The sequence below is a fragment of the Uloborus diversus genome, chromosome 6, assembly GCF_026930045.1.
Source record: "Uloborus diversus isolate 005 chromosome 6, Udiv.v.3.1, whole genome shotgun sequence".
NCBI lineage: Eukaryota > Metazoa > Arthropoda > Arachnida > Araneae > Uloboridae > Uloborus > Uloborus diversus.
Genome location: NC_072736.1, coordinates 119,061,062 through 119,133,150, shown reverse-complemented (window position 1 = coordinate 119,133,150; position 72,089 = coordinate 119,061,062). Strand labels below are relative to the sequence as shown.

General features: G+C 33.2%; 1 protein-coding gene across 1 annotated transcript; it reads left to right on the top strand.

Annotated features, from left to right (window-relative positions):
- The first annotated feature begins 16,354 nt into the window (after positions 1-16,354).
- LOC129224942 (heart- and neural crest derivatives-expressed protein 2-like) lies at positions 16,355-64,760 on the top strand. The gene is made up of 3 exons (XM_054859489.1): positions 16,355-16,981; positions 47,038-47,065; positions 64,696-64,760. The coding sequence occupies exons 1-3, from the start codon at positions 16,355-16,357 to the stop codon at positions 64,758-64,760; spliced, it is 720 nt and encodes a 239-aa protein (XP_054715464.1).
- The last annotated feature ends 7,329 nt before the right edge of the window (positions 64,761-72,089 follow it).

Sequence of the window (72,089 nt, the reverse complement as noted above, 5' to 3'; positions counted from 1 at the left end):
AAAAAAAAAAAAAAACTATCTCTTGTAATTAGGAACATAGTGCTTCAGTATTATCTAAATGACGATATCTCTTTAAATATTTGCATTAGCGAAACGCTTTAAATTAGTTAAATGTGTATTAATTTCTTTAACAAATAGATTCATATATGTATTTAAAAGTGTCTTCATTTTTTTCGTTTTACAAGCCTCAATTTTACCAAAAGCAAAGAAAAAAAAAAGACTTAATAAAATAAATAATTTTGTATTTTTACCACCATATTAAAGTATTTGACTTATAATTTATATGATACTTTGATTTATAATGTATATGATACTTTGATTTATAATTTATACTAGGGGGCTATCGCCCCCTGCTCGCTATCGCTCGCCAACCCCCGGAACTGCTTACGCAGTTCCCTGTGGATCGCTTCGCGATCCATGCTCGCTTCGCTCGCTCGCTGTATGCCAATACATTAGCCTAGCTAAAATTTTCCGTAAAAATTAAAGTTGGTAATTGCATTTAGGTCACCATCCATTTAACCAATATGAAAATTACGTTCATAATGTTAATTTGTCTGCTTTAGCCAGATTTTCGACAGTTTAACTTTGCTGTATGTAAGATGACTGCCTTGGCAATGTGCACAACTTTACCATTATAGATACAAAAGTGTCTGTCATTGCTTTGGAGAGATTGCACTTCTACCTGTTGGTCCGCGGAAGGTATTTTATTTCCCTTCTACCACCCATTGGAAAACCAATGAAGGCATTCCCCTATCCGCCACCTGGGGACGCGCCCTCTAGGGGTTACAGGCTCCCCCGAGGGATGTATTTACATTATTTACACTCTTATATATATTTACATATTTACACTCTTATATATTCTAATCTGAGAAAACTTCCTCATATACACAATTAAAAATGTCCCGTTTGGGAGCCACAACTGACACTGCTTCAAAAGATCTTGTTCTTGATAATGCCACATAGAGCTGGCCATGACTAAAAACAGGCTCAGAGAGCACCAAACATATTTTCTCAAACGTTTGTCCTTCTTGTTGTTATTCTGAATCCTTGCCACGTCACGAACAAAAAATGGTTTAACTAAAAACGCGAAAACTCGCCAAGGCTACTTTGCTTGCACAATACTAAAACTACTATAACCCTAAACAAATTTGGCGAAACCTTTCAGCTGAGAATAAAAGGAATAAAGTAAATTCTTTCTCGGTTATTCATTTTGAACTGAACTGTCGTACTGAAGCAGAGAATAGACGACGCTCAAAGCGCCTACGCGTTCAAAACAACATTGCCGATGAACATGATTGTGGAGCAATGTGTGAAGAATGCGAATTTTGTGGTGCTCTTTATTGGCAGAAAGAGCGTAATACTGCAAATAAATATACTAAATGTTGCCATGACGGAAAGGTGCGGTTACCGGCATTGTGTGACGCACCTGATCTGTTGAAGGAACTGCTGACTGAAAATTCCCCAGCCGCTAAAAATTATCGGCAGCGAATCAGAGAATACAACTCTGGAAATGGCTCGTCTTAAATTGGATTCAAGAACGGTTTCCTGCCTTCTTTGAGCTTTTCTTTGCTGATTAAGGTTGAAATGGGCCACAGCCCGACTCAAACTCATCTCAAAAAAAAAAAAGTTCGTTGAGTATTCTGTGATTCAAGATTTCAAAACAACGTAGAAGTTTGTTTACATGATTTATCGGCGAAGTGTTGCCAACAGAGGTTTAGAAATTCACCCCTTCATTTGCCGGCACGTAAGAGAATTATATATATAGATTATACATGAAATATTATTTATCTCAGCAGAGCTTCATTAGTACGATTTATTTTAGTTGCAATGTACCTGCCCTTAAGGGAAAGAAGCTGCAAATATAACAAACAAGAATTATTTCTCAATAATATATTTTTGTATATATATGAAAAACACAAGCAATGAATAGCAATGAGAAAAAGAAAATTAAAAGTAGAAATTATTAGAATAAAGTTGAGAGATTGAATTCGGAGCTCATCAGCCGTGGAAGATTCGATAAACATGGTCAAAAGACCAAAAGATATTAAACTACTTACTAAATAGAGAGTATTTAAACTCTAATATATGCGTTACTTTGAGCCAAACGCACCACATGCTAAACTATATGCAATAAACAAGAGCTTAAACCTAAAATTAAAAGTAGGAGTTTTTTAAGATAAATAAATACCTTTGTGCTGAATAGTAAAGTCAGACAAAACAACGTAAGTAGAAGCACAAATTTGTAAATTACAGCAATTTACAAATTTGTGCCTCTACTTACGTTGTTTTGTCTGACTTTAGGGGTTTTTTACTTCGGCTAAATTAAGAAACAAGTCCCTATAATTTGTCTTCCTCAGGACAGTTCCTACTGCATGCATACTAGTTTAATGTAGGACAGTCAGGAGGAATGAGTCAGTGGCAAAAATGGAACAGCTGCATTTACATGCCAAAATAAAAAGTAATATTATTTTATGTCATTGTTTTAAAAGTGATCATTTTTAAAAAACTATGTTATTGATATACTATGTACGTATGGGAAGAAGACGAGGGGCGTTCACCACACAGACTGTGCCATTGACATTTTCAGGGGGTTGCTTTTTTTAAGGGGGGGGGGCGCTTTATAGCATTTTATGGGTGCACCATCACTCTTATGGTGTGGGGGGGGGGATTCTCGTATATATGAAATGGAATAATCATGTAATAGAGTTCAATGTTTTAATAAATAAAATATATATTGCATTTTGCGCACACTGTAAAAATAAAATCAGTAACCTATTTTGAATAAGTATTTATATTTGTGATGAGCTGGAAAAGGGCAAGAACAGAAGAATCAACCCGAATGGGTTCCAGCAGGGGGACTTGGTGTCATATTTAAATTCATCAACTTCTCTGTTGGGATTTTTCGGTACACTTTGTTCGTCAGAGAAATTGGCTTGAGGTGAACGAATTCCGGAACGCGAAGGGTAGGTAAGTCCTGTCAAATTTTATCCGAAGATAAAAGCTATCAAGTTTGATATAAGATATGTTTTTAAGTTCTGCATTAAAAATACAATATGTTGATAGTTTTGTCTTGAAAATATTGAGAGAAAAACTGAAGTTTAAGATTGTTTAACAAACAATCCCCACTTTTCAGAAGGTACCCCCCCCCCCCAATTCCCTGACGATTTTGTGATTAGGAATGAAACTATTAGATTATTTCATAATTTTTCAAAAATTTATAGCTGTGCATATGTTATGCTGTTAACCATGCTATTTGTCATTAGAAATTTAAAAAAAAAAAAATCGCGAATGATTCTAAAATTGCTTGTATTATTGCTCTTAGATATGAAAGAATTGAAACTGATATGGTGTACAATACTATAATAAAGAATTATATTTTAGAAAAAATCACGGAAAAAGGATTCCGAAATTCTCGGAAACGTTTTTGAAAATTATTTGGAGAATTCCGAAATACTCGGAAACGATTTCGAAACTTTCATGAACCACAGCTGCACAGAATACTCAGAAACATTTCTGGAAATTACAGAAAGAGGATTCCGAAATACTCAGAAATGTTTCTGAAAATTACAGAAAGAGGATTCCGAAATACTCAGACACGTTTCTGGACATTACAGAAAGAGGATTTCGAAATACTCAGAAACGTTTTTGAAACTTTCATGAACCACAGCTGCACGATATACTCAGAAACGTTTCCGGATTTTTTTTACAGTGCAATACAGTGAGAGAAGGACGCAGTTGAAGAAGGACAAGAGAGAATTAAAAACTGTCATTTTGATGGGCTCCCCATACAAGCTTCATTTTCAGGCAACATTAGAAAAAAAGAAAAAGAAAAATGATGGAAAGAAGACCAAAGATGGACGGAAGAAAAAAAACCTGAAAGAAAGATAATGAAAAAAAGAATTGATATTGAATGAAAGAAAAAGCACATTATATAGATGCCAAAAAGGAACAGACAGAAAATATTTGCGTTCCAAAAAAGAAAAACCGAAGGAGCAAGAAGGATGAGTCCAGTGAAGAGGATGACAATACTGCCTGCATTTACTGCAATGAGCTTTATTCGGACTCCGAGGGTGATGGTGAGGGATAGATCCAATGCATCCAATGTCGTCGTTGGGCTCATGAAAACTGCTCTGGGGCCGAAGAGGAAGATAACTATTTTACTTGCGACTGGTCTCAATAGGCCTTATATTACAGCAAAAAAATAAAGGTGAACACAATTAAATTTGCTATCAACTCATCAATATATGTCCTTTTATACGTCTTCTAGTATGTTATGACAATAGTTAAAATATGTCACTAAACAAAACTAGAATTTTGGGGAAACTTTAAGAAAAATTTATTATTTCATAGTAATAACATGTGTATCCGGTTATACCCCATTAGAGGGGCAAAAGTGGGTAAAATGACTTTTTTTTTACAAAAAAATTAATAAAAATTATAAAACAAAAGCACTTATGGTTTTTAAATTGTGGTTGCATTATTAGAAAACTAGTGCATACCTTTGCAAAATTTTGTTCCTTTTCCCTAAAAACTGATTTCTGAAAGCCTGCAAACCTTAGGATCCCGGTTTTACCCCACTTTCCCCTATATACATTTTGGTTGTTCGTTTATAAAGTAAATATTGATGCAATTGTAAGAAATATTATAAAATAAATTCTTAGTTTGTGTTGTTCAGTTTTCCATGCATAAAAATAACAAACAATACACATTCTGAACTTTCCACGCAATCAATTTACTGCATTAACTCTCTTTAACTGACTTGGCGGAAAAGCCGATATGCCGTGAGACTGACCAGGATGCCGGGAAATTCGAATTTTGGGACACGCCCGATAGTTGCGGGTTCATTTCAAAAAAAAAAAAAGATGTAAATTTAAAACATATAATTTAAACAAAAAAATTCCAATTTTTTTTATTTCTTCAAATTTCTTTACGTATCATTCATATTCAATATCATGACTTTTTTACGCCATGATCATCATCATCATTATAATATTCCTAAACTGATACTATTGGTTTATGGTGACCAAAAAAGGGTATAACTTTGATATACACCCCCAAAAATTACGCGCCAAATCTGGCATTCCCTACGGACTTTTTAGGGTTGCTGTTCCTTATTTTGGTGTTGCCAATTTAGGTTTTTTCAGCTTTTAGGTTTTTACTGTTGCCAAATTTAGTATTTTCATGTATTTTGTACCATTTTTTGAGTTTTTTTAAAAGTTTTGTGGCAACAATTTTTGTGGCAACAAAGTTTTGTGTCAACAAAAACCAAAAAAGTCGCCAAATTTCCGATTTGGGGGGGTATATCAAAGTAGTTCCCAAAATAGGAAATAAAAACTTAATGGTATATTGATGGTCAGTTAATGGTATTTAGACACACGGAAGTGTGTCAGCCAAGTTCGGAAATCAGGCGACACATCTGCCAGTGTGTATCTTACACGAACCATTTCAAGCTACTTTTGACCTTCTCATTTCTCAAAAACTATTAAATCTACGTGCTTGAAATTTTGTATGTCTTATAGAGCTGCCTAGCAGACCTATAATCCTAAATTTCATGAGTGTACCTCTTAGTTATGGAATTATTAAGATCTGAAAAGTGTCATTTTTAACACTGACTCACTCACTCATCAAAATGTTTACGAACTTCCAAGTGTCTCACATACTTGAAATTTGGCATAAAGATAGACTTTCATGCATATGTAAAGGGAAAAATCTAAAAAGTCAAAAAAACTACATTAAAGTAGCAAAACATTACGCTATTTTTTATGCACTGTAAAAAATCTCGGAAAACTCTCTGAATATACAAAAAAGTTTTCCGTAATACACAGATTCGTACGCCCTCCGCAGTTTTCTGCTATAATCAGAAACGTTTCCCGTTTAGCAAGAAAGTAAGAGTCGACGCATGCGCAGATTACACGGCAATTTTATAGTCCAGCAGCAAATCTAAACTAAAACTTTCGAAAGCACGCAATGAAAACAAGTGCTGACTCATGTATGCGAAGTAACACTCATCAAGTGGATTAGTAGAAGTTTTGTTCCTCGCATGAATTCACTGAAGATAATTTTAAAGTCTTATATTTTCTTGCTTATGTATCGTCATGAGATTGAATTTGAAGCTATGTCACTTATTTTTAAGTACGAAGTGCAAATTCTCGACGCATGCTCGCGGAAGGAATACAAACTGAAATTAAAAACCAAATAACTGCCTAGAGGACGCCATGTAAATTCATTGCGTCGCATAACTTGTGTAGGTAATTTACTTTTTTCTTGGATACTTTTCTTCTTTCTACCAAATGGGTAATTTTTGTTGGCAGAATTTTATTCTGTCATAAAAATCACCTTTTTGGTGACCAAAGCCTGCAAAAGACCACCACCGACGAATAGGTAAGTCGCTTTGCAACTCTATTACTTTAAAGAGATTTAGTTCATATAAAAAAATTTAAATAAGTGTTATTGTGTACTTTGTTTTTATGTGTCAATCTCAGTTAATATTTGGCTGAACATTTATGTATCAAGCATTATGAATTAAATGTTATAATATGCAAATTGTCAGGTTTGATAGTTCGTCTTTAAGGTTGCATGTTTTCATTCTCTTGTAAACAGTGTAGCTAGATTGTACGAAGTAAAAAAAAAACTATCTCTTGTAATTAGGAACATAGTGCTTCAGTATTATCTAAATGACGATATCTCTTTAAATATTTGCATTAGCGAAACGCTTTAAATTAGTTAAATGTGTATTAATTTATTTAACAAATAAATACATGTATGTATTTAAAAGTGTCTTCATTTTTTTCGTTTTACGAGCCTCAATTTTACCAAAAGCAAAAAAAAAAAAAAAAGACTTAATAAAATAATTTTGTATTTTTACACCATATTAAAGTATTTGACTTATAATTCATATGATACTTTGATTTATAATGTATATGATACTTTGATTTATAATGTATATGATGTTGCTTTTTCGAGGGGGGAGGTGCTTCATAGCATTTTATGGGTGCACCATCACTCTTATGGTGGGGGGGGGGGGGTATTCTCGTATATATGAAATGGAATAATCATGTAATAGAGTTCAATGTTTTAATAAATAAAATATATAATGCATTTTGCGCACACTGTAAAAATAAAATCTGTAACCTATTTTGAATAAGTATTTATATTTGTGATGAGCTGGAAAAGGGCAAGAACAGAAGAATCAACCCGAATGGTTCCAGCAGGGGGACTTGGTGTCATATTTAAATTCATCAATTTCTCTGTTGGTACTTTTCGGTACACTTTGTTCGTCAGAGAAATTAACTTGAGGTGAACGAATTCCGGAACGCGAAGGGTAGGTAAGTCCTGTCAAATTTTATCCGAAGATAAAAGCTATCAAGTTTGATACAAGATATGTTTTTAAGTTCTGCATTAAAAATACAATATGTTGATAGTTTTGTCTTGAAAATATTGAGAGAAAAACTGAAGTTTAAGATTGTTTAACAAACAATCCCCACTTTTCAGAAGGTACCCCCACTCCAATTCCCCGACGATTTTGTGATTAGGAGTGAAACTAGTAGATTATTTCATAATTTTTTAAAAATTTATAACTGTGCATATGTTATGCTGTTAACCATGCTATTTGTCATTAGAAATTCCAAAAAAAAAAAAAAAATCCACGAATGATTCTAAAATTGCTTGTATTATTGCTCTTAGATATGAAAGAATTGAAACTGATATGGTATGCAATACTATAATAAAGAATTATATTTTAGAAAAAATAACGGAAAAAGGATTCCGAAATTCTCGGAAACGTTTTTGAAAATTGTTTGGAGAATTCCGAAATACTCGGAAACGTTTTCGAAACTTTCATGAACCACAGCTGCACAGAATACTCAGAAACATTTCTGGAAATTACGGAAAGAGGATTCCGAAATACTCAGAAACGTTTCTGAAAATTACGGAAAGAGGATTCCGAAATACTCAGACACGTTTCTGGACATTACAGAAAGAGGATTCCGAAATACTCAGACACGTTTCCGGACATTACAGAAAGAGAATTCCGAAATACTCAGAAACGTTTTCGAAAATTTCATGAACCGCAGCTGCACGATATACTCAGAAACGTTTCCGAATTTTTTTTACAGTGTGAGCATCACGGCGTAATCACTTTACCGCGCGATTGCAAAATATTTCGCCAAATAAATCAAAACAAAAGGGCTCGTCAAACGTTGCCAAAACAAGGTTGTTGATGGTTTAAATTAACAATTAAATTTCTAACCAAAATGGGGCTTTAAACGATACTTTAAATTCCGCTAAAATGAAAAATGATCCATCAAATAATTAAAATTGCAAATCTAGAGCTAAGCCTTTAAAATAGAAAATAACCAGCTTTAAATTTTATAAAATCTTTAGATCTCAATTCGCAACTCCAACGAACTATAGGGGGCACTGAAGTCACTGTCTAATGGCGGACTTAAAAACTAAAACAAACGCACATGGTAACGAAGAAAATGCTAAAAGTGTTGTGATTTTTGTTCGTACGTATGATTTTTTCGCTTTATTCTTTTTAAATTAATTTTCAAAGCCTTGTGGATATTCTGGCCCACGTAGAAAGAAATGAGAATTCAAGAAGCATTACTAAACGTCAAACATTAATGCAAAATACGTAGTTCGTAGTTCTAAGCAGCCATTTCCACGATGTTGAATTCGATATTTATCAATTCTTGATAAAACTAAATAATTGTGGCCTGACAAGAATAACAATTAATGCTAGAAAACTCAATATGACATTACAAATTGTTATCGAAAGAAGATGATACTTTTTTGCCTTGCTTGGCTAGCGCTTATTGTTTTGCATTTGTTGCTGAGTTATTTCTCTCGAATTCCCGAATCGGTTAATTTAAAAATTTTCTGTTTCGATTTTTCTAATTTCTGAGTTACGATTTAATTGTGTCATGTTATGCAAATCATCAACAAAATTCTCACGGATATATGGTGGTAGTTTTCTTTTCAGTTGATTGACCATTATTTCTATTCACTTATCGAATTCTGTAATCTTACTACCATTTTATTCCACTCATGATAAAAATTAAAAATGGTTTAACTAAAAATGCGAAATCTCGCCAAGGCTACTTTGCTCGCACTATACTAAAACTATAACCCTAAACAAATTTGGCGAAACCTTTCAGCTGAGAATAAAAGGAATAAAGTAAATTCTTTCTCGGTTATTCATTTTGTTCTACGATAATATATTCAAGAAAATATTTTCATACTGTCCATTCCAACTAAATGCTGCTGTAAAATATGGTAAGTTAAATTAATTTAAGATTAAAAAAACCCCATATTCTTACAAATTCATACAAAACAATAAAAAATTTTACCTTGTATAACGTTATCCAAGTTTGTTAATCCAGAATTTTCGCTTTCACCTATTATTAAGGAAATAATGAAAACTAACATTATTTTGAGAAGCTCGAGAATTCTACTAAGGGACGAATTAATTTCTGTAGCTGAAAGCAAACTAAGACACATCGATTGCGTTAATAAATACTCAGAACAAACTGCCTGTGTTTACGTCAACAGACACACGTGGAACGCAACGTGGCAATGTTTTAGTTTCATTTGCAGTTTTGTAAATCACCGCAAGGTAGCGTATTCGAGCGATGGAGTTCCGAATTAAATGCAAAATTTTACAGGAGGAGCAAAAATGGCAGCAATAATTTCAACAATTGAGAAATATTTTCGCCAATTCTGCATATTTTACGATCTACGTTATGATTATCCCCCTGAACAATAAATTCCAGACAGATTTTGAGATGAGTCAGCAATTTTCCTAATTGTCGACAAATCTGAGGACGTCAAAGACCAAGAAATGTACTTTGGCCTTTCTGATAAATGGGAAGAACAGACGAATACTGCCTAAAATTGGAGATCGCACCAAGTCCCCAGCTATGGAAATATCTTCAAAACTTCTAATAAAGAGAAACCGCAAACCAGTGAACCGTAAAAGCAGGGAAATAAAAGGAAATCATATAGTTCTATACGCTTTTGCATTTATAGTCGTCTGAATTAGAACATAACCTTTGATTTGGCTTTTCAAACAGTAATGATATCCCAACTAAACATAAATGTGAAAAAGAAGCCTAGTTCGGTCGAAATGAGGTTCGAGGTAGACGGTGTCACCGACAAAAAATAATTCAGATCTAAACGGTTACCAATTTCCATATTTAGTTCCACATAAATGTTGGATTTTCCGATGTTCTTCAATTCATTTAGAAAACATTGATATTGGATTTAAAACTTGGCAAGTTTGAAAAAAAAAAAAAAAAAAAAAAAATAGCGATGACTAGAACTTGCTGCAAGTTGAAAATCCATTATCAAAGAAAGTAAAAAATTGTTTTCTAAATGAATTGAAGAACATGGGAAAATCCAACATTTATGTGGAACTGCTATCAGGCGCGGATCCACGGGAGGGGAACTGGGGGAACGTTCCCCCTCCAAAAGCCCAAGTGTACCTAAAAGTTTTCAGAACAGAATACAGGAAAATTCTTCCGTTTTTTAAAACTACCCGGGGAACTAGAGGAAAGGTTTCAGGGAAAACGAGGAGAGAATTAAAAAGCGGTTCTAAAGAGAAGAACCACGTAAATGATCTCCCCCCCCCCCCCCGTTCACAGAAAACAAAATCGCAAATGTGCCTAAAATTGTTCAGAAAACAGAGTATAGGCAAATTTTTCCGATTTTCAAGACATGAACTAAGGCACCAGGAAAAGCAATTAGACAACAGCAAAAGGGGATCTACGTAGAGGAACTGAAAGAATGTTCCCCTCCCCGATTTTAGAGGGAGGGGAACATGATCTCATGAGTACCTAAAAATTTTTAGAACAGAGACAAGGAAAATTCTGTTTTTTAGAACTTGAACTTGAAGAAAAGCTCCAGGAGAAGCGATCAGACAATACCAGAAGCAGTTAGATCTACGGAGGGGAACTGGGTGAATGTTCCCCTCACCCCAAAATCTTATGTGTAGCTAAACATTTTTAAAAAAGAGAGCAAGAAAATTCTGTTTTATAGAACTTGAAGAAATGCTCCATGAAAAACGATCAGATAATAGCAAAGGAGGACCCATGGAGGGGAACTGGGGAAATGTTCCCCTCCCCCAAAAATATGTATCCCTAAAAATTTTTAGAACAGAGTGCAGGAAAATTCTTCTGCTTTATAGAACTTGAAGAAAGGTGCAGGGAAAAGTGAGGAGAGAGGGAAAGCGGATTCAAAGAGGGGAACTGGGGGAATGTCCATCTCCAAAACTCAAAATCCCAAGTAAACCTAAAACTGCTTAGAAAACAGAGTAGGGTAAAACCACTAGATGTAGACACTTTAAGGATTAATTTTTTCTGTTTGTTAACATAATCATGCCTATATGAAACCAGGAATATTCAGGCGGCAGCAAGCCGGTACCGATGGCTTACCTTTTGTACATAGCTAATACCGTTTGCCCCCCCCCCCCCTAGTTTCCTCGGTAGCAACTTCTGGAGGGGAGGCAAATTTACTATATTTCTGTTGTTTTTTGTTGGACCTCGGTCTAATATTTAAAGGAAGATGGGTGAGGGTGGCAGGTTTTAGGTTTTGCTCCGATTCCGAGAAAATGAAGATATGGTATTGCAGGAATGTTAAGATAGGAGGTTAGGAGTTATGGAAAAATACAAAAACTAAATTCATCTGTCATGGTTATGTGCCATCCCAACGTCACATGCGGGACAAAAATACGCTTAAATTTCATTAACATTTCGTCATATCTCCTAATATTTTAATGAAACAGGGGTAAACATTTTTTTTAATCTTTACATTTGATACAAAGAGATACTACTGACACAATTATATGTTTATTAAACAATTTTGTTATTTAAAATAATTTTTTTTTTACATGCGTCACGTGCGGAGCATCCAAAGTCAACCTCTGGTAACTTGCTTATGAACAAGTTAATATTTTTGCTCTATTAATACAGCAATGACGAAACAAATTGTAGATTTTGAAAGCTATGGTTCCAACGTAAAGGAAATATATCTCATAGAAATAATTATTAAACAATTGGAAAAAAAAAAGAAAAAAGTATTTGCCCATTCCATTGAAAATGGTAATTTTGTCCCGCACATGACGGTTCCTATATTTCATAAAAAAGAAATTATTTTTGAAGAAAGTTTTTGCTTAAGAAGTCAGACATGCGCTTGTGATTTCTTAAGCAACAAAATTTTGTTCATCATCCATTTAAATTATTATTTTTTATGAAATATATGAAGCGTCACGTGCGGGACAAAATTACCGTTTTCTGTGGAATGACCTTTATAAGTTATGCTAAGTTATAAGGCTACAAGAAGTAAATTCGAGTTCGGGGTCTGACTACTGTTTGACCACGGGATCGTATGTAATTTGACAATGTGCCAATTAAAGACTATTCAATCTGAATAAATGTAGCAGGGGAGAAAGGAAAATAACGATGGGATTTTGATGTACGCGTTTTATAATGTCACTAGTGCCTTATTCATTTATTGCATTCTCAAAAATGAAATAAGGGAAAACAAAAATAGTTACCATGGCAACAAAAAAAAAAAAAAAAAAATTCATTTTGTTCAGGAACGTAAAAGCAAAATGATAAGCTCAAAACTTTGTTGTGACTAAATAAATCAATTAATTTTTGAATTAATTTGAGAATAAACATCGAATATACTTAAAATTTAAAAAATGTTGCTGTGAGCAAATTTTCATTTTTACAAAACTAAGGCTAAATAATAGAAAGGTATAAGTGCACATCTGAAACAAACCAACTACCATCCCTGTAAACTAATAGATACGTCCATTTCCGCCTATAAACCGGATATTAGCCTTTCCATGTACTTGATGGTCAGACAGTAAATATTTTTCATCGTACTTAATTTTAAAGGCTCATCGATATGGCACAATACAGCTTCCTAGTCTTAATTCACTTTATCCACTTTAGAGCCATTTCTAATCTCCCTAACTGTTTTATTTGCTTTTTGTAGTACTATTTGTTTTCCAGTAATCTTTTAAAATAATTCTTTTTGATCACAAACCTGTTTAAACTGTGTTTTGTATATATTTTGTGTAGAGTTGATCATTATTTTTAAAACTTCTGCAATTCAGTGGCGCAACCAGGGAGGGGAGGCACACTGCCCGTGCCCCTCCCATGTTTTTCATAGGAGGGGTTTCCATGTTCAAAAACATTTCTTACACTTAAAGGGAAGAGTAAAATGTACCTTGGAAATCAAAGATATATTAATAAAGGGACAAAAAGAATGTCGCGGAAAAGTCTATATTTCTTTTGAAAAGAACCTTGAAATAAAAATTTTCAATCGTGGCGGAAAATTGATCAGAAAGTTACATAATACACCTCCTATTTCTTTTAATGCTACGCTTCGGAAATCCACTTCTCCCACCAAAATCTTTAAAGAGCGTCTCAAATCTCGTATTTAGGGCTTCAATTGCGAAAATTTTCCAGGGAAACTACCTAACACCTCGCATTCCAACAACATCGAGAATCGTTTAAGATAGTTTTTTTTTTTTTTTTTGGAGCTTCAATTTCGAAGAATTGCCGAACACCTGATGCTAACAAAAATCATTTGGTCTGCTCACGTTTTTAAGACGTCAATTACGAAAAATTTCCGGACGAGTTCCCGATTGCTCCCGTAGGAAGTCTGAAAATGAAAAAATTCCAATTTCGAAAATTTAAAGGGGAGAGTATTTAAATCCTCCATCATTGAATATCACTTAAAAACTTCGTTTTCTAGGACTTCAGTTTCAAAATATTTTTGGGGAGAGCCCCAGAACCTCACTGCTCGTAACATCATCAAAGTTTGTCTGTAACTGCATTTTTGGAACTTCAATTTCAAAAAAATTGGGCAGAGGGATGATCTATTTAGATCCATTTTATCAAACAATCGATCTCGGGCTGCTGCCCCAAAAAGTCCCATCTCTTTCTCTGCCGTCAACAAATATCGCCTATAATAGTTTTTTCAAAACTTCAATTTTTAAAAATTTCCGCAGAAAGCCCGCCGAAGGGGTTAGATGGCGGAAATTTTAAGAGTGCCCCTTCTAAAATTATTTTCTCGTTGAACCACTGCTGCAATGCAAATATTATTTTCTTTAAGCACTTAAAAATACAACAATGAACAAAACGCTTTTTTAAATTATTATCTGAGAATTATAGTAGCAGAATTTGAAATACATAAACATTTTTGATAGAAATCGTGAACAAGCAGAGGATGAGTTGTAAAACTAAATTTTTATGGTGTTTTTTTTAAATGAGTAGTTTTATATAAAACCATAAACATAACTGCCAAAAAAAGTTCCCCTCCCAAATCCATAGTCTGAATCCGCCACTGACTGCTATGGAACTTAGTAACCGTTTAGATCTGAACTATTTTTTGTCGGTGACACCGTCTACCTCGAACCTCATTTCGACCGAACTTGGCTTCTTTTTCACACTTATGTTTTGTTGGATATTTTTAACATTTGCAAAGTTGATGTTGAAATCCCTACTCAAGATCATTGGCAAATCATCAAAGTTCTTCCAATTTTATCTTGAAGTAATGCAAAAGCGTCTTTAGAATAAATAAATAACTTTTCATTCAGAAATTCTCGTATTGCGCTTGAAGACTTATCCAGTGAAGAAATATAAACTGCAACCATAACAACTAGCTCTCCATTTTCAGAGTGTCAACGGCAAACACAATGTCTCACCGATATCAGAAACATAGTTTTTTCTCATTAAAAAAAAAAAAAAAACCACCCAGTGCCAATAGAAGTTTTCATTTCAGAATATTGAGGCTGATGACCGAACTCACGATGAGAAGCCTGTTCGATTCTTGACAGTGATGCTGCCGATTGTGCCATTTGTGAAATTTGACCAAACATCGATATTTTTAGCTTTTTTTTTTCACATTGCAATATTTTTTCTTTCGTAGTTCAGCGACATTTCTTTCTTTCTTTTTTTTTTTTTTGCAATAAATGTGCACTCTGCAGCTCTTTGTTGGAAATGCAATTATATTTAACTACAGTAACAACCCAGAACCCTCCACAAGAAGGTCTAGGTGGTTGCACTTAAGTGATCCGCCCCGTCCTTCCCTTCCAACCAACCAAGAGGAATAGTTAATGGCAGAATTTATACATCTAAAAAATAACATAAAATTTTTTTACTGCACAATTTTAAACGAGTTTCTCTACGTTTGGATCAAGTTTTGAAGTTAAGACTTATTATTCAGTTTTGGCATTGATGTTTGCATGTATTAAGTTTTTCATATAACTAAATCTCTTGCGTCTACCTCAAATGCATTTCTGCTGTTCACCGACCAGTTTCATGATCCTTTCAACAGCCTGAGTGCGATATTGGTATTTTAAGAATGCATACTTAAGCGAATGTATAGTTTCTATAATTCAAAACTCAAACGTTTACAGTGTTCATTATCTCTTGCCCTTCAAAAAAAAAAAAAAAAATCCTTTGAAGCAACAACAAACTCTCGGCACTCTCTTTATCTCCTTCTTTAACATATAATATAGGGGAAAGAAGACCTATTAATTTGAGTTTAAAGGGTCGGTAAGTAGACAGTTCAAAAGGATTTTTTTTTTCTCACACCCCCAGTATAAAAATAAATTGTTCTGAAGTCAAATGATACAAGAAAACTCCGTGAACTCTATTTTTACGTTTCCATATAAAGGATGCAGTGGAAAACCCTCGTCAGACAGCCTTTACAGGGAGACGAAATAATGATGCAGTGTAGTGTTTGCTGAAGTATGTACTTTTTGAATAGTCTGTCAACTTTTGAAAAAACTCCGGAAATCAGCTGAAATATTTCGTTCGAAAATACCGAAATACCGTCGAATTCGAAAAAAAAATAGGTGGTACTGGGGAAAAAAAACCCGTCGGCCAAACATTCAAATGCGTTTTTCAAAAAATTGGCACCTTTTTTTTTTTTTTTTTTGACTGACGAAGTTTTTTCCCTGTTCCCTTCATATACAAAATGAAATCACTAATAGCTTCTGAAATATTTATCCCAACAATTTAATTCTTCCTTCATTCGACTCAGAGTAAAGGAATAGTTGGAAATGATACCCCACTTGCCTAGACAGCAAAGTATAGTTCCTCTCCCCCCTCCCCCCCCCAAAAAAAGGGAATCGTATAGCAGAAATTTGGGTACTTTTGAGATACTTTTTAGGTGGCCATAACAGAACTCTGTGTAAAGAAAAATCTTGGATGCTAATTTTTTTCCTAGATACACCCTTTTTTAGACAAATTTCACTAAACTACAATCAAGAGATCCTCTCTTCTCGTATCCATCCTTTAACTCTCGGAAAATGAAGCACGGAGGGTTCGAAACGATGGGGGAGGAAGAAAGAATAGAGGAAAGAGGGCGTGTTCCATCCATCCACTCGGCCACTGTGGGAACTGTATCGCGAGCATTCGCTCTCCCCATTGGTCCGCGGCCGGCCACTTGTCTCCCTGTCGGATCGCCGCTCTGGGACTCGGAAGAGACAAGCCAGAACACGGATCGCGTTTCGATCAGACCAAGCGAGAAGATGAACTTGAGTAACAACAGTTCTCTTCAGCCTTACGGCCAGCCGGCCCCGGACATCGCCTTCCAGTCGTACTACGCGTGTGGCGCGGGCGGGGAGACCTTCTACGTGTGGCCGGCCTTCGCGACCAGCCCGGACGCTACCAGTCCGGTCGCAGGTCCGGTACGCTGCTTGAAGAGGCGCGTCACCAACAATCGGAAAGAGAGGAGGCGCACGATGAGCATCAATAACGCTTTTGCGGACCTACGGTCGTGTATTCCAAACATCCCGTCTGACAGTAAATTGTCGAAGATAAAGACTTTGAGATTGGCCACCAGTTACATCGCTTATTTGACGAAAGTGCTAGCCGGAGAGGAAGAGTCTACCACCCCGCAGGCGACTTTCGTGGCTGAAATCGCCCAACCAGTTGACCACAGCAAAAGAGGCGATCTAGTAAGTACTTGTTTTTCACCCTCCTTATTTTTCAGATATACTTCGATTTATGCATGTAGATCGAATCTACAACGCAACAGGTTATTTATTTATTTATTTGTTATCAGTTCACACCTGAATTGCAATTTACAATTTAGATATGTGCCTATGTCTTCGGAACAACTTTTTCGAAATGAGTCATCCTCGCGAAAATGGTTCAAACAGAACCTGATTAATGCGTAGTCCTGCAGATCCGTGAACCTGGGTACCAAAATGGCATAAATGTCTCTCTCTTTCTTCAATTATTTTTACAACAACTTACTTTGAAAACGTGCATATTTTCTTGTGAGAGGGGCACCAATTTTTAATAGGATCTGGGCATCATTTTGTCTTGATCGGGCCCTGGATACAAAGTCTTAGACTTCGCTTTTTTTTTTTTTTTTTTTTGTAAAAATCAATTTCTATAATTACCACCAATTAAACATTTTTTGTTATTGGTTCTCTGTTTATATAGTCAAGGACATGAGAAAATTATAAAGAATATTTTGCTTTGGAATAAAAAGGTGGAATAAAAGGTGAATATTAAATGCTTCCAGCTTCAAATCAGTAGGAGTTTTAAGTGTGATTTTAAGATTGTGCTAAAATGTAGCAATAGTAGAAATGATCAGTACTTTTTTTCTTTTACACACAAAAGAATAAAAGTTAACGTAACTTGAGAATTTTTTTTCGAGACTTTTATTCTTAAATTTCCTAACATTTTCTATGTTTCGCATTATCCACTCCGTTGCAGCCAAACATGGACGTATCGAGAGGGGAGCAAGGGAGGGCAGTTGTCTGTCCTTCCAAAATAAAAAACATTGAAAATGAAATCGACTAACAAAAATTTTTGAATCATTATTTCATAATTTGCTTGTTCTGTAACTCTAACTTTTCTTCATGATCAGAACGATTACTTTTTTAAAGGCTCTTTTATCCACTCTGGTATATGAAGTGGTCAAATTATTTAAAAACCTCTCTCAAATTACTTACGTACAAACCGTTGGTACTTTATAATATACAAATTGACGGGGAATCAATAAAAAATATATGATTGACAGGGAAAATCAATTTAAGTATCGGACGTGTGGTTTTCACCATATTCGTGAGAGTGATCCAAATACTTAAATTTCAATGAAACCCTCCCGATTTTATTAAATAACGTATAAAACTAAGAATTTAAGAGCAGTTTAGATTCAATGTTTCTAAAAGGTTGTCAATTTTTTGTAATCTTTGGAGAAAATTGTATTTGTGCTACACATTTATCACATGTTTTAAATTAATGTAGTATCGTAATCGACTAATGTTTTTATTAATCCAGAACCAAAAGATTTTCCTTACTTTTAAATTTTACTGAAATACCCGAAAGTTAGTAAACAAACCCAGGTTTTTTCTTTTTAAAATTCATTGTTGCTGAAGCGAAGACTTTGGGGTAGTCAAATCACTTAGTTAATGGTTATTTTTTCTTTATTTACACAGGTCTATTCTGATGCATAGGTAAGATAAAAAGGGAGCATATGTAAGGAGTGTTTTTTCATTAATTTATTTTTCGAAAAATATTATCAATTTCTCAGAGAAAAAATTTCTCATGATTGAATTAATCTCTTTTTTGTGTCATGGAATTTTTTGAAATATTTTTTAAAATATATTTCTTTTCTTTCTGGTATTTAAAAAAAATGTGTTCAATTGTTCACATGAACCCATTATAGAAGGGCAGATGTTCACAAGCCGGAGACACATAATACGATTAAAAAAGGCAGGACAAGCATCATATTTCTACGAAAAACTCTTTTAATTAATCATGCACATATATATACCAACTAGTATACATTGAAGGTTTTTAACTTGAACTGCGTCAGTTTAAATTGCTCAGTAATTATGTCATTAAGAGACATTTTTTTCCTAATACATAACTCTGATGCTCACTCAAGTTTTAAAGGGTCGTAGCATGTTCTGACCACTGGATAGAGAAGAAAAAAAGTTAAAAGATTACATAGTACAAAGAATGAAAGAATATTTTATTATGTAAGGATTATTCGTATAATATTTTGCTTTTTAGCTTCATACAGAGTGTGATAATGTGTTTCAAAATTATTTTAAACTACTAAGTTTTTAATTAAATGAAAATACTAATTAGTTCAGGGGTTCTCAACCTTTTCAATCTATTTGCCTTCCTTTGATGGCCATTTGGATCAAAAAGATCATCCCCCCTATTTTTTGAGGTAGAATGAAAAACCAATTCGCTCGATCGTGTCTTCATCGTCATTAGAAAGCCTAACTGTTAATAAAAAGAGATAATACAAGCAGGTTTTAATTATCAAGCAAACAATGTAGCATAAGTTTGTATCAGAAGATTGATGTTAAAAACCCCTGGTCTTATTTTACATTAAGTTTTGTAACATAAGCTTATGTTGAAGTCAGGGCCGTAACCAGATTTTTGTTTCGAAGAGAGTTTTAATAAACACATTCCTCATGAAGTCAAAATGAGCAATTTGATTTCATTCATATATTCTACTGAATTTTGTTACAAATGAATTAAGGCGAATGAAGATAATGTATCTATTTAATTTAAAAAAATCGAGGAAATGCTTCTTAATTCATATTTTTTGACAATTAAAAAAAATGTGAAACATAGATATTTGTCACTTTCAAATTGAAAGAATTTCGATGTTTATGTTAGCGTCAGGTTTTTAAAATCTGAAGAAAAATGCTGCATTGTTTTGTAAAGAATAAAGTTTGCAATAACTAGGCTTGCCAGACGTCCCGGTTTGACCGGGACATTCCCGGTTTTCAGACAAGATCTTGGTGGTCCGGCCGATTTTCTTTGCGTCCCAGAAAAAGGTAAATTTGATTATAGATGACCAAAAAATTCTAAAAATAATTAACTGTGAAGAAACATTTAGGATAATTACTTTCTTATTTGAACTTGATGTGTGAAATTAATATCGGACTAGCTTGTAAGGATTTTTACAACAAGATTAAAACCAAAAAAGACTTTCTAAAAAACGTCCTATAGCCAATAAAAAGTATATGTAAAAGTTGTTCAATTTTTTAAATTCCTCCTTCAAAGTGTTTCTTCTTATTAAAAGAGCTTGTAAATATTAACATGTAAGAAATTTATCTGCTTTTGTCATTTCTACGTACCACTGTTTTAGGTTCATAATTAGTACACATTTATTCATAGCATTGAGAATGAACTGTCCTATAAAACACTATAAAAGCCAGCCAGGGTTGAGTACCCTTTTGAATACTTGCGGTGCTGGAGGAGGGGGAGGGGGGATTCCAGCAACCCAGTTGAAAATTTCAGAAATCTGGCGAGCTTAGCAATAAGTGCAAAAAATAGAAAAAATGTTTCTTAATTCATATTTTTTGACAATAAAAAAAAAAGAATATGTTTAACATAGATATTTGTCCCTTTCAAATTAAAAGAATTTCGATGTTTTTGTTAGCGTTATTTCGGAAAGATTCTGAAAATTTTCAGAGGGGGTTTAAACCCTAAAAACCCAACTCTTAAATACGGCCCTGCTTCAAGTTGAAAGTATATTGAAACGACAAATTGATTTAAGTTTCAGTTAATACGGTTAAATTTATCAATTCAACATTACTAACTAATGTTCTTCAATAAAAGCATGACTTCTGTCAGTCAGTTCCGCTACTGCCACTTTTACTCATTTTTTAGCCATTAAACCAAACAAACATATTTTTCTTAAACTCCACACTATTTAAAACTCTCAACTTTCACCTTAATCAAGGTCAGGACGATCTTTCCTAAAACTGTCTGCAATTATTCTGAGAATAGATAACAAGCAAACCCCTTCGTCAACCAAAGCCATTCTTATCGTTTTCGGAACGTTTTTTGAACTCACAGGTGGACATTGAGGCAAAATAGATGGAATGTGACAAACGCGGTATAGCAGTCACCTATCGTACTTGTCCGCCCCATGAGGGGGTCAAGGGAAGCTTATTGATTGGTTCGAAAAAGCAAACAATGGGTCTCTTTGGTACGACTGACCTCGATCGTCTGCTGAGATTTTCCCACCTGAGACGCTCAGGACACGTGCCAAGGAACAAGTTGAACCCTATTGGGCATAAATTATTCAGGGTTGCAAAGGTTCTGCTTTGAAATGGAGGCACCTGAACCAAAAGTGTAGGAAGGTGGAAAATTCTCAACCGAGTTTTATAGAATGATAAGGAAAAAAATACGTGTTTGTGTACATGCAGTGCAATAGTTGGGGGGAAAAAAATCTTGAAGGAAATTACTTACCTTGAAGAGTCCCCAACAGAAAAGGTGGTTTGAAACCAATTTGCATTATTATTATAATAATAATTAAAAAACAAATATTTCAGGGGACGGTGTCTACGCCCCCCCCCCCACAACTGAAGCACTACCAACATCCAATTAGAAGAGAAAGTTAAAAAAAAAAAAAAACATGAACAATACAATTTTAATATTGCAATTCTGTTTCCAAATTTTTTGAATCGTCAGTCAAAATTTGCTAAATAGGAAAACCTTTTGGAAGGTCACAGTGACTCTACATCAGGGCAGGGGCGCCTTGATGAGAGGTCACTGAGACTGTGACCTGCCATAACTTTTTTTGTTATGGCAAATTCTGTCTGACGATTTGGCAAATATGTAGACAAAAATGCAATATTTAAATGTCCGAACGTCCCTTTTAGCTAGATGTACTTATGTGAGTATAACCGTATTTTTTCATTCCGTAAAATTTGGAATTCGGAAAATTGCGAAATTCCGCCTACTAAAAATTGTAATTTCTGGGCGCCTCTGTAAACAATTGAAGAGAATGAAGAATTGTGTCGTGTCATCGCACTTCGTTTTCCATTAAAAAAAAATTGTTTCCAAAGATTATACTTTAAAATTCTTTTTAGGGATGTAACGGACAGTCGGATACCTAATGTTTGGTTGGTTCAATCAGATAGAAGCCGAATATTCGGTCAATCTGTTGGATCTACTAACGAATATTAGGCTGCTGCTCTAAGTTAATTGTTTAATTGAAAGTGTTGTTTGAAAGCAATATTTGAAGCAATTAAAACACATTATCAACAATGTTTTTTAGCAAACAAAATTCTGCTATAAAATTTTGCCAGAAAATACAGAAAAATTGATATTTTTACGTCGAGATTGTAAAAATGTTCTTGTGAAAAATGTCTAACTCTTTCTATTAGGGGTTTCAATTTAATTCAATATATGTAAGAGGGGGGGGGATAGATATTTAGGGATCGGGGGCCGTCCCAAGAAGTGGTGACAAAGAGACGGGTATTTAAGCCAACAAGCTTGCGAAAATTCGAAATTTTCAACTTTACTGCTTATTGTCGGTCTTGAGTATCAAAACAGGTAAATAAACATGGCAGTATGTGAAAACGTTCTTTTTTACTTCCTTTTACAAAAAAGGAAGTATTGTATTCGCGAAAAAATTTTCACTCAAAAATCGCCCTTAATTTCCATTTTGCTCACCCCCAAATGAATGTTGAGTTTTTTTTTCGATTCGACCACATGCGGAAAAGTGCCTAAGAATGTATAGACACGCGAAATATCCATTTTGACCATCACCGAGGTAATTACAACGACTTTTCTCGTGACGTCTGTATGTATGTGCGTATGTGTGTATGTGCGTATGTGCGTATGTGCGTATGTATCTCGCATAACTCAAAAATGGTATGTCCTAGAAAGTTGAAATTTGGTACATAGACTCGTAGTGGGGTCTAGTTGTGCACCTCCTATTTTGGTTGCATTCGGGTGTTTCTAAAGGGGTCTTTTGCACCTTTTTGGGGGGAAATCATTGTTAATTTCGATGCAAACTCAAGTGGTGTTATAATTTGGCGGTCACTTGGCGATATATCGCCAGTCTTTTGGTTGCCAAGTTTTGTCGCCAACTTGGCGAAAAATTTGGCGATTTTTTTTTTTTTTTTTAAATCTGCTTTCAATGTGGCCATTGCTAGTGATATTTAAAGAGTTAGAGAGAGAATCCCATTAAAATTGCAATAATAGGGAAATAGCATTAAATTGGTGTAAAAGGAAGTCATGTGATGCACACATCAGCTCGTTTCATTGAAACAAACCATAAAAATTCACCAGCAGACGGAACTTAACACTTTCATGATTCGGTTGTAGTTTTGTTTGAGACATTCAAGTTTTTCAACAAACCTTCATTAAAAGTGATATTAAAAGAAATATTTATTATGGAAGGGCTAGAGCAAGGTTTATAATCTATTATTCATCAATTTATATGCATATATTTTTATTAATTCTTTTAATGCCTTTCTTCAAGCCTCACAAAAACACATCCCCCTCTTTTGTTTTCTTGTAAGAGAATATTTTTAAATATTCTGCTCTCATTTGTCTACTTCCAAGTTTTTCTATAATACAATCTATTATGACAATCTGCAGTAAAAGTTTGCACAGAAAAATAACAAAGCTATAAAGAGAGCAGACTATTAATTTCATAAATTTTTCTTTTTTCGGTTATTTTTGGGTTCACAAGTTTCCGCCAGGTGCGTAAATTGAAAACAACTACAGGATATTATAAATTAGACTATACAAAGACAATTTGATGCTACTAACTGACTTCAAAGTCAGACCTAGAAATAAAACAGGGTGATATTTTTCAATTTCGATAATTTCAAGAGAAATCCATAATTGTAGCTGATTCCATTTCTATTAGCTTGAACTTTGAATCAAATAGCCTTTATGTACTGTCTTTTATAGTATTGTGTAGTTGCTTTTGAGTCGTATTCATGACTGAAGCCATAGAACCTATAAAAGTAATCGAAAAAGCTCAAATAATGAAAATAATAATGTGTTCTATTTATAGCTTTATTATTTTTTCGGGCAAACTCAGGCAAACTTTTGCTGCAGATTATCAAAGTTGACATTCTAAAGTAACATACGGTATAACTTAGAAGTAGTACAAATGTGTACACAGTGTTTAAAAACATTCATTTACAGAAATTTGTTTAAAAAAAGGGCGATGTTTTTGTGAGGCTTCAAGAATTGCATTTAAAAAAATACTTGAAGTCTTAAAAAAGTAAAAATTTATAAATAATAGAATAAACCTTCCCCAATCCGATCCATAATAAATATTTTTTCTAATACAACAATATACACAATAAATGACCATTTGTAAATCTTTAAAAGACACCATAATCGCTCTAAAAATGCTAGTAAATGTACAGTGGAAAAAAAATCAATAATGTTTGTAATTAAAAAAATTCATAACTAAACATGCCATCAGAAATATATGGGAATCACATAATTAAAGACAATAAATAAATCTATAATTAATATTTAACATGAGTCAGCATTTAAAAAACTATTTTTTTTAAAAAAAGGAAAATAAAAACAAATTGTTAGCAACATAAGCTTACTCAATAACGTCCTATCATATCTTGATGGCGGCCGGGGCGATTGCCCCGCTCGCCTCCCTCTTCGGACGGCCCTGTTATAGGTTTAAGCGAAAAAGAGACATGGGTCGAAATTCGAGATATAGTGGGGAAGTTTTTATCCAGATAGACATTGAAGAAACAAATTTGAAGTGGAATGAAATGGAAAAGTGATGACATAGAGAGGTTTTTGAAAGAGAGAGGATCAACTAACTAGTCTGACATTTTGTTTTGTACTTATGTTTTAATCCAGGGATCTCCCACCTTTTTTTTTTATACATAAAACACTAATTTTTGGAGGCGATGCGGGTCGGCAACCCAATGATAACAGGCACTAGCGCAGCCAGAAATACCTTCTGGAGGGAGGTTTTCTTTTATGAAAAATACCTTCTGGAGGGAGTTTTTGGATAAAAAATACCTTCTGAAAGGGATTTTTTTTTTAAAATCAAAAATAACTTCTGAAGGGTTTTTTTGATCAAAACAGCCCTTTCGTATGCATAAACTACTGTATTACCGTATTACCCGGCGTGCCGGAAAAAAGCGAGGTTGACCAGCATGCCGGGAAATTCAAATTTTCTGGCATGCCGGATAATTCGAGCATATTTTTAAACAAAACAAAGGTAAATTTCCACATTCAGTTCTAATCAGAAAGCAAACCACTGTAAGGAAAAAATAAATAAATAAATAAATCCCGAAAGTAACCTTCTTTCAAAAAAAAAAGTATTGCATTTTATATGTGCTTGTTATTTATGGTAAGTCATTATTAATGGATTTTATTATGTGCCAATAAAGTAATCGAGCCAGAAGCTATCAACGTTACTGCGGTTTTTTCATATATTTTTTAAATAATTTTGTGGTCCTTTTAGAGAGGCAAGTTTAATTTTAATTTATGGAATAGCTATGAAAAATTCTTTAGCATTGTTTTAGAAGCGGTTAACTAATTGCTTAAATGTTTGCTTGCTTAGTTTTAATTTAATTTTTTCAAACAAAATTTTTCTTCTTAAAATAAGAAAGGACATTGTTAGGAAATATTTTAGCAAAATTAAACTGTTTATTAATACTAATAAGATATGTATCGAACTTATGTTATTTATAAGCTGAACAAATATTCTTTATAGTATTAATTATTTTCCCCTTCATCGAGTTTTCTGGTATGCCGCGGCGGAAAGGACCAGGCAAGTGTTATTGAAAATCTGGTGACCCCCGAATTTTGCGGCATGCCGGATAATGCGGGGTAATACGGTAGAATTTGCATTTATGTTAAAACTGTGGGGTGTGTTTCATCCCCCCCTTTTTGTTGCGCCACTGATAACAGGAGATCTCCAACGTTACTAGATGTTTTTACATCTAGAAGCTCATACCTTTGAATTGAAAAAGGGGTTCCTTGAAACCCCGAAACACGTGTATTCTGTAATCTGCTTATTTTTGCTGAACAACGTTTTGGATATCTCCTGTTATTCCTAGGCACAAAGGTATTTATTTATTGCTTAATTCAATGATGTTTCAATTCAGATGGTTTAGTTAGTCTTGACTTCCCCATTATCCCCATACACCCACGATTTTATTTTTCTAATTAAGAAGCCCCCTGTGGTGGCCTAAATTATTTTCTGGGCCTAGTTTTCTTAAACGTTCTTAGAAGGGGATGTATTATAAAAAAAAATTAATGTTTTTCCCCCCAGTTTGTAAGTTTCCCGGCAGGCCGGACAAAATCTGTTTACGTGCCGAATGTGGCCCGCGGGCCGTAGGTTGGAGACCCCTGGTTAAATCTCTATAACATATTTCGTTTATTTTAATACTACATCTTGAAGATTCTCGCTATACAACGGTGGCATCATTATCATTCCACAGTTCACATAGCATTAACACATGAAATACTCAGCCAATTGAGAAGACATATCAGTGGTAAAATGTGATTCTCTACAACACTAAATCCAACCCCATAACAACTGTATGCTGTCGCCACAATAAATTATCTTGCTAAGTTGAGGGACATCTGCGACGCCTGTTAAAAAACCCGAGAGATTCAGTGCGTCTCTTGTTTCGTTCTGTCTCAATTTTCATCTTTTTCTCGAGCCGCCGGTCTCTTTAAATCTTTTTAACTGACGGTTGCTCAGTTTTTATTTGAACTCTGAGCATTTTATAAACACTCGGTGGTTTTGAATGTTGTTTTGTTTCGTGGTTACGAATCAGAGCTCAAGACTCTATTGGAAAGTTTAGAATGTTAATGGCCTTCTGGTGCCATTTTTTGCTTTAATTAAAAAAGTGTTTGCAGAACATCTTTGATTTAACTGAAATTCCAACTCAGAAGCAGTAAAATTAAATAAATAAAAATATTTCTTTACTGTAATTGCCACGACCAGTCACCAGTTCGTATTTGCAGTTAAGAAGGGTCGCGAATGCGGAGTGGAAGAGAAATTGACTGACTCCGACTCCTGGAGTTTTCAAGCCTCTGACTCGTGGCTCCCACTCCTTTCAAAAATTTAAAAAGTACCTTTTAAATCTAGCAGAAAGCTCTGAAGTGCTTCAAGATCATCAGTTTTTTTCTTACTGTAGCTAAATTATAATTACAACACATGTATGGGCAATCCCACAGGAAAGGGGAAAAAGTGGCAGAATTTTAAAATAATTTTTTTCTTACAAATTTGGTATCAATGGAAAGGTAATTATCTGAAGTGTATAGAAATAACAAAAATATGCTGCAAAAGCAAAATTAATTAGAGTTCTGAGGCTTCAAATCAGGTTGTTATGACCATGTTCTTACGAGTAACTTTTTTTATATGACATAAGAATAGCTGTTTGATACTTACATTGTCGCATTTTTCAAATATTCTCTTTAAAATATGCTTCTTAGAACTCTCTAGAAGAGTTATATACAAAACAATTGCACTTTAACTGCAAAACCTAATTTTTAGGGATTTTTTCATATAAGGCATTTTTGTAATTCTGCGTCCGACACCAAATTGGCTGAAAGTTTGTATTGTGTAAAACTGAGTAGAGATTTTTACAAAATATTTCGTCTGCAAATAAAGATTTTATATGCAATTAAAAATAATCATTTAAATTAAATTTCAAAAAACTAGTTATGCTTAAATAATTGGTCCGAAAAATTTCTACGTCCGACACCAATATTTTCCTAGCTGAAACTAGGTTTATAAGTTTACGAAAATTCCTGGTTAAATTAAATAATTTACACATTCTATGCATGCCTTATTATGTATTTATATTTATATTTTACATAACATAAATTTAAAGAACATATACACAATATTTTGACTCGGGAAAATATCTGAAGATAAGAAATGAGTCTCATATGTTTATCAATAGCGATTAACGTAGGAATGTATAAAATTATGAATATTTAAGAAGCATTAGCGATCTCAGTTCAAAAATAACACTACTCCCTTTCCCAGTTTTCACTTAAAAACTCTCAGGTATTTTTGGTGAACTCACAACAACCCCTGTTTGTGCCTCAAAATGCTCAGTTTCGTTTTCAACAATTTGTAACCAACATCCAAATTTCTTATTATTTGTTAATTAGTTAGAGTTTTTTTCATTAAAATTCTATAAATCAATCTTCATTTCTTTTCACCCTCGAGATTGAGTTTTTTGTTGTTTACATAGAGATTGTAAAAATAAAAAAAATAAAAAGAAAGAAAAAAAAACTTGACAAAATGCGTCTAATCTCTCTTGTTCTCGTTATAGTATTTTCCTTATTTTATGAGTGAAGACTTAAAATACAAATTTCCTGGAATGGTATACAGATATTGTTACTCTAGGGATGTCCATCTCCCCAAAAGCAATGGGATCCCCCCTCCCCCCCCCAAATCCCTTAAGAACACCCAGAAGAATAATATTTTGGCAGAAAAAAAAAGAAATGTCTTGAAAAACATTCCCTGTAAACAAGTTCTCTGCCATGACTTGGGCCGTGACCCCCTCCCCCTCCCTACATTCTTTTTGCATAAAATTTTTAGTTTCAAATTATTTCAATTTTAACAAAATTATTTGATTTTTCACAAAAAATGGAGCCCCGGGAAAAATTCTGCACAGACCCCTGTTATGCATATTTTCCCCCTTTTTATGCTTTAAAATACCATAGTATATAATTCTATAAACAAATTAAGAGTTAAACAGCTTTTTAAGATGTTTATTTCATGTCTAACTTTGTCTGCTTTGCACATTCTACGTCCGACACCAACTATTCTACGTCCGACACCAAGGGGGAAAAAAATTTGTGCTATTTATCCGTGAATTAATTTGGAGAAAAAGGAAAAATTATTCATATTTCAGCTTTACTTTTAAACATTCAAGTAGTCAAAAAATCTGAAAACAGTTCATTCAGCTGAAACTTTGGTTTTTTCAACGTAAGTCAATTTTCAGTTCCCCTTTCATCTACGTCCGACACCATGAGGTTTTTTATTTTTAATATTTATAGTTTGAATTTTTTTCAGAAATTCTATAAGTTTTTATATTGTTAATACACATATAAGTATTGAGAAAAAAAAATTGGCTCAGTTCATCCATTTTAACCTTTATTGGTAAATTTTGTGCAAATTCTACGTCCGACACTGTGGAATTGCCCGTATGTATAAAATATCCCAAAAGAAATTTGCAAATCTTTTTTCTCCCATTACAGATTTATAAAATTCAACAAAAAATTGGCCGTTTTCAGGAAATCAGGAATGAAACTCTTTTTCAAATGGATAGTTTCAAAAGTGTTTAACCTATTTTGACCCTTTTTATAGCATTTTATTTAGACATTTTTTGAAAATCAAGTTGCTTTATTATTACAGTTTCTTTTCGATTTTATTTCTATTTTTTCTCTCTCTCTTTTTTTTCCATGTGGGGGAAAAATTGTATTTTTAACTATTTTATGGCTTTTCCCTCATGAAAAAAGTTAATAAATGAAAATGAGATACCTATTCGTATCATACTTTATTCTAATCCTGAAATGTATATAGCCTTAGAAATTAAATTTAAAAACTTTAAATTTTTATAAGTAGTTGCGATTATTGAAGTGAGATTACTCAAAAGTCCATTTTTTTTTAAAATCTCTAATAAAACTACAGGCTTACATGAACCTCTTTCAATGTTTCAATAGAAGGTATCTATCAAATAATGTGTTTTTGCGTGAGATATTTTTGAGTGAGTTTCTCGCCTTAATGTAAAATCAAATTTGTATTTTTATGATTTTTTTTTCAACTTAAACATTTTAATTTAATTTGTTTGTTGTTATATTTTTTTCTTTTTTAAAATGTTTTATAGAAAAGCTAACGTACAATAGCTGCTTTTTATTGTATAAAAAGCTTTCGTATTTTACTTTTTGCCTATCCAGATTCAAAATTGTGTGTTGGGAGAAATGTTTTTTTTTTCCTATTCTGTTCTTCTATTTGTCTCTCTTAAAATTGTACGCCTAAGTATTCGACAAAATATTTGAACTTAAACATACTATCGAACTACTAATACAAGAATACTATCGAACTTAATGTATTTAACAAGAAGTTTGAGCGCAATTGTTATCTGCTGAAAAATAATTTGAGAAAATGAGTGATACAGGGTGTCCGAAAAATCCTTGACACATTTAAAAAATTCATAGAAAACCAACAAATTGTCGTATGAATTTGCGGTTTGCACCATAATACTTCACAGGTTCAAAAGTTTTTATGACATCGGGAAAAAAAAGCGAAAAAAGAAGAAAAAAGGCATTTCGCAGCCAGGGTGTCAGTATTATGTTATGCTTGTAATTCTTCGTTTAGTTACTTTTAAATCGTTTTTGTTGACATGGGGAAACGCAAAAAGGAATGAAAATTAATAAACGAAGAATTACAAGCATAGCATTTACTGACATCCTGGCTGCGAAATGCCTTTTTTCTTCTTTTTTTCCCCTTTTCATCCCCCCCCCCCCGATGTCATAAGAACTCTTGAACCTGTGAAGTATTATGGTGCAAACCGCAAATTCATGTGACAATTTGTTGGTTTTCCATGAATTTTTTAAATGTGTCAAGGATTTTTCGGGCACTCTGTATATATCATCAAGAAGGTTTTCTTCTTCCTTCAAATGAGTCACATTTCGTTCTTAGAAACTAGTTTTAAATGCTAAAAAGACATGTTTGAAATAATTAGCAAGCTTGGCTGAAAGAATATTGATCTGATGTTAGAAAATCGATGTTATTACACGGGAAAGTATAGGCTTTTTTAAGTTCAAAACGAAACTTTTTGTTTTCTTATTAGTAGGTGGTACAAGTAATGAAACCAACTGGTTGTCAGGAGCTTTAAAGAATAATAATAAATAAATCAATGAACTTTATTATTTTCACTCTCGGAGACTCGTGCTCAAATCTCAGAAATTTTCTTCAATTGGACGAAAAGTTGACTGTGGGAATATTTTTCACGAAGCCATTTCGCCCAATTCCACGTAGTGCTTGGGTATGAGTCTCTGAGAGTGAAATATTAAAGTGTTTTATTTAGTTATTTTTTTAAAGCGCCCCTTGAATATTTTCTGTAGTATTGCCCACTCTAAAAAAAGGAAGGCACAGCTTATACTCCGCAGTGGTGCACACCCCCCCTAAGTTCAATGGCGCAAATTTCCCCCCAGAATTTTTCTCCTCCTTCTTTCTCTTTTTTATTTTTATTATTTCGCTCTGTTTTTTTTTAATTTATTTTTTTTATAAATATTTTTATTTATTTATTTACTTGTTCTTAATTGTTATTATTATAATTATTTCATTAGAAAAGTTCTGTGCTACGCCAATGACATACCACACGCAAACTGAATAAATAATTGAAATAAAATCTAAACAAAATAAAATAAATAATTTCAATAAAAAAGAAATCAATAAATAAATTTAAAAAATTCAAAAAATCCCCTCCTCCCCTGTGGATACCCCTAATACTCCGTTGTTATTATGATTCAGTTTCATTTCACATGATTTCGTTTCTTCTTTTTTTTTTCCGGCTCGATGTAGAAGCAGCATTTCGAGCTCATTTATTTTTCGCAGGCCTCAGACATCTTACAGTTTCCGTTACAAGCTCCAAAGTATTTTCTTAAGACAGGGTGGCGACAGATCAGGGAAATCAGGGAGATCAGGGAAAAGTCAGGGAACTTTATTAATCAGGGAAAAGTCAGGGAACTTTATTAATCAGGGAAAAGTCAGGGAAATATCAGGGAAATTTGAAAAAATAACAAAATATCAGGGAAAATTGATTTTATGAAGAAAAAAAATTTTTTTTTTTGCTTTACGAAATTAAGTACCCTAATTCCCTACGTATTTTCCGCCAATTATCTGTTTAAAAAAAAGTAAAATTAATGAGGTGCGATTAAACGCTGCCGCATATTTGTGCATCTTTTTTACTCAACGTCAAAGTATTGAATCTTACTTATTAACCACAAGATGAACTTCCTAAGATTGCTTCTGTGTCTGTTAGGTTGTTAATTTTACCTAGCTTGAAATGCCCTTTTACGCTTCCAATGCTATGTAAAATAAACAACCATACAGGAAAAGAGGAAGCCTTCATTAATGTCTTAGCTCCTTTGCCTTTATTCCGTTGTCTCGAAGTAATTAGCATACTGTAATCACGATTTCAAGAAGAAATCTTTGATTTTCGAATTAATACTAGAAAAGCTTAAAAGTTATTACTGCCTCGCGTTTTAAATTTAATCGCTAAAATTGAACTTTCAATAAAAAAAACTTTTGTTTTTGCCGTTATACTATTTGTTGTCACCGCAGATTATAAAGGTTTTCTTTTCTTCAGACTTAAGTGATTCTTTTATTTTATTACAAGTTGTATTCTTCTTTTATATATTTTAAATTATCTTCTTTTTCTTTTCTCTCATTTTCAAGTTCTTTCTTACGAAAGGAATCTAAGATTTTTTTTTCGTTAGATACTGAAATCATTTGAAATAGAGTTAACTTGTGCACTTAAGTAAATATCTTTATTTTTTTATTGTTAAAATACTGTATTTATTCATTAAAACCTATGTTCTTGATTAGAGAAAAGCTCCCCATGAATGGATGTCAAATGGTTTCATCTGTTTTGCATAAATATCTCAATTAGTTATATAAGAATAACTACATTACTTCTATTATTTCACTATTACTTGTTATTCTTGCAACAATTATTATACTGTTTGAAAACTTAGTTCAAAATAATTTCAATTGCTTTTTAGTTCTACCATAAATACACATATGTTTTTAAGAGTAATTTTAATAGTTTCTTAAAATTCTTATGCTAAGTGGTTTCTGAAAGGAAAGTATTTTTTTTTTTAATTTTCTATAATCTTTCCATGTAGAAAAATTGAATATGCTGTTTTGTAGGCTTTTTTTCCCTAACCATTTTATTAAAAAAAGTAGCATCTTTTTAAAATATATCTTTAGTTCAACAACTTTACACAACTTAAAACGTTTAAAATACTGCATTTTATACAAACATACAATGGATTTCAAGTAGAGCAAAGAAAGAAAACCATTATCATTGGTAACGTAAATCAGGGAAATTTGGTGAACTTAATCAGGGAAATCAGGGAAAAGTCAGGGAACTTTTTTTCACAGTTCCTGTCGCCACCCTGTAAGACAAAACCCTTTAAAACTCCATGAATCTTTCCTCGTTCTGCCTCACTATTTTCGTGACGGGCGCGGGCGTCAAGAGCTGCGAGCAACAGGCGGTAGCTTCACCAAGTCCGATGACCCTTTCGCTACCCCCCTCTCGATTTTTTCTTGTATTCATTTTGCGATTTTTCTTTCTCAAATGTCTTGCTTTCGGCCTTTTTTCCCCCTTTGTAATCTATGATATTTTTTTTTTCGTTTTCATTTTATTTCTTTAATGCTTTGTTTGCACTGTTCTACGATTGTTAAACAAGAAGGAAAAAAAAGCAAAGAAATCAGTATTAAGTTCTGAAGTGGTTATAAAAATCTCAAGTTATAATATTGAGTTGAAAGCGGAGTAATAAAATGAAAGTCAAACAATTAGAAACGAGCTGATGTGTGCATCACATGACTTCCTTTTACGCCAATTTAATGATAATAGTAGTGCCTTGGAGTAAGCAAAGAAACACTTAAAATATTTTTGCCCCAATTTTGTTGCGAACTGAAGCAAAAAATGTTTTATACAGATTAATTTTCCATATTGGACATTTTAATGTGATTCAACGGTTAACTCTCTAAATATCGCCAATAGTGGCCAAAATAAAACAGAATTAAAAAAAAAAAAAAAAAAAAAAATTGCCGAATTTCTTGTCGCTATAAATCGTCGAAAAAACTTGGCGACCAAAAGCTTGGCGATATGTCATCAAGTGTTTGTCAAATTATGACACCACTTGAGTTTGCATTGATATTAACAATGATTTCTCCCAGAAAAGGTGTAAAAGACCCCCTCAGGAACATCCAAATGCAACCAAAAGGAGAGGTGCACAACTAGATCCCACTAGGAGTCTACGTACCAAATTTCAACTTTCTAGGACATACAGTGAAACCTGTGTAAGTTGATCACTTGCGGTGCACTACTTTAGTGGTCCACTTAAACAGGTGGTCAACTTACAGAGGTTGATTTATATCATAAGAGCTTGCTTGAAAAAAGCGATCAACTTAGATAGGTGGTTAACTTACAAGGGTGGTCATGGTCAACTTCACAGGTTTTACTGTACCGTTTTTGAGTTATGCGAGATACATACGCACATACAGACGTCACGACAGTTGTAATTAATTCAGGGATCGACAAAATAGATATTTCGGGTGTCTGTACGTTCTTAGACATATATCCACGTGTGGTCGGGTTCAAAAAAAATCTCAACAAGTTGTTTTTAGGGAGAGGGAACTCCTGAATGACCCTGATGAGCGTAATAAACTTTTTTGTTATTTCAACTCATCGGGACATTGCCAATACACACGAGTAAACTAAATTGAGAGTTAACTCAGTTCTGTTTTAACAGCGTTGTGGTGCAGCTGCTCGAATACATTCGGCTTATTAGAAGAAAAGTTGATTCAACTAAGTTGCTCCGTAGGGAAAAAACGAAACAAGCTAGTCGACAAAAGCTAACAGGCAACTTTTTCGGAAATACTAACCGCCTCGTGTGTAGAAAGCCATAGTCATTTTAAATATGACTAAAAGTTACACAAATGCAATGAAATTTTATTTAGAATCATAAACTACTGGAGTGAAACAAAAAATCTTCCCCCTTTTTTGTCATTTTAAGAAATCGACATTTTTCTATTCATGTAATAAAATAATTTATTGACGAATAATCTTCAATAAATGCACGATGAGGACGCAACCGTCTGAGCTGTATTGTAGTTTTAATAATTAGTTAGTCAAAAAAAAAAAAAAAAAAAAAAAAAAAAAATCTGCACGATTCCTTTACATCCAATATACCCCCCCCCCCCCACAATTGTCTCTTAATTCGGTGGAAAGGGGTTACTTAGGGTTTCTATATATTGTACTGTATACATATAAAAAAGAGGTTAAATGAAAATGCAACATAGTATGTGTGAAATTAGAATTTCTTACTAAGCGAAAAGGTTAAAGGTAAAAGCAACACCATACGAAATTCAAGGCTCTGATTGCGTTTCTATGGCAGAGTTGAATCAAGAAAGCGAACGACCTTTCATAATGCCACCCAGCAATGACAGTAACCCTAGCTGCTCTAACACTAATTCTTTAATCCCGCTGGCGCGGGTGACAGAAATTCGATGCCCTAAACGTAAAAAGAAAGCCGAATGAATAAAGAAATCCGCTGAATGCTTTCTTTCTAGGCGCTTCTTTTTAAAAAATCGTGTAAGAAAAGAAATCGCCTTAATTTTTGGGAATGTTCAAAAAAAAAAAAAAAAATGTATTCATGAGGCTTCGTTCTTCTATAGGAATAGAAACACATGTTATGAGTTTTACAGTGCTTAATAAACTTCCTTTTAACCGTTCTAATAGGTGATTGGAGCCTTTCAGAGAGGGGGGGGGTGTCAGACCAGTCATTACGATTATTTTTCCATGTGTGAGGGGGGGGGGTGGACAAAGGGTGCATACTGCATGCTCAATGCAAAGTTTATTGGAGAACACTGAAAATCCGGCTACTTTTAGTGAAAACATTAGTTTTCAAAGCCAGGCCCTCTGATCACCTAAATGACGGTCCTGGGACAGGGAGGGGGGGGGATCACCTTCAGGTTAGGGGAACTCCCACAAGAAAAAGGCAAAAAGAAACCAATTTACAGTAAATTTATGGTATTTTTACAGTAACAAACTTCTACTCCACCCCTCCCCCCAAATAGAGAAACTCTTGGCTAAATTTTAGTCCAAAGCAAGAGTTTAACTTCAGAAACTCAGAGCAAATACATTGCTACAATCAGTGATATCAAAAGCTTTAATTTGTAAGAAGCAAGCTCAATTTTATTTATTTTTTAAAGCACTCTTCCAAGAACCGGAAACGTAGCATTTATATTTATTTGTAAAACTGCTGGTGTGCAAGACTCGACCCATTCGGGGCAACAGAAATAAATAAACCCTTTCCGGTAAAGAAAGATGAGTTAATATTCAGGGAAGGAAATGCAATGTGTCTTGTCATCGGGTTAGTGCGATGTTTTGATTACGTATCTGATGGCGGTAATGTGGTACGTTATTCCTGGCCGAATTTACATAACATAGAACGGAAGTTGTTCAAGAGATAATCGAGCTGCGTTAAGGATTGTGGTTTTCCTTGAAACTAGTGTTCATAGATTTGTTCGACGTTAATGCGGCATAGGTGAGAATGGAAATTTTCAACAGTGGAGGGTTTAACACTTAAAATACATTAAGCTTTATCGTTGAGTATGAAAATTTGCGATGTTTTCGATGAGAAAAAAAATGAGAGCAATACTACCGAGGGAAGGTAAAGCGCAGTATCTACAGAAATGAGGTTTTGAGTTATTTGAAGAAATGTGTTTTAGATTCCTTACTAACAATAGGAAATTGTTGAAATGTAACGTTTTTATGTTCTTTATTTTCGACGGAATCCGAATAAGCGAGCTTGTACAACAAAGACAAAGTAAAATAGATGACGAAAATTCAGGAAAAAAAAGAAAAAAACAAAAAGAAATTGCAGAAACTGTGCTAAACTTTCTAGGACGAAAGGTAATTCAGATAGTCGAAAACCCCAGGGGCGGATTGGCCCACTTTCACGTTCTGGGATACCCTTGCGCCCTCGAACCTTTATTCTGTTTTTTATAATTTGTTTAATTATCTTTTCACCCTCAAACCTGTGGGGCTTATTTATTAGTTTTTTTGCTCCCTCGAACTCCCTTTAGTATGCGCCACTTATTTATTTATTTATTTTATTTTATTTTTGCCTTCGAGCAAAAGCGCCTTTTTTTATTTTATTATTTTTTTAACGCCCTTAGTGAGTCAAGGTTGCCGCCCTCTTGCGGGGACCCAGTCCGCCCCTGAATATGGGTAACAAGCTAAGAAAATCAGCAGAAAAATATTCTTACCGTTCATTACGTAAAAATAAAAATAAATAAAAATAATTGTTTAACTATAAATTACATATAATTGTTTATGAGTCATTAAACATTATAAAATTAATTTTTCACATATTTTAACGAAGAAGTCTTCTTCGTTAAAAAAAAATGTGAATTTCACTGTTTCAAAGACGTTTGAATGAAGCTGTAACGCAAACGCTTTATCATTCTTTGATCAAAACGAGCTGATGTGTGCATCACATGACTTCCTTTTACTCCAATGTAATGAAAATAGTGCCTCGAAGTAAGCAAAGAAACCCTTTAAATCAGACGATTAACTTAGACGATTTTTAACGATGGGGAATAGTGGAGATGCTCTCTAATTTTTCGAAAATGAAAATAATACAGTCGAGTCCCGACTTACGCGAGGGATGCGTTCCAAGACTCCTCGCGTAAGTTGGAATTTCGCGTTATGAAGAAATATATGTATACATTTTTTTACAAGCATACCAAATTCTTTCAGACACTTATAAACACCCCTCAAACTGCTTTAAAGCATTCCTCAACTATGCACGAAAGTTTCTTACGTAAAGAACGGACTTTTTACTGTATTTAAAAATAAAAACTTTTATTCAACATGAATAAAACATGAAAAAAATTTGTTTAATGTTCAAACATATCGTGAATCTTAGTTTTTTTTTTTTTTTTTGTAAATCATAAAAACTTTTTCTTTCTTCCCGTCTTCACAAACTTTAGATGAAGGTACCCCTAAGGTGCCATTATATTTCATAAACTTTAATATTTAGAATGAAAAAATAAAGAAATGAGATGCTGAGTGGTTATTTGATGCACTAACAACGCGATGCGCTGCGACTATGGGGTGGGAATTTTCGCTGTCAGTGATGCTTAAAGGGATATGATAACATTCAACGAAATCAGTATTTAGTAGCCAATAACGAAGCCGATACTTCCTTCCAAAAAAATTCGTGTTGTGGACGAAAAATTCGCATTGGCTCTAAAATTCGTTACACGTGAAAAATTCGCTTTAGCCATTTCGCGTAAGTCGAATCGCGTTGTAGCGGGAGTCGACTGTATGTCCTAAATAAGTTTAGTTGTAGGCTATCTTTATTACAGTTAAGAGAAGAAAAGGGGTTCGGGTCACCTATCCTCCGGAAAAAAATTTTAATTTGAGATTCTAAAAATGCAATTATAGGCCATACATGTATATTTAGCCTCCCCTTCCCCGGATTTTTTTTTTGGAATTTAAGTTCCAAAAACAAAATTTTAGACGAGTTTTAATTGAGGGGGGAGAGAGGATTTCGGGTACTCCATAAGGAAATGTTTTTAAATTTATTCCAAAAAAAAAAAAAAAAAAAATAGTAGGCTATCTTTTATGAGAAGTGAATATGTTCGGAGACTCTCATTCCGAATTTTTTTGAAAATTTTAGTCCTAAAAACGAAATTTTATATGACCTTTAATTATGTGAAAGGGAACAGCAGGTACTTTTTTCGAAATTAAAATGCTTAAAGCCCATTTCTTGGCTTTTTTTCTTTTTTTTGAAGTTAAAGGATGGGGTTCAGGTCTCTTCCTCGGAATAATTCAGAAATTATGTCCTAAAAACACAACTACTGCACGTCTTTCAGGATACGGATTGGGGTTTAGAGAATCTCTCGCACGAAAATTAAGTGAAATTGAAGTTCCAAAAACGATTTTGGGTGATGTTAGAGGGAGTGAATTTGGAACTCTTTTCGTGGAAATTAGTAGAGATTGAAGTCCTTAAACCATGGCTTTCCAAACTGTGATCCGCGGACCCCTTGGGGTCCGCCGAGCTTTAGCAGAGGGTCCGCAGCAAACTTCGGAAAAAAACATGTATCAGAAACGTTGAATGATATTGAAATAATGCTTTTGCATTTGAAAGCCAGAATTTTCACCTTCGAAGCATTAAGTTGCCTTTTGAGCACTTCTTACAGACATCTCAAAGAGAGGTAGGTGACTTTGTAAATTTTACAATGCTGGAATTTTAATCTGAAAGATTTTAATCCTTAGTCGTAAACAGTTTTATATGATAGGGGACTAAAAAAACAATACCAGAACTACGTTCCGACACCAAATCACCCCGGATTTTGAATTACAATGCTGTAAGATCACTTCGTCACCACACCGCAAATTCCCAGTACACTTCGGAACACTTTAATTCAGGAAAAGTGCTCGTATGCCATGAATGTATACTAAAATATGTTCAGAATGTGCTGCATTAAAAAGAAAATTTAGTTAAATGTGCTCCGAATCTGTTCTGAATTCGTCCCGCTCAGGAAATTTGGTAAATTTAAGCTTGGGAACACATTTGAGAACGAATTGGGGGAACATTTAAGAGCAGATTAGGTACACATTTGGGTTAAGTTCTGAAGTCATCGCTTTCTTTCGCAAAAATATAATTTCAACAGCTTTGTTTAACTACCAATCAATAGAATCTCTCCATGATACTACAGGCATTTTGCTGCAAAGAATCGCTGTCGGTTGGTGTCAAGAATGCCGGTAAAAGAGATTGCCGGAAAAGATGCCGTGCATTGCTCAGTGGCGATTGAGAGCTGCCTCACGAAATTTCTGTAAAATTCACAGCAAAAAATACTGGTATAATCAAAGGAGTGCTTTACAAAGGCTGTAAAAAGTGTCCATAAAAGTGTTACGAAATGTTTCTTTTTTAAAAAAGAGACATGTGTCAAGTGTCAGTGTTCCAAAAATGTTTTCAAATACATTCCCATAAGTGTTAAAAAATAATGCTAAACCAAGTAAGTGTTCTCAGTTAAATTTTAAGAAGGCTGTTCCAAAAAGTGTGCTTCAAAGTGTTCTAAATAGGGGCAGCTCAAAAAGTGTTCACAAAACGTGTTCAGAAAGTTTCAAAACATTTGTAGTGCGAAACTAAATACTGAAGCCGTCAAGATTCTGAACCTGGTATTCAACTAAAGCAGTCAAAAATTCAACTGAATATAGTAAATTTGTATTATAGCTAACTAAAATAACGTCACTTTTCCCATGAATTCGATGTTCAATTTTGAATTTTAATTACTTTGTTACCAACTGAATTCTGCCTCATCAATTTTATTTTTATACTCGAGAATTTTTAAATGAAGTTAAACATTGTAAACCACTTACCAACTCCTTTTTTTTTAATAGTGATTTTCCCCTCTAATTGGTAACTATTAATTTCATTTAATTTAAGTTCAACTGACTGCAAACTAGAAGTACCTATACTTACACTCTAATGACAGGGGTTCGTGAAAAGGGTCCGCTGGCTATAAAGTTTGGGAAGCCCTGCCTTAAAACCAAATCTTAAGATAATCTTTGAGGACGTTAGGGGTTAGGTTCTTTAGAATGAGAGGGGGGGGGGGTGGAGTTGCTGCTGCCCCATTGCCCTTCTCCTGGATTCGCCATTGTGCTCAAAGATTGATGCTACTCTAAAATGGTGCTATTTTTCGCCTATGTATTTCGATTTTCCAACTATGCAATAATATGATAGGGAAAATCTCGCAACCCCCTAAGAAATGATTCGCGACCCCTCCACAGGTTGGGAACCCCTGCTTTAAATATTTTCACCCCAAGTTTGTTGCGAACCGAAGCAAAGAAAACGTTTTATACAGGTAAATTTCCCAATATTGGACATTTTAATGTGATTCAATGGTTAACTCTCTAATAATGGCCAAATTAAAACCAAATATTTAAAAAAAAAAGAACACCAAATCTGTTGCCAAATTGGCGACAAAATACTTGGAGATATATCGCCAAGTGTCTGCCAAATTATAACATAACTAGAGTTAACATTGAAATTAACAATGATTTCCCCCCAAAAAGGAGTAAAAGATCCCCTTTGGATAATCCGAATGCAACCAAAGAGGTGCACAACTAGACCCCACTAGGAGTCTACCTACCAAATTTTAACTTTCTAAGACATACCGTTTTTGAGTTATGCGAGATACATACGCACATACATACGGACGCCACGAGAAAATTGTTGTAATTAATTTGGAGATCGTTAAAATGGTTACTTCGGGTGTCTATACGTTCTTTGGCATATACCCACGTGTGGTCGGGTTGAAAGAAAAACTCAATATTCATTCGCGGGCGAGCAAAATGGAAATTAAGGCCGATTTTTGAGTGAAACTTTGTTCGCGAATACAATACTTCCTTTTTTGTAAAAGGAAGTAGAAAGCGAATGTTTAGAGTACATTTTTGAACCTGCTCGCTATCCCAACTTAAAATTAATTGCGTGAGTGTAAAATTTTCAAAAAGGCTAAAAATTTGATCCGGATAAACGAGGGCCGGAAAAGCGAGGTTCTACTGTATTAAATTTTAAACAATAAGATTGTTTTTTTTTTCTTTGATGCAGGTATTAAGATTCTAATGCCCGAGTTTTATTAACATAGGGGAAAAAAAAGTAATTTTCTGGTTAATGTGCCTTTTTTTGGGGGGGGGGAGGGCAGGGGGGTCAGAGTTGATACTCTACTTCGCTATTATTGGATACCTGACTGACTGGTGGAGTGTAAACAAGTTGGACTTCTTTGGGGACTTCTGCCATAGAACGTGAATTTTGCGCGCTCGTCTTTTGTACACCTGGTGATGCAGGGGACCAATGGGAACGCTTGAAATAGACCAATAATAGAAACTGCCGCTGCAAAGGTGCACGCCCTCAATCTCGGTGAGAACAGTTGCAAATGTCATATCTTCGGAGAATGGATTCCGAACTGTTGAACGGGCCTAATGACAACCTCTGAGTCCCGCTTTATTTTTCTTACATGTTTGTGTTTTTTTTTTCCTATTCTTTCTTTTTCAAATGAAGTCAAAAAATAACGATCTATTACTGAAGTGAATCGAATGAAAATGCCAGATCCCCTCCCTTCCACCTTACGTTACCAACACTTGCCTGAAATTCCGATTTTTGACGGTAGTTTTGAAAATTTGCTCTCAGAGACCCTCTCTTTGTTAAGTTACCGTAATTTTTTGCAAACTCTGTACAGTAAATGCACATTTAACAAAATAAAAACGCAAGTTAGTAGTATTTTTTGTTTCGTTCTTGTCATGATAATTTGAATTTGGTATGATTGTAAAGTTAAAAAAATATATATAATTGAAAAAGTTAACATTTGATCCGAATTAATGCGAGCCGGATAAACGAGGTTCTACTGTCGTTTTTTATCCTTCCCGCCGAAAAAATAATTTCGAAAAAAGTTCCCTTCCCAAAACCCATAGTCTGGATCCGCCACTGGGCGTAACCGCGAAGGAATACGGCTTATTTTATGAAGCCTTACAAATCCGAATCAAAGGAGTAGGGATTTTACCATTCTGCAAATTTGGAATGCTGCATTTGGCTGGCGGAAGGAAAATAAAAGAAAAAATATTAATTTGAATTCAAATTATGTTTTTCGCAATCACGAGCTGCGACAGGACCCTACTCATTGGAGTTATTGTTTCTAGAAACGGCTCCTGTCAGTTATTGTTTCTAGAAACTGCTGCTGTCCCCCCAAGTCAGCCTCTCCTCCTGGGTGGTTACGTGTGCATAGTTGTGTGTGTGTAGGCTTGTGTGTGTGCGTAGACCTGTGTGTATGCACGTAGGCGTGTGTGAGTGTATGTGTGTGAAGTCGTGTGTGTGTAAGCGTGCGTGTCTGTAGGACATGGACGCCTCCGATCAGGAGAAGCGGATAATTCAGGAACGGAGGAGCCGCGCATGCAGAGGTCGGTGGGCGGTGGTGCTGGTGTGCCTGGTCCAAGCTGAAAAAGGAATCAAACGCCAAGAACGGTCAAGTGAGGATAATAAGCAATCGTGATTGCTCAAAAAATGTTACCCTTCATTAAAAAAAAAAAGATTAATTTTCTGTTGTCTCTCTTCCATTCCTCTGTTCACGTGACAAGCGTACATTTATTTATATTTCTTCCATTCGGGTCGCTTCAGGATCGCCGCTTTGGTTCAACACAGTGGCGCATGGAGGGGAGGGGGGGGGGTATAAACAATCCCCGGTTTTAATTTAAATGCGTATTCTAACACAGTAGTTTAAACATATGAAAGGATTGATTTGATCAAGAAACCCCCTCCAGAAGGTCTTTTTGATCAAAAAACCAACTCCAGAAGGTATGTTCGAGCAAAAAACTCTCCAGAAGGTATTGTTTTTAAACAAAGCCCTCCATCAGAAGGTATTTTTGATCAAAATATGTTGTTCTGACTGCGCTAGTGGTTCACCACATTAGCTCACATCATTGTAGTCCATAGCAGGCGCGGATTCATAAAATTCTCATATTAAGAATATTTTTTAGAAGCTAAATTTTTCGGTCCTACCGATCATGCCGAAATGAAAACCACAATTACCCAAAATTGGCAATTGCGCCAAAATCTCAAGTATCAAAATATATCTCCCATCACTGAGAGCCTGATTAACTTCAAATGCTTTTGTTGAACAAATGTGCAACAAATTTGTGTAACAGTGCCCAGTATTAATTTATCGTATTACAAACTATAGCATTTGATCTTTTTCGGCATTTTTTTAGAATTTTAAACGTAGACTATGAAATAGAAATTCATTGCGACACTTCTAAATGATTACCTTTTAACGGTTTCATTGGATTTTTTAAATTCATTTTTCACTCGCTACCTGTAGTCGGATTGTTTTCAAAGTTAGTACGCGACCTCATACTTTGTGAAAATTCATTATTCCCATAATAAGATTAATTATCAAACCGCTAATAATTACTTTATTCTAATAAGCAAACGTTTCATATAAATCCTATAATATGTGAGTAAGAAAATACTCACACCCAGTGGCTCACACAAGGAGAGGGTCCGGGGGGTTTGGACCCCTCCCATCGCCCTTCAGTTTTTTTTTTTTTTTGAAAGACTATAATCATATTTATGCAGTTAATATATTAATTGAGATCTACTAATATTCAGTGCAGTATTTATTTGCTTAGTATAAAGCTTATTTTTCTTTTAAATGCTTCGTTCAGTTAGTCAAGTGCATGCGGGGCAAAGTGAAATAGTTAATTTCATTTACCAATCTTTATAGAATCACATACCTATTCATTTGTAAATTACATCATTTACATTCGTTCATTTAATAATTCCCTTATTTATGTACTCATTCACAATTTTATTAACTGATTTATATTTCTCATTTATTACCGTATTTATTTATGTACTAGTTTATTGTTTCTTTTCATTTTCATTTATTCATGCATTCTTTCATTTACCCATTCATTTGATCAAAAATATCTTTAACGATCGAATAGAAAATATTTCATTAGAAAAATATTTTTTCCACTATGCCCCATGTATAAAAAAAACCTTGAAAAATTTTCACACTTTTTTTGGAAGATACAAATAAACTGCCAATATATATATATATATATATATATATATATATATATATATATATATATATATATATATATATATATATATATATATATATATATGTTTGAATGCAAGTTATATTAATTTTTTTTTGAGCAATCACGATTGCTTATTGCTTTCATTTAACTGTTTTTTTGGCGTCCTATCATTTTATTTTCCCACCGCCACCCTCCGCACCATCACCGTCGACCGGCTCCTCACGATGCTGCTCCTATAGCGAAAGCCGTCTCTAGGTTGCATCCATGTCCTACACACACGCGCATACATACACAACTACACACACATACGCACACACACACAAACACATACACACAAACACGCATACATACAGACGCCTACACATACACAAAAACATACACACATACACACAACTACCCACACATTCATGCCTGCACACACACACAAACACATATGCCTACACACACATACACATACCTCGCCCCCACGCACACAAACACTCATACACACAACTACCCACACACTTATGCCAGCACACAGACACAAACACACATGCCTACACATACATACACATACCCCCTACACACAAACAAACATACCCCCCACGCACAAACACACACGTCTACATACACACACTCGTGATTGCGAAAAACATAATTTGAATTCAAGATGTCAAAATTCAAATTAATTTTTCTTTTTTCTTTATATACCTTCATTTTTCAGAATAAATTTCCAAATTGTTCATTTAAAAAAAAGTAAGTTGTCTAAGCTATTTCACTGCCTCACATTCCCCTTCTTTTTAGAAGATTGGATCCTATACGTCTATCTCAAACAAAAATGTCGGAAGGGTCGTTCTCCTTTCCGTGGAGGCTATGTTCCCAACTCTCCTAAAATGCTAGGAGGCAATGACTCAATTACGCGCCATCTTTAGCGAACCGATTATTTTGATCCTCCGCACTGATTTATGTTGGCATGCCTCTCAAAGTGATTTAGTGGCCCAAATGAAGGGTGGAAAATTACGCACTCAAATTCCATCCCGAACGCCGTTTTTTCTTCTTTCTTTTTTTTAAAGTGGCGTTCCATCCAGCCTCTTGAGACGTGTGACCCTCCTCCTCCCACATACTTTCTCTCTCTCTCTTTCCCGTAGAGAAATCGTTCCTAGCAGGTTGATAACTGCTTGCAGACGAGACGGAGTTCCTTTCTTATCTGAAGACTTGCGCTTTTTAACGAGGAGTCTTTCTATAGCCCCGAACCTAGGGCAAAGATATCGATACTAATGTGGACTACGATATGTTGGAAAACGGCGCTGGTCCCGATTTTTTTTCTCCTGAGGGGAGATAAAAATAGCGTTTTTTTCTCAGAAGAAAACAGTAAGGTTGTAAGGTTTGATAGAATCTTTGCCAACTTGATGTTTTAGTTTGTGACGCTTCAAACTTTCAGACGGTTAGAAATTTTGCAAAGTTTCAAAAGTTCCAAACCCAAAATTTTATGCTTGCTTAAGTTCAGCTTTGAAGTTGATTCGAAAACTTTATAGCACTTAACTCTAGAATTACATGTTTTTTACCACGAGCAACATTTCTCTCAACCAAACTGGTGCCAGAACAGAGTATCAGCTTTAAAAAATGCCTTTGTGATGATGTCAGTTAAAACGAAAACAAAAAGTTTAAAAGGCACAAAATTTGCAAGAAAAGTTGCACACACGTGTACCAGGGTTTTTTTTTTTTTTTTAAAGGAATCCCTTTGACAATGTAAAAAAGAAATGAACTTGTGCAGGGGAGGCAAAGTCATTTAACAAAAACTCAGAGTTGCAAACGAAAAATCGTTTTCAACTAAATGCTTTCTGATAAACCCTGGATTCCGGTGCTGGATCTTCGATTTTTCAGACTCGGGGCAAAAACTTGAGGCTGCCGCCCTTACCAATCTTGTTTTAGGTTCCTATATCGAGTTTCAACGAAAAAAAAAACAGAAATAAGTTAAATTTTGCACCCCCAAGAAGTCGCCGTATGTGAAGCAATGGCCACGACTCACTCCCCCCTATCCGGCACTGTAGCATTCTGACTACTCAAAAGTTTTTTTTTTATAAGAATCCGTTACCTGAATTAAAGGTTTGGGAGGTTCCCCCTCTCTTGCTGCGCCCCTAATTATTAGTCTTGGGCATGACTTTCAAAATTTTCAGAGCAAGCACTGCTTGTGCATTAGCGCTTGTTTTGAAACGAAGCTCAAACGTAACACCAGGTTGCCAGATTAAAGAATAGTAAATACGGGACAGGCTTCTAGGAGTGAAAGGGGGGGGAGGATCTTTTTGAGGTGAGAGTAATTACTGGATATGGTGTATTTTTTAAGGGGTGCTTTCCGACGTAAAACAGCTCTTCGTGATAAATCTGAAAAATTCAATCGTAACAAAACCTTAAACCTTGCAAAATGTCGCCGATCAAAGTATAAAAATCGTTTTCATTGCGATTAAACGATGCATCAGCAGAGATATATTTCTAACATTAGTCTATGAGCAAAGAGGAAGCAATCATTCAGCTTCTCATTGTTCTTCCAAAACAAAAACCAAATTTCAACGAAAATAATTTTTGCCTTTGCTGCCACATGATTTTTTTATTGCTCTTTATTTCACAATTTTTTGTTTTACTTTATTTTTTCCCCTTAAAAAAGTCTCGTTTTGTAAAATATGTATTGTTATTAGCCAGAATACGGGACTTTAGCCGTCCCGTATGGAAGTTCCCCGGGACGCGGGACAATTTTTCAAAATACGGGACTGTCCCTTGAAATCCGGGACGTCTGGCAGCCCTGCGTAACACCCACGGGTGTGCACAGGGGGGAGGGGGAGGGGAGAAGGGACACCTGTTGGCCCGGGCCCGACCCGGAGGTGGGGACCAATATATTAAAAACTAGAAGTGAAATTAAACAACGTGGAGGACGGCCCGGAAAAGTCATTTGTGACGGGCCCCAAAATTTCTGTGTACGCCCCTGGTAACACCCACTTGTTACAAAGGGAGTAAAGAGTCAAGTTCCACTTAAAGAACAGAATCTTTGGTAAGGCAGGTGGTCATAGGACAAGCCATAGGCAGGAACGTGCACAGAAATTTTGGGGCCCGTCATAAATGACTTTTACGGGTCCCCTCCATATTATTTACCCCTCTATTTCACGCCTAGTTTTAAAAATATTGGGACCACTCCAGGCTCGTGTCCGGGCCAAAAGGTGTCCCTTCTCCCCTCCCTCTGTACACGCTCTTGGCCATAGGACAAGTGAATTGCTCAGCTTGCCGTTGTTTTCAACCACTGAATCTCGAATATTTTTTTGTGCGTATACGAAATACACAAATATTCGAGTTTGCCTTTTCTCACACATACGCTGATGCTAAAAATGATCTCATATACATCTTTAACTTCTCTTTGCTTTACTAAATTCATTTATCAGTTAACTGTTCTTATATTACGAGCTGGATAAATACTTCTTTAAAAGAATCTGTATTTTGATCAAAAAATAATTAATAAAGCGATGAAGTTCACTATTCAGAACTTTCTTATTCATAGGGTCTGGTACGAGAAGCAATCTTAAGACTTATATTGCTGAAAGTCCGGAAGCCCTGACACGAAGGCTTCTTGTGAAAACAAAACCTTATAAGTGGCCTCATTCCAAACCTAAGTTTCTTTCTTTTCTGTGACATTGCTTTTTTTTCCGACGGAATAGTACGTAATTGGGCCAAAAGTTTCTTTGTTTTAAAGATTCACCATTTATCGGGACTCTATACAGAAGTTAGGAAGTTTTCGATGCTTTTCATTTATATTATTATTTAATACTCTTTATTAAACAAGTACATAAAAAAAGTTCCATTCCGAAATTGTGTCATTCTGTCACTATTCTAAAAAAAAGATCTTTAAGGCACTAGGCTATCACTCGGTGTATATAAATTAATACATTTCTTATACAGACAATTAAAAAGTTAAATTATCTCTATACAAGCGTAAAAATTAAATAAACAAATAAAAATTAAGGAAATAAGTTTTAAAAAAATCCCTTAGCGCCTTTTTCCGTTGAATTCAAAATGTTTTAAAAAAGTTAAACAAAATAAAGTGAAATTCTTTTTAAATGTCATCAAAATTTTAAGGGTACTGTTAAAAAGTTAGAAAATATATGTATGCCATTCAAAGTTTGGTGAGGTTCTCCCTTTTTGATAAAAGTTTAAATAAAGATTGATACTCAGCTAAATTTTTCATTCCACCAAAACAAAAAAAGGACAAAAATAACAATTTTTTAAAACACAGATTTCAGTCATAAATACTGAGTGTACTAATATTATGACAAGGCGAACTTCAAATGTATTTTGAACGAGAAAAAGTTGGTGGTACAATGCTGACGGAAGCACTTGTGTGAGGTTTAGTTGCTTCGGGTAAAATTCCAACCTCGTTATCTCAAATAATGCAGGCGATGTGCTTAAAAATTATCAAAATGTGGCATAAATTTGACGTTGGCGCATTGGCACGTGACCCTGGGATGCCCACTTCCTAATAGCAAGGGCGCACCCTACCCCCTAAATATCGCGAAGACCCCTCAAAATGAGAAAAATACCCATAAAATCACCCCCCCCCCTGAAAATTTCAATGGCGCAGTCTGCGCCATGATCCCTCCTAGGTGGGCATTCCTGCACGTGACGATAGTATTACATAAATCGTAAAACCTTGCTGCTGTTTTTCTGAGATGTGCCACTCAGGGGTGCCCACTAGGGGGGATTATGGTGCAAGTTGCGCATCAAAATGTTTGGGGGGATTTTTAAAATTGCTTTTTATTTATTTATTTTTAATTTGAATTAGTATTTATTTTATTTTATTCTGTTTATTTTTTATTTCATTTATTTAGTTTGTGTGTGTGTGTCTCATTGACGTAACACAGAAATTTTCTAATAAAATAATAATAATAATTAAAAATAATTAAATACATAAGTAAATAAAAAATACTTAAAAGAATAAATAAAAAAAATATTAAAAAGAAAAAAAAATTAAAAATTATTTTTAAAAATAAATAAATAAAATAAAAAGCTAAAAACAAAAAAAGGGGGGAGAGTTGAGGAAAATTTTGAAGGAGAATTTGAGCCATTGAATTTGGGGGAGGGGGATGGACACGCCTGGTGCCACTATCGACGTCGTTGAGTGATATGTTTAAAAGAAGTCACCCCCCCCCCCTGCAATTTGTTAGTTTTAAAATGTTAACATTCACATACAAAGAAACAAAAAGCTTCCTTTTTATGAACATAGTTTCAGTATAATCACTTAATTTTCTTTCATCAAAAGATCTGTCATCTTTCCCTCACACTTGGAGTTGCCCCCTTACTAATTAGCTTCAAGAATGATACTCTGTGGAATGAAGAGCTTGTATTACACACAGGGGCGGATTCAGCTTCTAACTCTGAAGGGGGTCATTATCGGAGAGGGAGGGATCAAAGTGCAATTTTTGCTAAAGTAGGGGGTCTGGGGCGATTTAAAAAAAAATAGGTCCCTTAAATACAACTTTAGGCAATATTTGGTCGCTTTGGGGGGGGGGGGGGGTTCATGAACCCATGACCCCCTCTTTTTTGGATCCGCGCCTGATTACACGTTGATTCATGTTGAACAAGAAATCGTAGACGAAATTTAAAGATGTTTTGAGCAATAGGACAGCTAGATATTATCGCTATGTTGGCTTCTCTTTTCTTTCCTGCGTTTTTTTTCTTCTGAAAAAAAAAAAAAAAAAAAAAAAAAATGTGCGAAAAAAAAAAGTTTGAAGTTCTTGGATTTCGTCAGTTGTTTGAAGTCGGACACTGCGTAGAAACTAACTTACTGCGATGAGATTATCTTCACTTTTTTTTCTAGAGATAAAAAAGTGGAAAAAGAAAAAAAAAAGAAATGTTTGTTTTACTGCAGATAATTTATAGCCGTTGATAAGAGCTTATTAGTATCCCGAAATGTAATTAAATCTGCTAAGATGTAATTATTTATAATTAATGGAACTTTTTTTTTACAATTTGTGCTTACAGTGTTTGTGTTCTGTTTCAACTTTGAGTTTCATATGTAATAAACTTGTATAAGTTTCAGACGTAATAATCTTGTATAAGAATTCATAAAAATTGATCAACGGTGTGATGGGGATAAGTCTTGAAACCAAGTAATGATCATCCTTTCCACCTCGAGGCAACAAAAATTTACTCTTTTGATTTGTGGCAACCGTGGAAAAATGTGTTTTTCAATTTAAGCTTTTTCTTTCAAGAACGTCATGAACTTTAATATTATACTGCGTAGACAATTTGGCTCACTAAGTTCAAAATGTGTTACGAGACGGTAACAAGGTGCTTTAGCTTTTTATTAGGTGTAAATAGGGCGTAATTTAGATGGGAGATCAGTTTTGATACTTTCATAGTTTCATATATATATATATTTTTTCTCATCAGAGTAATTCATGCCATTTACGTATGAAACTAGTATGTTGTAACCATCACGAAACTTTCTTCTATAATCTTACTATAAATTTTTGGATCTAACGTATAATTGCTCATGTAATCGCTACTACAAATTTCTGCTATTCACAAAGGCAGGAAGTTTTCGATAATTGGAAAATTGGCGATCTTAACGCATTGGCGGAAATTTTTGGCACCAAAACCTGCGCAAGGAGTGTTTTTCCTATGCCTGTGTAAACAAAGAGTTGGTAAATATTTATTGCGTAGGGTTACCTTAAAAAACTGGGTAACCAAAATAAAATTACGCCTGCAAAAATTTGACGACAGCGCCAATTTCCCAATTATCCCCACATAAGCACAATCAAAGAGCGAAAATTGAAAACTATTTCAAAAGTCTTGCTTGTTTTAAATGCAAACATTTTATTTGTTTAGAAATAGAAGACGGCAACAGATAAAAATTTTTTAATTATTGAGATTTTTCTGATGATTTGCCGACAATTAAATTGCGTGAAAGGCTTTCTCGAGTAGACGACAATTTAATATGAATTCACATTGTCACACTGTTGTATAAATTAAGCTATTTTTATTCGAACAAACGATGGCCAAAATCAGCCCCCAATTGGAACGATTAACGCTAAAATTAAATCAGCTCTGCATATACCATCAGAGGCGCAGCGAAGGAGTTGGTTTGGGGGGTAAAAATGCTCCCCAGATGCCAATCCGTTTTCAGTGGTCTATACAAATGCAAGGATTGTTTTGAAAAAAAAAAAAAAAAAACTAAAAAAAATTTAAAAAATTTAAAAAATAAAAAATAATTTTAAAAAATTAAAAATTTAAAAATAAATAAATAAATAAAACCTTCCCGAAAGTAATTCTGGCGGCGCTAGTGGTATATACAAAGAAAAAAGTAAGGTCACCAGTAAGACAAGGATCCGGTAAAATAGTCATAAGTTTGCATTTAAATGAAAAACTTTTTAGGCGGGTAAAACTGATATTGACATCTAGTGTTATCAAAATGAATTTTATGAGCCAGTTGGTACAGTAAAACCTGTGAGTAGGTAAAAAATGAGAGTTCAACGTCAGGAGGAAGTGTGAAGTGGAACCACTTCCTCCCCACTTCCTCCCACTTCCTCCACTTCCTCCGACCTTGGGTTGCGCCTGAATCTTGAAGAAGATGACCACCGCGTTTTCGCCCTTCCTCGTTTTCGCTCGTGAAAGGTTACGAATAGTTTTCGCGCGTTTTTGAATATTTTCCCGCGCTTTTGGACTTTGTCGTTTTTCTAGTCATAGAAGACTAGGAGGTTTTTCACTTTTTGAATGGCAACGTCAAAGTTTTGGTTGTTATGACAACCAGAGTTTTTAGTTTTCGGTTGGCAACACCTGTTGCTATGCTTTAACTTATGCGGTGTTTAACGTTCATGGCGCCATCTATTGAGAGGTTTATTTTTATTTTTTTATTTCTGCGAATTTAATTATTTTTATTTTTACAGAGTGTTGAAGTTGGGAATCGAACACCCAAACTTTGAGTTAGCAAAAACGTATGCTAACCACTATGCTATATTTTTCATTACTCTTTCAGTCTTAATGTGAATCTGTACCATGACAACGAATATTACAATTAAATTAATTTTAAAACCATCAGTTAATTTACTCTTTAGTACTAATCATGGCATATCATTAACTGAATTTCAGCTCATAATTGAAACTATCATCATTATTATTATTTTTCATAATAACAAAGTTTTCACTTAAGTAAAGATTTATTTAAATACAACCCATTCGAGATTTTAGATTTGGTTCAATGCTTTGTGGACTTGAAATATATTTTAAACTTTGATTTTCTTTTTCATGCATTTCAAACTTTATCATTTTTATTTTTTCTAACTTGTTAAATTTTCTTAACTAATTTCATTTTTCTTTGTCAAATTTACAAATATTTTTTCTAACTTGTAAAAATTTCGAAGAAATAATTTTCTTAACTAATTTTTTTTGACTTTCATACAACAAAATATTTTTTCTTACTTGTTAAATTTTCAAAGAAATAATTAACTTAAATTTTCAAAGAAATAATTAACTTAAATATTCTTTCACACATTTTGAACTTTAACGTTTTTTCCTGTCATTTAGCACTTTGATTTTTTTTTTCACTATTTTACCGTTTTTCAATTATTTTCAGTCTTTAACTATTTTCTTAACTTTTTAGTCTTTAACTAATTTCAAGCATTTCAGACTTAGATTATTTTTTCGTGATTTCGATTTTTTTTTTTTAGTATATTTTAGAGTTTGATCATTTTCTCGCTTGTTTTTACTTTATCGTTTTTTTTTTTTTTCCCGATATTTTTAAACTTAGAAATTTTTCACAAGTAGTGACAGGAATCGAACCTTCAAATTTTTCAAAACGTTATCATGTCTTCAATTTTTGCAATCATGTCAAACTTGCAATCAATTTACTCGTAGTAGTAATTAACACTTATCATTAACAAATTTTCTCAGATTTTAAAAAAATCAACTTAATTAATTTTTTCCAGTAAGCAAATTGCGCACTCAAGTTACATTCCAACACTGCATATATGTTTCAAGAGTTTCATTGAATTTATCACATTCCATTTAATTAACTCTAATAATTACTTTTTCATTAATACTTAACTTAATCATTTTATCATACATTTATTCCAGTTACAAAATTATGCTTAAAAGTTATTTATTTTTCTTAGCACAAGAGATTTTAACATGTTCCTACTAAAATGCTTTTCACTCTAGTTTGAGTTTACTAAAATAGCAACTCATTTACGATTTAGATTCATTTAATCGTCTTTAATTCTTTTTTCATTGTTAATATTTTAAATTATCACATACGTTATTATTTTTATACATTTATCCATTTAATTTTCGAAAATCTACAATCAATTTACTTTTCGTATTAATTAACACTTATCACTATCAAATATTTTCATGAATTTTAAAAAATTATCTTCTTAAATAATTTTTTACTGTAACCAAATTTCCCACTCAAGTTATATTTTATCACTACATATGCTTTTCATGAGTTTCACTTAATTTATCGCATTTCATTTAATTAACTCTAATAATTATTTTTTATCATCGATATTTAAGTTAATCATATTTTCCTTTCTTTATTTTTTTTTTCATGCAAACACTCTTGATGGAATAAAACAAAATTTTCAACTTTCATGAATTAAATCCCCTCTGAATATTTTATTTTACTTTACCATACTTTACTATTTTACTTACTGCGTTTTACTATTTATCATTCATTACAGCTTTTCCAAAATATTACTTTACAACCAACCAATTTCATTAACAGAATTTTCATTACAATTTATAAATTTCACTTTTATTTAATTATTTTTACCTACGGTAAAATAAAACACATAACACAAAAATGTTAAACATCAATGAAGTACCCAAGAAATGTTAAAATTATAAGTCGAGTATCAAAACTTCATGTCAGCAAATTTTAAAAATAGACTTACCGAAAAATAACTTCTACTGAAATTCATTTCAAAACTTGGAATCAATTTACTCTTAGCATTAATAAACACTTATCATTAAGAAATTTTCATGGATTTTAAAAATCAACTTATTTAATTTTTTTCCAGTAAGCTAATTTCGCACTCAAGTTACATTTCATCACTTTATATGCTTTTCAAGAGTTTCATTTAATTTATCACATTTTATTTAATCAACTCTATTAATTATTTTTTTTGATTAGTATTTAACTTAGTCATTTTATCGCATAGTGTTTTACTTTATTATTATTTTTTTCATACAAGCACTCTTGTTAGAATAAAACAAAATTTTCAACCTTCATGAATTAGAATCACTTTGGCTATTTCATTTTCCCAATAATATTTTACTTTAACAACTAATTTCTTTAACAAAATCGATATCATTTATTTTAGTCTTTATCCTTTTCGAACGATACATTCAAATGGACAGCTATACGTTAAATTAAGAAACTTAATCTAAATTTTGACAAATTAAGTTATAGCTAAATACTGACTAAAATTCAGTACAAAAGACTAACCTTTTTGGGGTGAAATCCCTCAAGTACCAGCTATCGCGAAGTTATTTAAAAACAGTGAATGAAATTGTAATAAGTGGATTGTTAATTATAACTCAATCTCACAAAATTACAATTACATGCATGTTTTATTTGAAATCGCTGCATACGGCTGGCTGCCCATCGTCGATTTGCAGAACGCATGCCGTGATATCGCAAATCAACTCGGCTGTTGAAAGAAACTACCGTAATCCCACAGCACTTCGGATCGTCCACACACACACATCGAGGCGAATTGAGAAAATGACTTTATCAATATTGCTATCTACCCCTTTACCGATAACAGATAACAAACCCCACGTGCTAGTATTATTCACCACCTGGCCTACGTCTTTCAAGTGATGTCACTGTTTCTGACCAATTAAAATTAGTTCACGTTTCTCAAATATCAAGCACATAGATCGGCAATAGCCTGATGTCAGGTTTTCCAAACAAAATTTTAGATTTTAATTCGTAGTTTCGAATTAATTTCTTTTTCATTTCAAACTTATAAAAAAAAATTTCCAGCTTGTAAGAATATTTCTTTCAAAAACAGATTTTTGATTCAAAACAGTATTTTTTCAAACTTGTAATATTTTTCTACTTAGAAAATGAAATCAAAAATTTTTGTTTTCTTTAATCATATAAAATGTTTTTAAGAAATAATTTCTCAAATTTGTAATATTTTTCCACTAATTAAAAAAAAATCAATTTTTTTTTTTTCAATCATATAAAAATAAATTTTTAATCTTACAACAGTAAATTTTTCCGCAAAAATATTTTTTTCAAATCAAAATAATAATAATATTTTTGTAACATATTGTTTTTTTTCCTTTCAATCTTTTTTTTTTTTTTTTTAAATTTTCAAACTTACAAAATAAAATTTTTTCAACTGAATCTTCAAACGAAATGCTTTAATTAAATTTAAAACTCAATATCACTTTACTCTTAGTATTAATAACCAATAGCACTTAACCATTTACTCTTTGCACTCTAAGTATTAATTAACACACACGCATTAGAAATAATAATAATAATGTTTAAGATACTTACAAATCATTTACTCAAGCTTTCAAATATCCATCTAGCATGTTATTGTTCATTCGTGTGAGGGAACTTGTAATAAAACTTTACTTATCAACCGAAATTATAAGCGAAAATATCGCATTTTTTAGCACTTAATATAATCCTACAATTAACAAATTGGTTTTAACTTTGAATTTAAGAAAAATAAAAACTATTACACACTTAGTAACATATCTATCGATGTATATTATTTCATGACAAATCACAAATAGGTGAGGATCTTTTATCGATCATGTGACCAACTAAGTTAAGAAAGAGCGTTCTTATCTCATATGAGAATTTATAAGTCTTTAATATTTCTCTTTAATGTAAGTGTATTGATACGTACGAGTTTGTGTATGTGAATATAACTGTGTATTGTTTTCAAACCATTGTCATGTTTAAGCTTTACGGTTCTAATTTTGACTTTCCACTTAGCATTATTTGAAGTCCTTCGCATGCATTAAACTATAGAAATATTACAAAAATTATATTTTCATTCAGTCTTAATTACAAAACCATACAATAAGATGAAGACAACACCGATAGTATAAAGATTACTTACAATAAAGTGCATATAAAAAATATATGTAAGAGTGATTTCAAAGTATAATCCATCAACCATATTCAACAACTCAATCAAAACACAAGTCTCTTTTAAAATGATAAACACAATTTATTCACACACACAGTAAAAGACAATTAAAAAAACTTTCATCTTTAAGTAAAACTCTTCAAAACTTTCAAGCGTATTTTTAACATCGATTGCATCAAATAAATCAGACACATGACATTTTAAACATGGACTATCAACATTCAAAGTAACGAAGTCACGAGTCAAGTTTTCCCAATTAACATTAAAAAGAGCCCGTTCGAAAAAAAGTGTCGAACTTTCGACCCCTTGTTAATGATTCACATTCATGCACTCTCATGTAAAAAATGAATCCATTTTTACAATCCACACATTCTTTTTTAGAAAGGTAGTTTATGTTGCATATGAGCTCATCAAATAGTCACTTACGTAGAGAATCAGCCAGTTTACGAACTTCTTGTGATGTATATGTGCTGATTTTATCACATCGACAATCACAGGGATATTTTTTCTCAATTTCCGAAAGGATGTACTCTTTTAGAGTATAAGTCATAAGTTTGTCTTTGACACTACGTGAGATACAAGGGGATGCGTAGCACAATTTGTCAATCTGGCTTTCCAAAAGTAGAACTCTATCAGGCATCAACTGGAACACTTCTCGTTTCAGTTTGAACAATCTTTGCACACTAACACAGATGTTACCATTCGCACTCGACTCTCCTTTTTTATAACAAAAGCGAAATCACGGTCTTCGATTAATTTTTGATTTACATTTTTACGTAGGCTTGAAATAAGTGATCTCCACACATCTGGTTCTAAGGAAATACCATCCATAGTTGGTCGAAAAATACCATCTTTCCCACACGTATATCTTCTAATATGCACGCGTGTACGTTTCCGAAAAGTATTCACCTAAAGTGAAAATACAATCACCCAAGTGTATCATATCATCAGGCTGTGGAGAAGCCTCAATGTTCATTTTCATGTTCGTTGCATCCCATCTGTTCATCTTCAGGCTTCAAAGTTTCAGAATGATTTTCACCAGCGTTAGTCATTCTTAACTCTCATAGGATTAGGAGTCACAATACTAAAACAACTTCCTGTGAACTTAAAAAATAAATCAAACTAGGTTTTAACACTAGCTGGTGAAGAAAAATCCTAAGTACATAGAATAAAATTTCACGATCTCTTTCAAAGCTCAGAATCACCCTGAAAATGATTCTCCAAACATCCACTATAAACCAATGAATATTCACTTTAACCAATGAGAAGTGTACATAAATCTCTTGCTACTGACGTCATAGAATATCACATGAACTTTTGAGCAGAATTGAGTTGTTTTACACAGTATTCAGATTTTTAGAAAATGCCAACACTTTGACTTCCAAATTCATCCTGACCTACTACGAGTAATTTTAAGATGGTAGCAGGTTTTCACATCACATCGAATGCCGATGACGTTTTCGCATCTCACGCATGACATGATCAATCACGTGTAATTGATCATGTCAATTTGCATGAGATGCGAAACCGTCATCGGCATTCGATGTGATGTGAAAACCTGCTACCATCTTAAAATTACTCGTAGTAGGTCAGGATGAATTTGGAAGTCAAAGTGTTGGCATTTTCTAAAAATCTGAATACTGTGTAAAACAACTCAATTCTGCTCAAAAGTTCATGTGATATTCTATGACGTCAGTAGCAAGAGATTTATGTACACTTCTCATTGGTTAAAGTGAATATTCATTGGTTTATAGTGGATGTTTGGAGAATCATTTTCAGGGTGATTCTGAGCTTTGAAAGAGATCGTGAAATTTTATTCTATGTACTTAGGATTTTTCTTCATGTTAAAACCTAGTTTGATTTATTTTTTAAGTTCACAGGAAGTTGTTTTAGTATTGTGACTCCTAATCCTATGAGAGTTAAGAATGACTAACGCTGGTGAAAATCATTCTGAAACTTTGAAGCCTGAAGATGAACAGATGGGATGCAACGAACATGAAAATGAACATTGAGGCTTCTCCACAGCCTGATGATATGATACACTTGGGTGATTGTATTTTCACTTTAGGTGAATACTTTTCGGAAACGTACACGCGTGCATATTAGAAGATATACGTGTGGGAAAGATGGTATTTTTCGACCAACTATGGATGGTATTTCCTTAGAACCAGATGTGTGGAGATCACTTATTTCAAGCCTACGTAAAAATGTAAATCAAAAATTAATCGAAGACCGTGATTTCGCTTTTGTTATAAAAAAGGAGAGTCGAGTGCGAATGGTAACATCTGTGTTAGTGTGCAAAGATTGTTCAAACTGAAACGAGAAGTGTTCCAGTTGATGCCTGATAGAGTTCTACTTTTGGAAAGCCAGATTGACAAATTGTGCTACGCATCCCCTTGTATCTCACGTAGTGTCAAAGACAAACTTATGACTTATACTCTAAAAGAGTACATCCTTTCGGAAATTGAGAAAAAATATCCCTGTGATTGTCGATGTGATAAAATCAGCACATATACATCACAAGAAGTTCGTAAACTGGCTGATTCTCTACGTAAGTGACTATTTGATGAGCTCATATGCAACATAAACTACCTTTCTAAAAAAGAATGTGTGGATTGTAAAAATGGATTCATTTTTTACATGAGAGTGCATGAATGTGAATCATTAACAAGGGGTCGAAAGTTCGACACTTTTTTTCGAACGGGCTCTTTTTAATGTTAATTGGGAAAACTTGACTCGTGACTTCGTTACTTTGAATGTTGATAGTCCATGTTTAAAATGTCATGTGTCTGATTTATTTGATGCAATCGATGTTAAAAATACGCTTGAAAGTTTTGAAGAGTTTTACTTAAAGATGAAAGTTTTTTTAATTGTCTTTTACTGTGTGTGTGAATAAATTGTGTTTATCATTTTAAAAGAGACTTGTGTTTTGATTGAGTTGTTGAATATGGTTGATGGATTATACTTTGAAATCACTCTTACATATATTTTTTATATGCACTTTATTGTAAGTAATCTTTATACTATCGGTGTTGTCTTCATCTTATTGTATGGTTTTGTAATTAAGACTGAATGAAAATATAATTTTTGTAATATTTCTATAGTTTAATGCATGCGAAGGACTTCAAATAATGCTAAGTGGAAAGTCAAAATTAGAACCGTAAAGCTTAAACATGACAATGGTTTGAAAACAATACACAGTTATATTCACATACACAAACTCGTACGTATCAATACACTTACATTAAAGAGAAATATTAAAGACTTATAAATTCTCATATGAGATAAGAACGCTCTTTCTTAACTTAGTTGGTCACATGATCGATAAAAGATCCTCACCTATTTGTGATTTGTCATGAAATAATATACATCGATAGATATGTTACTAAGTGTGTAATAGTTTTTATTTTTCTTAAATTCAAAGTTAAAACCAATTTGTTAATTGTAGGATTATATTAAGTGCTAAAAAATGCGATATTTTCGCTTATAATTTCGGTTGATAAGTAAAGTTTTATTACAAGTTCCCTCACACGAATGAACAATAACATGCTAGATGGATATTTGAAAGCTTGAGTAAATGATTTGTAAGTATCTTAAACATTATTATTATTATTTCTAATGCGTGTGTGTTAATTAATACTTAGAGTGCAAAGAGTAAATGGTTAAGTGCTATTGGTTATTAATACTAAGAGTAAAGTGATATTGAGTTTTAAATTTAATTAAAGCATTTCGTTTGAAGATTCAGTTGAAAAAATTTTATTTTGTAAGTTTGAAAATTTAAAAAAAAAAAAAAAAAAGATTGAAAGGAAAAAAAACAATATGTTACAAAAATATTATTATTATTTTGATTTGAAAAAAATATTTTTGCGGAAAAATTTACTGTTGTAAGATTAAAAATTTATTTTTATATGATTGAAAAAAAAAAAAATTGATTTTTTTTTAATTAGTGGAAAAATATTACAAATTTGAGAAATTATTTCTTAAAAACATTTTATATGATTAAAGAAAACAAAAATTTTTGATTTCATTTTCTAAGTAGAAAAATATTACAAGTTTGAAAAAATACTGTTTTGAATCAAAAATCTGTTTTTGAAAGAAATATTCTTACAAGCTGGAAATTTTTTTTTATAAGTTTGAAATGAAAAAGAAATTAATTCGAAACTACGAATTAAAATCTAAAATTTTGTTTGGAAAACCTGACATCAGGCTATTGCCGATCTATGTGCTTGATATTTGAGAAACGTGAACTAATTTTAATTGGTCAGAAACAGTGACATCACTTGAAAGACGTAGGCCAGGTGGTGAATAATACTAGCACGTGGGGTTTGTTATCTGTTATCGGTAAAGGGGTAGATAGCAATATTGATAAAGTCATTTTCTCAATTCGCCTCGATGTGTGTGTGTGGACGATCCGAAGTGCTGTGGGATTACGGTAGTTTCTTTCAACAGCCGAGTTGATTTGCGATATCACGGCATGCGTTCTGCAAATCGACGATGGGCAGCCAGCCGTATGCAGCGATTTCAAATAAAACATGCATGTAATTGTAATTTTGTGAGATTGAGTTATAATTAACAATCCACTTATTACAATTTCATTCACTGTTTTTAAATAACTTCGCGATAGCTGGTACTTGAGGGATTTCACCCCAAAAAGGTTAGTCTTTTGTACTTAATTTTAGTCAGTATTTAGCTATAACTTAATTTGTCAAAATTTAGATTAAGTTTCTTAATTTAACGTATAGCTGTCCATTTGAATGTATCGTTCGAAAAGGATAAAGACTAAAATAAATGATATCGATTTTGTTAAAGAAATTAGTTGTTAAAGTAAAATATTATTGGGAAAATGAAATAGCCAAAGTGATTCTAATTCATGAAGGTTGAAAATTTTGTTTTATTCTAACAAGAGTGCTTGTATGAAAAAAAAAAATAATAAAGTAAAACACTATGCGATAAAATGACTAAGTTAAATACTAATCAAAAAAAATAATTAATAGAGTTGATTAAATAAAATGTGATAAATTAAATGAAACTCTTGAAAAGCATATAAAGTGATGAAATGTAACTTGAGTGCGAAATTAGCTTACTGGAAAAAAATTAAATAAGTTGATTTTTAAAATCCATGAAAATTTCTTAATGATAAGTGTTTATTAATGCTAAGAGTAAATTGATTCCAAGTTTTGAAATGAATTTCAGTAGAAGTTATTTTTCGGTAAGTCTATTTTTAAAATTTGCTGACATGAAGTTTTGATACTCGACTTATAATTTTAACATTTCTTGGGTACTTCATTGATGTTTAACATTTTTGTGTTATGTGTTTTATTTTACCGTAGGTAAAAATAATTAAATAAAAGTGAAATTTATAAATTGTAATGAAAATTCTGTTAATGAAATTGGTTGGTTGTAAAGTAATATTTTGGAAAAGCTGTAATGAATGATAAATAGTAAAACGCAGTAAGTAAAATAGTAAAGTATGGTAAAGTAAAATAAAATATTCAGAGGGGATTTAATTCATGAAAGTTGAAAATTTTGTTTTATTCCATCAAGAGTGTTTGCATGAAAAAAAAAATAAAGAAAGGAAAATATGATTAACTTAAATATCGATGATAAAAAATAATTATTAGAGTTAATTAAATGAAATGCGATAAATTAAGTGAAACTCATGAAAAGCATATGTAGTGATAAAATATAACTTGAGTGGGAAATTTGGTTACAGTAAAAAATTATTTAAGAAGATAATTTTTTAAAATTCATGAAAATATTTGATAGTGATAAGTGTTAATTAATACGAAAAGTAAATTGATTGTAGATTTTCGAAAATTAAATGGATAAATGTATAAAAATAATAACGTATGTGATAATTTAAAATATTAACAATGAAAAAAGAATCAAAGACGATTAAATGAATCTAAATCGTAAATGAGTTGCTATTTTAGTAAACTCAAACTAGAGTGAAAAGCATTTTAGTAGGAACATGTTAAAATCTCTTGTGCTAAGAAAAATAAATAACTTTTAAGCATAATTTTGTAACTGGAATAAATGTATGATAAAATGATTAAGTTAAGTATTAATGAAAAAGTAATTATTAGAGTTAATTAAATGGAATGTGATAAATTCAATGAAACTCTTGAAACATATATGCAGTGTTGGAATGTAACTTGAGTGCGCAATTTGCTTACTGGAAAAAATTAATTAAGTTGATTTTTTTAAAATCTGAGAAAATTTGTTAATGATAAGTGTTAATTACTACTACGAGTAAATTGATTGCAAGTTTGACATGATTGCAAAAATTGAAGACATGATAACGTTTTGAAAAATTTGAAGGTTCGATTCCTGTCACTACTTGTGAAAAATTTCTAAGTTTAAAAATATCGGGAAAAAAAAAAAAACGATAAAGTAAAAACAAGCGAGAAAATGATCAAACTCTAAAATATACTAAAAAAAAAAAATCGAAATCACGAAAAAATAATCTAAGTCTGAAATGCTTGAAATTAGTTAAAGACTAAAAAGTTAAGAAAATAGTTAAAGACTGAAAATAATTGAAAAACGCTAAAATAGTGAAAAAAAAAATCAAAGTGCTAAATGACAGGAAAAAACGTTAAAGTTCAAAATGTGTGAAAGAATATTTAAGTTAATTATTTCTTTGAAAATTTAAGTTAATTATTTCTTTGAAAATTTAACAAGTAAGAAAAAATATTTTGTTGTATGAAAGTCAAAAAAAATTAGTTAAGAAAATTATTTCTTCGAAATTTTTACAAGTTAGAAAAAATATTTGTAAATTTGACAAAGAAAAATGAAATTAGTTAAGAAAATTTAACAAGTTAGAAAAAATAAAAATGATAAAGTTTGAAATGCATGAAAAAGAAAATCAAAGTTTAAAATATATTTCAAGTCCACAAAGCATTGAACCAAATCTAAAATCTCGAATGGGTTGTATTTAAATAAATCTTTACTTAAGTGAAAACTTTGTTATTATGAAAAATAATAATAATGATGATAGTTTCAATTATGAGCTGAAATTCAGTTAATGATATGCCATGATTAGTACTAAAGAGTAAATTAACTGATGGTTTTAAAATTAATTTAATTGTAATATTCGTTGTCATGGTACAGATTCACATTAAGACTGAAAGAGTAATGAAAAATATAGCATAGTGGTTAGCATACGTTTTTGCTAACTCAAAGTTTGGGTGTTCGATTCCCAACTTCAACACTCTGTAAAAATAAAAATAATTAAATTCGCAGAAATAAAAAAATAAAAATAAACCTCTCAATAGATGGCGCCATGAACGTTAAACACCGCATAAGTTAAAGCATAGCAACAGGTGTTGCCAACCGAAAACTAAAAACTCTGGTTGTCATAACAACCAAAACTTTGACGTTGCCATTCAAAAAGTGAAAAACCTCCTAGTCTTCTATGACTAGAAAAACGACAAAGTCCAAAAGCGCGGGAAAATATTCAAAAACGCGCGAAAACTATTCGTAACCTTTCACGAGCGAAAACGAGGAAGGGCGAAAACGCGGTGGTCATCTTCTTCAAGATTCAGGCGCAACCCAAGGTCGGAGGAAGTGGAGGAAGTGGGGAGGAAGTGGTTCCACTTCACACTTCCTCCTGACGTTGAACTCTCATTTTTTACCTACTCCTGTGAAGTTGACCACCCTTGTAATTTGACCACCTGTCTACGCTGACCGCTTTTTTCAGGCACGAAATTAGTTCTTATCATATAAATCGACCTTCGTAAATTGACCACCTGTTTAAGTTGACCACTAAAGTAGCGCACTGCAAGTGGTCAACTTACACAGGTTTCACTGTATTTACAAGGCAGTGGTGCAAGATTATGAACAGCCACCACGAGATCAGTAGGTGTTTCATGTTCATTTTAATATGTTAAGACTTGAGTTCTAAAAATAATTTAATTATTAGTCTTTATTATTAGTCTATTATTAGTCTAAAGTTTTTATTATAAAGAACTTTTGCACATTTTGAAGAGAAAAGGGGAATTCTGTCCATCACCCGTCCTTTCCTCATCCTATCTGTCTGGGTATCATCAGAATTGAAGGTGTCTGTTACTGGGATGTTCGGACTTTTTTCGAAATTGAGCAAATAAAAATAGAATTAACTAATTCAGAAGGTTCAGAAGCGGCCAAACGTCGGATGAGATGTAGTTGCATGAGAGAAAAATAGTTTAAAAGGTCTAAATACATTAAAAAGCTCAGAAAGTTGAGTTAACCTGAGAACGATGTCTTAAGCATGTCTGTTACTGGTGCCGTTACCCTAGTTGTTCTTTTCATATCTATGTTTTTTTTTCTTTAATATAAAAAGTAATCTAATCTCTATTATTTCCTTTCAGGCTACCCAACAACTAATAAAAAGAGAACGCAGTGGACGAACAGGATGGCCAGAACATGTGTGGGCTTTAGAATTGAAGGAGAACACGTAGCTCCCCAAATTACAAATAAAAAGACTTTTGTGATTTTGTGAAGTATTCAGCTTAAATTCAAAAGATATATGCCAAAGAACACTTTTCATTAACTTTGCATGCAAGTTCAGAATTTCTGAAATGCAATATTTTTTTGCAGTTTTTTAAATAATTTATTTAGAGAATATATAACACAACTCGGAGTCTATTCAATACGTATATTTTACCCTATGCCACCCCCAACACTCAAAAGCACTCGGAAGTGCAAGCTATTGTACTATTTTCTAAACGTAAACGTTCCATTTCCTTAATTATTGTAAACGGAATCGATGGAACACGAGCGTTTGTTAGTCTGTCACGGTACTAAGGTTGCCAAATAATAATATCAAGGCCTTTGAAAATGAACTAATTACATTAATTTGAAATTAAGTTCAATGTCAACGAAACCAAACAACGAATTAGCAAATGCTCATAAATCTTTTCTAGTCTAGTGCTGTGATTATCAAAAATTTGGCTAACGTTACCCAAACTTCACAGCCGTGAAATATACTTTTGAGTGTTTATACTGGCATAGGGTTAAACCCGGTTCCCAGATACTATTTGCTGAAACTCGGTTATGCCGTACCAGTTATACAATAATAATTATTTATGAAGCTTAAGAAAAAATGCAAAGCTAATGAAGGCCAATTATTTCCATTGCTTTTTATATATATATATATATATATATATATATATATATATATATATATATATATATATATATATATATATATATATATATATATATATATAATAGAGAGAGAGAGAGAGAGTTGTCCTGCTATGCTATTTTTGATTCAAGAAATCAGAAAAAGACAAAATATATCTAAGCTATTTTTTGGCATAGATTTTTTCCCTACTTCAATTGTCAATTCATCGCAATACAAATCATCAGATCAATTCATCATGCATAATTCCATTATTTTCTTCATTTAATTAACTAATACTCGTCATTTTGTTATTTTACAATCTTTTTCATTTAACCATTTGATTAATGTGCCAGCATTAATAGTAACGATGGACTTAATTAAATTACGATATTTTTACTAGGAAAATTCCTAATATGTGTCGGAGACGACAATATCCCATCGTGATCATAATAACGCTTTTCTTTTCTTTTCTTTCTTTCTTTTTTCTCATGTTTAACTATTCAAAGATAACAAAAAAACAGAAACAATAACTTTTGAGTATTAGTTTTAAAGAGAATGTTGCGGTGAATTGACAATGATTTTTTTTCCAAATTATTTTATTATGCATTGCTCAAAATAAAATCAATTTTTGCGCTCTTCTTTTCTGAATCAATGTTCAATTGTGCTAATCAAGAAAAACAGAAAACAAGTATATGTTAAAAATATTTTTTGTGGAAATCAGTTAAGAAAAATTCAACAAAAATACATTTCTCAATGTTATATACTTTGTAAATATGTAGAAAAAAATGTACATACTTCTTCAGAAATTGTTTCCCACAGTGCAACCAAAGTGCCTTTGACGAAACAATAAAGTTGTTTTTACTGATGTTGAGTTGAGAGACATTCAAAGGCCTCGAGGTTTACGAGACTTGTTGAACACTTTATACAGAATAAAATTTTAAATCTGGAAACCGTAGCAATAAAATACAATAAAGCATCTAAACAATGCTCTATTATAAGTTGTTTTCCAATTAAGTCCCGAGCCGTTCCTATCCATTTTAATGAAAAAAAATGCTTCGCGAAATATCGGTTATACGTCGTAATCCCTTCCCTGAAATGGAAAAGAAATTCTGTGTGTAGTATCTTCCATGATTTCTATAAGTGGGGGCGAGGGGTGGGAAGCGTTCCTTCAGATATGGAAGGTCAATTAAAGAGGGAAGAAAGCTTTTTTTCACTTGTCAAAACACTAGTTTAAAAAATGATTTAACTTAATTCTATACTATAATCAACACGAAAATACAACCAGCACGCATCAAGGGTGCCTCTTTGGGAGGTCACTGTGACCTAACAAACATTTCCTTATTCGGCGAATTTTTTTCTGACGATTCGCCAAAAATATTATTTGGCAAAAGTTGGAGTCCTATTCGGAAAATTTATCATCATTCGGCGAAATTCGGAGTTCCATTCGGCATATTGAGAATTTCTGCCCATCCAGAAATCTAAGTTTTGGGCGCCCCACCCCTGTCAGAACGTCAGACGACTAGATTATTTTTTTAGTGAAAATTCTGCTTATACATACAGCATAATACAGATATAATTACAGTAATACCGAAGCAATACAAGGTATTTTTTTGCTTAAAAGTTTCGTTTTATTAAAAGTTCCATTAATGTTTTTAGTGTAAAACTTCACAGAAAAATTCATATTACTCACATAAAAAACTTTCCGAATCATCAGCAAAATTTGCCGAATTAGGAAATTTCTGGGAGGACCCAGTAACCTCCCATCGGAGCACCCTGTAAGAGAATGTCACGCTTGATGTCCGCGAATGACTTCTCACTGACGCAAAGATAGTATTTAACAGGATTAAATCTGACGAACGAGGAGGCCACAAAATTGAAAGTGTCCAGCAAGTCTCGGACACCCTATGTTGTTTTGATTGTGTCATTTGTCTATCGTTAGTTGTATTCCTGCTGTGATTTTAGTCAAATATTTTACTAAGCAGTTTTTGTACGCATTTAAAATCAGTGGCGTTGAGATGTAAAAGCAGTAACGTGCAAATGCGTTTATGAAAGTACAGAATGTAAAAACTGTTGGAAAATGCCAAAGATAATTCCAAACGTTTTTTCAATAAAGTTATTTTGAGTGTTAGTTGTGAGATTCATTATGTCCACCACTAAACTACAGGTACGTAAGAAGTTCGAACAGAGCAATCGGTTACACGGTTAACCGGTGACTTGACAGCGCGTTCTACAGTAATAGAGCTACCGGTTAGTGAAAACTAGTGAAAATATTCAATGGGCCCTCACCGCACTAACCACTGACGTCATCAAATCAAACAATCGGTGCAACCGGTTGTTCTGTTCGAACATACTTTATAAAACAAATGTTTCCTTCATAACACAAAATCGCTGATATAAAATGCATCCGAAAATTGGTGAAGTGACTCTGGGGAATTCCCGGGAAACTTTCCGGGATAATTGTGAATACAGATGTTTTTGTGTTCAGAAAACTTTTCCAAAAAGTAGCTGTTTGCAGGGCCGATCCTAGCAGATGTGCACCGCACGTGGACGGCCATAGCAAGGGACGGCAGCATAGTTCTATTAATTAAGCAGTAGTTCTATATCTCAAGAATTTCTCATAACAAAAGCTTAAAATAAGTCGAATAACTTTGATAAATTTTAAATAGTTATTAATTAATCAAAACAATCCCTGATTTACCGATAGCATAGCATATTTTAAGAAAAATAGAATGTTAGTGCACTGTGTTTTGGTCCATATGCGTCTACACTTCACTCATTTGGTTGCAAAATTTTGTAGCAAAGCCGGCAATCAGGCATGGATGCAGGCGAGGGGTAATGAGGGCGGTTGCCCCTCCTAAAGTAGTAAAGGGCACCAAGGGTGACTTTTGCTTCCTCCCAAGCTTATACAGATCTTAAACAAACAGACATACTTTAGTAAAAAATAAAAAAATCTTGTTTGAAGAACATTCGCAAGCATTTCAAGCAGGAAATCTGTTCTGATCTAGTATGGATGCAGGGGGAGAGTCAAATATTTGTGAATAACGAAGTAAAATTTTGTAATTTTCCTCCTTCACTGTTTTTCGAGAGATAGTTAAAATCACTAATGAACTGCCCGGTTTCAGACCAAGTAGGAGGGTTTGACCGCGCACCCCGGGTGGCAAATTAAATTGTAACTCCAAAGCGTAGATCCTAAAAGAAGTCATGATTTCCTTTATGAGACTAAAGGAGCTTTAAATTACATTTTTAGGCCTTTAATTTTGGAACCCCTATTTGAACCACTCCTTTATTTCCCTTTATGAACCTCCGATCTTTAGAACCCGATCTTGGTCTCTTAACCGCTCCCTTCTATCTTAACTTGGACAAACACAAAGCCTTTTTTTTTTTTTTTTTGAGATTTTCATTTTTAACAGTTTAGTCTCCTCCATGTCTGAAGTCAAAAAATGTGTTTTTAGGGGGCAGCACAGCCAAACCTCTGATCCTTTTTCTAATGTCATCAAAGATTTCATAAAGAATCAAGATTACTTACCTCTAAAATTTTCAAAAAGTTTCCTAAAATTGCGATTATTGACGTCAATTTTGTAAGTTTCTCCGTGGACTCGATATGAAACTTTTCTTACTTTTTATAAATTCATCCTTTTTCATTTAAGTTTGAATTTGATACAATAATTTGAAGAGGATGAACAAGGAAGTTAATTATTAGTCAAATTATGCAAAATTCTCGAGGGGCGGCACATTAGGTCTTTGCATGCGGATGGCCGATACCCCAGGATCGGCTATGGCTGTTTGCTTCCCAAGCAGCCCACGTAACGTTTCAACGTTTCATGAACGTTTAAAAATGGTTTTCACAACGTTCACAACCATTTTACGACGTCTTGGAAAAGAAGTGTGCTACCTGGGATTATTTCTTAAAAAAGTATTAGCTTTGGCCACGCTATATATTTAACGGTTGTGCCTTTACGTAGCTTCAACAATGTTACATTTCTCCATTTTTGTTTGGAAATTTAACTATTCTCTTTAATTAGGTACAAGGCCGTATTTAAGGGTTGGGTTTATAGGGTTCAAAAAACACCCCTCCAAAATTTTTTCAAACTACATATTAAAATAGATTTCTTCTCTTCAATTATAGATGCGTCATTTTTTACACTTACTTGTATTAATGTCCTTGATAAAAATCAATAGAATATACAAATGAAATCAAATTTTATCGGTCATATAGATTTTACGAGAAATGTGGCAGGTAAAACACTCCCCGAAACAAAAGTCTGTTTACGGTCCTACTAAAAATTACTCCTTTACACGAACAGTAGCGTAACTAGGGGTTGACAGGAGTGGCTCTCGCTAGGAGCGCAGCAGCCAGGGGGAAGGAATTTCAACTGATCAAAAAAAAAAAAAAAAAAAAAAAAAAAAAAATAATAATAATAATAATTTAGGAGTTTTTTTTTCTTTTTGGAACATAGAATTTGAAAAATGCTTTTAAAATGAAAACCTCGCAAAAGAAAAGAGCTAGAGACACATACATAACATCTACTGAGAAGGAACATTGGGCATTATTGAAAGCAATTCTAAAAAAGAAAATAAAAAAGAAGATTACAATGCTGCCTCCTAATTGTCAAATCAACTAATAAAAATGTTTAAAAAAAAAAAAATTTTTTTTTGGAGGTCACAATGACCTTCGGTGACTTCCCATGTGGGCGACCTTGGGGGTGGGGGGGGCGCAATTTGTTTAGTTCGCCTGGGGCGCTAGACCCCATATTTATACTACTGTACACACACACAAACTAATATTATTTAAAGCGTTAAAAAATATATATATAGAGCAACGTATGTAATTTAAACATAACAACACGACTCCGTGTCAAAGTTATTAGCTCTTGCTTTTGAGGTTTATAAAGGTCGGTTGCACTTGATTTTTGCAGAAGAATTCCCCGAGCTCTAACTAATTTAATTGCGACAAACCTTAGAAATGCATCAAAATGTGGTAAAGTAAATTTGAGATCTATAAAATATTAATCAAAAAAAAAAAAAAAAAGAAAGTATCTGTGAAGTTCCCTAGCGCAGCCAGAAATACCTTCTGTACTGGGTTTTTTGTTCAAAAATACCTTCTGGAGGGAGTTTTTTGGTGAAAGATACCTCCCGGAGGTTTTTTTTTTAAATCAAAAATACCTTTTGGAGGTTTTTTTTTTTTTTTGATGAAAAATACTTTTGCAGGGAATTTTTTGAACAAAAATACCTTCTGGAGGTTTTTTTTTGATGAAAAATACCTTCTGCAGGGAATTTTTTGACCAAAAATACCTTCTGAATGGGTTTTTTAAAACCAAAACAGCCTTTTCATATGCATGAATTACTGTATTAGAATTTGCATTTATATTAAAACTCTGAAGAGCGTTTTCACCCCCAAAACCTTCGCTGCGCCACTGGTGTGGAAACATTGAGTTATTTTTTTTTTTTTGCTCAAAATAGTTCACAGAAAGGAAATATTTATATATTGCACAAAATCAAGAATAAAAATACTAACCATCTTTGAAATGGTATGTTTCCCTTTTGGCCAAAAAAATTCACCGATGAACATTAATTTACAGAAAAACAAAATTAAGATTCGGAAAGAGAAAATGTTACTTATAATGAACTTGAAAAATAAATTTAAAAGTTTTAAAAAAGGAAATTTGTTTCAGACAAATTTAAGTTTCTGAAAAGGATTAAAAGTCATGTTAAAACTTTTAGCTATTTATTTTTCAAAACATTCTCTTTTTCTTTCTTTTCAAATTTCTATGAACAAAAATTGGTTAATGCGTGTTTCTTATGGTAAAAAATTTGCTTAAATGTCAGCCGATCTTTTCAGTTTTTATTCATACTAAATATCACAGAAAAAGAGCACTGATACGTGAAATAATCAAAAATTAAGTTTCCTATACAATAAAGAAAGTACGTAGTTGTAATAAACAAAACAAAAAAAAAGTGTACCATTAAAAAAATCTGTTACATTAAAAATATATGCAGCTAACTGATACGAAAAAAGCCTTTGTTTCTATGAACAAAACGTCCAAAACTTTCAATTTGCTTTTTTTTTTTGGGGGGGGGGGGGAACCCCCCCCCCCCCAAAAAAAAGGAAAGGGAAAAAAAATCATTACTCATCATATTTATATTGTTAATCATCCTCATATAAATAATAACCGATGATAAAATAACCCGCGTGTTTCAACAATGAAACTCGCGCACGGCATGATAACTTGATAATATGTTTTGGTAATGTTTAACGTGCTGGGAACGGATTTATTTGGACAAGGCTGAACTTCGATCCGGTAACTTAACTGTTTTACTGGTAAAACTGAGTCATTTCAGGGGAATGAAAATACGAAAAAATAGTTAGCAATGAACGCTAACTACTGGAATTGAAGGTTAATCCACTGGATTTAGGGTTACTATTTCAACTATCAAAATGTCATCAAACTGGCAATGGTTTCGTTCAAATGTAAACGCAATGTTCTCCCGTCATACCATGACGGGCAATTTTCCACTTTAGGTAATATTACTTTTGTGCTTGATGAAGTTCCAAATTTTTGTAAAAAAATAAACAAAATGAATTTATCATAAGAAATGATACCAAATATTAAATTAAGTATTTTTTCAAAATAAACTCTTACCTTTCCTACTGTAAATTTAA

What these genes read in the sequence shown, in the direction of transcription:
- LOC129224942 (XM_054859489.1), top strand. Translation starts at nt 16,355, where the DNA reads ATGGGGGAGGAAGAAAGAATAGAGGAAAGAGGGCGTGTTCCATCCATC. An exon ending in ACAGCAAAAGAGGCGATCTA is followed by an intron (nt 16,982 to 47,037) that starts GTAAGTACTTGT and finishes CCCGACCCGGAG; the next exon opens with GTGGGGACCAATATATTAAA. An exon ending in CAATATATTAAAAACTAGAA is followed by an intron (nt 47,066 to 64,695) that starts GTGAAATTAAAC and finishes TAATAAAAAGAG; the next exon opens with AACGCAGTGGACGAACAGGA.